Source organism: Ochotona curzoniae, unplaced genomic scaffold (assembly GCF_017591425.1).
Source record: "Ochotona curzoniae isolate NIBS_2020 unplaced genomic scaffold, NIBS_Ocur_1.0 contig_3502, whole genome shotgun sequence".
In the NCBI taxonomy this organism is placed as follows: Eukaryota; Metazoa; Chordata; class Mammalia; order Lagomorpha; family Ochotonidae; genus Ochotona; species Ochotona curzoniae.
The window spans coordinates 158,802-230,379 of NW_024465886.1; the positions used below are offsets into that span (position 1 = coordinate 158,802).

Below are 71,578 nucleotides of genomic sequence, written 5' to 3' on the forward strand. Positions count from 1 at the left end.
ATTACCACTCCTCCTCTTAGTTGATTGACATGTACTTTTACATATGCATATACTTTTGCATTAATGAACAAGTGCAGCCTAAGGTCAATATTTATGGTCGGACACTTTCCAGAGGCAAGAAGAGATAAGAAAACAAAGGCTGTGTTTCAAATCCAAGCTGTTCATTTTCATGATATGAAATGTAAGAAAACCTGTTAAAAAAAAAAAATCTATGCTGTTAATTATACTTACATTGAGTGAGCTCTTTAAATATGGTAAGAACCTCTTTATTAGAAAATAACAACAAAATAATAGATTGATAAATGAACAAAAGTTCATACTATGATTTCATTTCAAGCTACTTGTAAGGATAACACAAGACTGACAAATGCCCTTCTCCACATCTGTGAAAACCTGAAGGAACTTCCAGCATTCTCAGGGTATCCGAAGCTGTTCCTGCTATTCCAGTATGACTCTACACACAGGCTCACGCAAGGAGCCAAGCAATTAGAGCCCGCAGGAAGAAGCCTTCCCCCAGCCTTGGCCCTTGGCTGAGCCATCCCGAGAACTCCTCCAGGAGTTCCTGCCGGTGAAGCTGCAGAATCAGTGAGCAGCCCACCAAGGGTGGGAGGTTGGCATAGCAGTTGGAAATCCGCCTAGGACAGCGGCCCAGACAGGACCTGGGATTCCAGCTTTCTGCAGCGTGCACCCAGGGAGGCTGCCGGTGATGGGACAAATGCTCGGTCCCTCTCGTCCAAAATGAGACCTGCAGTGAGTTCATGGACTTCGTCCTGCCCCAGCTATGGGACAGTTAGGGAGAGAACCAGCAGATGGAAGATCTCTCATTCTCTCTCGCTCTCTCCTTTTCTCAACATCTCTCCCTCTCTCCCTCCCTCTCTCCTTTCCTCTGAATCTCTCCAAACCACCTGTCAAATAAAATAAAAATAAATGAATAAACAAATGGATAAAGTAAGCTTCGGAGTTTTCTCCAAAATAACGCCCTCAAAATAAAGAATCAGGAGAAGTCAAGTTTGAAATAAACAGCCGTGATGAGAATGAGGCAGTTAGAACATACTGACCCCAGTTACGTCTGAAGTTCCTCCTTCACTCCAGTCAGTTTTTGAACTGAGCTTGAAGACCTGATTTTGTTAAATCACATTTTTAAAGATAATATAGAAATCTGTTTTTATATTTGCTGACTTATAAATATTTGCAACAAAGTTAATTTTGCAAAGCACCATTCTGAGAAATCAAAACACATCTGTGGAAACAGTAACCGGTTGTGGGATGTGTCAACTGCACACAGCTGTGCCTGGTACTTGCCCAGCCACCAGCACTCCACAGCCCTGAAAGTCGTGGGCATTGCAAGGTGACTTGGCCAAACCTCAGTCATCAAATCCCCATGAATTTTATCAGCTTATTGTTTTGTAGATATTTTCCAGTCAAAAACTTTTATTATAACTTACAGTACCAGGAATGTAGGAAACAGAGTTCTAAAGGAGGCTTTCATGCTTATTATAACATGAAGTTCAAAAAAAGAAAAGTCCATTTAAATACTAAAAATTACGTATGCAATCTAGAACTTACAGAAAGTGAAAAACGAATGTTCTCTTTTCCCAAACTTTGCTTATTCTCCTAATCAACAGCTTACAGAGGTCAGTCCCGCCCCTGTGTGACGTTAGGCAATCCCTTAGCAGTCAGCAGGCTAGGGTATAGCCATGATCGCAAGCTTATCAACGTGCACTATTCCATAATAATTTTTAAGAAGGTACAATTGGGAGAGGAGTGAACAAACATCATATGCTCTCTCTGAGATAAGGCATCATTCATGCAAAACACAAAAATAGATATATAGGTAAACATGTATAGATGCACAGTGGGAAGCGAAGATACAATGCAATATGCACCTCCACCCCCAAATCGAGGGAGGACTCACAACGACATTGTGACATCTACCTTGACAACACGATACTAGATTTTCTACCATTGCCTAGACCTACAATGTCATGATATACTTAAATAGCAGAATGTTGCACGTGTGACTGTAGCTGGAGGATTATACGATTACAATAATATGGGGGAAATAGTGGAGACGAAGAGCATGGGAAGGAGGAAGCAGAGGTGGAGCAGGAATCCCTACACCTGCAAAGCCGGATCATGGAAAATAACAATTAAAAAAAAAAAGTGGATGACTTGAATTTCATACTATTGTATTAAGTCTTGCGTAATAGCCAAGCTAAAAGAAGTTCTCGAAAGTCAACAAAGTCATTAATGAACCAGAATGTCAAGAGGTGCGAGCTGCTGTGTTGATTTTCTGTTAGACACAAATATCTACGGAAAATAATTCTTCAGGAAAAAAATGTCTAACAGCCAAATGCATAGTCACTGAGAACTAGGGGTGTACAATTTACCCAGACATGGGGGCCAGCCAGCAGGGAAGGCTTCTTGGAGCCGGACGACCGTGTGCAAGTGGTACGACTCCACCCTTCACAAACAGCAGCTTCATTATCCCCTGGGGTCCGCCGGAACGCTCTCAGGGTTCTGAGGACTGGGAGGCACTGTTCAAAGGAAGCTAAAGGAAAGGGCTCTTACGCCCAGCCTAAATCATTCTAACGGGTTTGAGTCATTCAGTTTCTTTCCTAGATCTCTACGTTAAAATATGCTCTGTGTGTGTGTGAGAGAGAGAGAGAGATTCTGCTTTCAAAATAAGAAGCTCTCCTTTGTAGCAGGATGATTTGGGGTAACTCCCTTAACCCCTTTGAACCTTGACTTATCTTTCTAGAAAGAATGACATTATTTGCTTTTCAGAACTATTGTAAGATTAAAAGAGGACTTAAACACAATAAAGCTTAAACAAGAATGACTTTTGGATAAAAACTGTTAACAATTTATTAAAATGCGGGCCACAAAGATGAGTTGGCAAGAGAAATCAACAAGCAAGTTTGAAAACACTCCAGTCTTCCCTGTTATGGCTTGAGGCTCAAGGAGAATACATGCAACGAGGGCAGGGAAGCACACGGGAGCTGGATCAGGTCCTTACAGAACTGAAACTCCAGGGGAAAACAAGGAGGAGAGCTCTGCCAGCAAATGCCTGCGCACCGGAAGCCAGGGCCGCGCCTGTTCTGGCAGAGGTGAAGTCACAGGGTGACACCTGTTTGAGGAAGAGGTGGTTTTGCCTGTGAATTCTGTTTCCTTTCATAGCCGTGACTTTAAAAAAAAATATGGCAAGTCACATTGTAAAGTCTTCTTTCTCAATTCGTGGGATGTTCGAGATTTTTTAAATTGAAGTCCATTGTTAAGAATGGGTGGTTAGAACTCCTACATGCTACAGATGAATAAGCTTGAGTCCACAAAGACCAAGTTAAGTAACCAAGTCAGAGCAGGGCCAAAACATGAAGTCATCTGTTATGCTCTTCCTGCTTTGCATGACCTGCAAGTTCTCTTTTTCTGAGTCACCTGGAAATACCCTTTAAGCATTGAATGTCTCTACTAGACAAAGAAAAAATTCAAATTACAGTTGAAAAATGTCTAAAATAATCTGGATTTATATTTTTCCATGGCCTTTTTCCTTTTGCCTTTTTCCACTCTGCTTTTTCCCTCTGGAGATTTTAATCTCTACTAGAGCACAAAGCTTTCTTGAACTGCTAATTTATTGCCTCACAAGCAAATTCAAATATTCCAGACTAACAACTTCCCTCATTTGTTGATTCATTTGTTTGTTCGTTCCTTCCTTCCTCCATATTTCTTCCTTTCCTGGTTTTCATGTGGCTTCCTAAGACCCTGGGCTTAGACTTAGCAGACCCAGCTTGACCAAGGATTCTCTGGTGACCAAGTGTGGCAAAGAGCTGAAGCAGCACTAGGAATGTGGCCGTTTCAGCAGGATTTTGATACAGATGAACAACTAACAGGGCCTCCCTAACGCCTCGGCTCGATGGGTCCATTTCCCAGCAGCCTACAGGAGAGTCAAAATTACAGTCAGGAAAACACAAAAGGAAAGCACAAGAGGGAAGAAGGAGTCAGGCAATATTTCCTATACACTTACAACGTGGGCTGACATAAAAGAACACAGTTTATGAAACGATGCAGTGATGGCATTTTCTTTACATGGTTTTCATTCAGTAGCTACAGAAAACCTCAATCAAATGAAGGTTTAATAATATCTACTAGGGAGTCTTATCTGAAATATTTAATTTTACGTAATCATCACAACAGCCCTACAATCATGCTTTTAGTAACCCTGCTCTTACAATTTTTTTTTAAAAAATTGTCCAAAAATTTAAGTTTGCTCAAGATCACGCAGATAGTATGTGGTGGAACTTGACTTAGGAAACATGTCTGTCACATGCCGTGGTCCCTAAATGTCCTTGTAGCCCAAGAACAGACATTTTAAAACTTTTTCTGTGTCTCTATTTCCCTCTGCCTCCTTCTGTCTCTCTCTCTCTCACTCTCTTTCTCTCTCTCTCCTTTTGTCCCTCCATCCCTCTTTCCCTTCAGATAAAAAAAAACACAAACTATCAAGAAATAAAAAGTAACATGTTAGATATCAGTCAGGAACAGGGAGGAGAGCTCTCTCTTCGCTTATTGGAAGTTGGGATGCTGGGAGTTTTACCTGGATTCTAATTTCTGCAGTTCATCAGGTTTTCCCACAGAGTTGGCCCTCCTGAGTCTCTCACCCACACCCACACCTTGGATCTCTGCAGATTCACGGCACTGACCGCAATCCCCTCTCCGCTCCTGGCCTCCGGTCAGCACTCCCCGTCATCCGACCTGCCCAGCTGGGATCTGCTGTCCTTATCTCTGTGGGTGCTGACAGCTCCGAGGGCCCACTCTGCACACTGCATGACCCTAGGGCAAGAGTAAGTGTCGAGATGACAACAAGCAGCAGTGATGAGGAAAGGGGCTTGCGGATGGAAGATCTCTCCCTCTGTAATTCTTGCTTTTGAATAAATAAATACATCTTGAAAAAAATAATAAAAAGAACAACTGACGTGAGACAGAAAGCAGCGCCAAGCCCGGTTACAAAGTTGAATGAGGAGAACCTGACTGATAAGCTGGCAGACTCTGAGCTGCCACTGGTGAGGCCTGGGTCCCAGCTACCATGTGATTGGACTTTGGCTAAGCAGATGCTGATCAATGTCCAAGGAATTTCTCTAAGTGTCTTCCTTTGTTCAACTATGTGGAATTCTCACTTTTGTTCTTCAGCCCCTCTCAGAGAGTAAAATAGAAATATCAAGCAATTGGTTAGAATTGCGAGACTAGAATTTATAAAACTGGTCTACATGAGATTATCCACATTAAGTTGTGATTCAATTCCATGAAGCCAGATGAATACAGATGAATAGCAGAGACAAAAATCAGAATTTATCAACACAAACTTGGATGCATTTATATCCTGTTCAATAAATGTTAGAGACAGCCAGGAACGTGGACTAAGCTAGGATACAACAAACTGAACTAAAATTCAAAATGCAGTGACCCGGGCTAAAGTCCCAGGTCACTAAGTGGAAGTTAAATTGTTACCTGACATTCCCGAGACATCGAGAGAGAGAGAAAGAGAGAGAGAGAGAAAGAGAGAAAGAGAGAGAGAAAGAGAGAGAGAGAGAGAGAGAGAGAGAATAGCCAGATTTCCCAAATAGGCCAATCTAACTGGCATAATAAGTGAAGATTCCTCTACCTGAATGCATTAACTATGGCATTTTTCTGTTGTCCTGTCTCCCTTTCTCTGGCTTACAAGTTAACTGCAATAAGCTGCTGTGAGCATAGATGTACAGCTATCTCCTTGAGATCCTGCTTTCATTCATCCGGATATATTCTCGGACACAGAAGTACTGGTTCACATGGCAACCATAATTTTTGGAAGAAATGGCATATTGTTTTCCACAAGGCCTTATGCCATTTCACATTCCTGCCAATAGTTCACAAGGATTCCAATTTTTTCACACCATTGCCAACACCTGCTGTTTCCTGTTTTGTAGAAAACAGACCTAATGGATGTGAAGTAGGATCTCGTGGTTTTGATTTGCCTTTTGCTGATAGAAGAGTCGCTGAGTATCTTTTCGTGCGCTTATTGGTCCACTGTCTATCTCCACGAATAAAATGTTATTCGAGTCCAATGCCTGCTTTTGAATCAGGTTAATTGCTGTTGTTAAGTTGTAGGGGTTCTTCATATGTTCTGGATACTCACCCTTATCAGACACATAATTTGAAAACACTTTTCCCATTCTGAAGGTTATATTTTAATTGTATTGTTTTCTTTTCTTTTTTTTTTTAAAGATTTATTTTTATTATTTTTTCATTGGAAAGGCGGATATACAGAGAGGAGATACAGAGAGGAAGATCTTCCGTCCGATGATTCACTCCCCAAGTGAGCGCAATGGGCTGATGCTATGCCGATCCGAAGCCAGGAGCCTCTTCCGGGTCTCCCACATGGGTGCAGGTTCCCAAAGCTTTGGGCTGTCCTCGACTGCTTTCCCGGGCCACAGGCAGGGAGCTGGAAGGGAAGCGGGGCTGCCGGGACTAGAACCGGCGCCCATATGGGATCCCGGGCGTGCAAGGCGAGGACCTTAACCACTTGCGCCACCGTGCCGGGCCCTGTATTGTTTACTTTGATGAATATATTTTTATTGTGATATATCCCAGCTTACGTATGTTTAAAATTTTTCTATCTTTGCCTTTTTTATATCACATCTGAGAAACTGCTATAAACTGTCATGAAGCTATAGTTTGCTAATTTAAAAAAATTCATTAGTTACAACCTATACCACAGAATTCACCTATAACGTTACATGTAGTTCAATGATTCTCATTAAATTGTTACAGTGATATAAACATCATCACACTCCAGTGTGCTCATCACTCCAAAATGATTCTTGTGCTAAGTGCAGTCTTTCTTACTACTCTCCCCGTTTCCAAACCATCAAGATTCGTTTACCCACTTATCTGTGCCAGACGAAATTTTAAAATTCTCTTTCTTTAGAAAACTAGCATGTCACAGAATTGAGACTCGGAGGAAAAACATGTCATTAACCCCCCTCTCCTCCACATTGCGTGTTATGTATTCTCTACAGATTTTTTTTTTCTCATCAAGTTTTATATCTTATTTTATTTTTATCATAATCTCGGTCAGAAACAAATTTATCAATTGCCCTGCTGGCAAGTGGCACACTTCAACTATGAATTAGAATGCTATTTAGTTTCTAGAATGTATCTTCCATCGTGAATCTGATTTCCTTCCCAAATAAGGCATGACACTTCTAGCACAGCCCCCAGGTGAGCTGTGTGCCTGGCGTGAGCCACAGCCAACTGGCACAAGCCACACAGGCTCCCAGGTCGCTTGGATCCGATGCTGCTCCCTCTCAAGCCAACACTGAGAGCTCACAGTTCAGTCGCAGGTACAGGTGCTCTGCACACAAACCTCCTCCACTTGAGGAATTCAGCTGAGTTTTAAATACGGAATTATAATTCAATGCAAATTATAAGGAATTCCTGGAGATCTTGGTATGTGGAGGTGCACTTCCATGCTACTGTTTATGATAGGTGCCTTCCCAAATGAGAGTTGTTTAAAAATACATAATATACATATTTTAACATATATATATACACATATGTATATAATGTTGAGAGAGAAAGAGCTAAGTATTCTCATTTGTTTTGATAAATAATTAATGCCTCTGATACTTGGATCAACATCAGAAAACCATGATTGGAATAAATGTACATTTATAAAACCATAGAGATAGGTTTTAATCCCAATTTCCTAAAACAAAAGGGTCAAATTCTATGCTGTGTGGTTTCTTCTTTTTTCTGTCTTTTTTTTAAATAAAGATTTAAGTCTGATTAAGAATTTTGTATTGTATAGTCCATATGAAATGCACATCGCCTGAGCGAGTTTCAATTGAGGACGATGCCTTTCATACAGTGAAACAACATTTCAATGTCAGAATTATGATTTCAATCTACCACACCAAAGCCATTTCAGCAGGCATTATTACACGGCAGGTCACATCAACAATGTGCTCAATTCAAAGGATGCCAAGATGCCAGGAACACATCCGTCTAACGGACACCAAGTCTCTAGACACAGAAAACATCTGCACTCGGATTCTAATGATTGTATCTTTTATTTGTTGGTCTTGATTGAGATTGATGGGCGAAGAAGTGCCTCGGGATGGTCCCCAAGAAGGAGGAGCTCACTGTAAGAGAAGGAAGCAATGAGAAGAATGTCTGGAAGAGTCTGAGCGGTGTTTATAAGTGAGATGGCTAAGCTCAGTGCGTCAATGTTGCGGGTAGGCTGTGCTGGGCAGCCACGCCTGTTGCGATGGCTCAGTGCTTCAGTGTTGCGGGCAGGCTGTGCTGGGCAGCCACGCCTGTTGCGATGGCGTAAGTCAGCTGCCCGTGTTCCAGGCCGGGCAAGAGCATCACTTCAGGGGAGTTCTTCCTTCTCTCCTTCCACACGGATTCTGAGAAGGAACTGCCAGAACACTGCAGAGACGAGCTACCAGGGGACAGCGAAAAGCTGCCTGCTTTGGCTTCTTTAGTTGTCTCTCTGTGAGGTCCTTGGCAGCAAAATTGGCAACATTTCCTCACTGCTGTCTACCAGGACACTTTTTATAACAGCTAAAAGAAAGTCAAACCTTACAACATAGATTTTTTATGTGTCATTGATACTTAAAATGGAAACTCTAAGCTCATCAAGGGAACAACTGTCAAAAGCAAAAATTCTTACACATTTATGCAGAAGAGTGACCTGTAGGTGACAGGTGAAGTAGTACTGGAGTTATTATCTATATTTTAAAAATCTCTTACTCAGGAGAGAGATAACTTGCTAAGAAGCAATAAAAATTTGTGTTAACCATATGATTTAGTAAGTTTGCTATTTAAGGTTTAGTTATTTTCATTGGAAAGGCAGATCTATAGAGAGAAGGAGAGACAAAGATCTTCCATCTGCTGGTTAACTCTGCAATGGCCGCAATGGCTATAGCTGAGCCAATCCGAAGCCAGGAGCCAGGAGCCTCCTCTGGGTCTCCCACGTGAGTACAGGGTTCCATGACTTTGGGCCGTCCTTTATTGCTTTCCCACCCCCAAAGCAGGGAGCTGGATGGGAAGTGGACCAGCCGAGACATGAACCAGCGCCCATATGGGATCCTGGAAGATGCAAGGTGAAGATCTAGCCAGTAGGCCATCATGCTGGGCCCTAGCTATTTGTTTAAATCTTTGATTCGGTGTCCATTATTTCTGTACTTACTTTAATTATTGTCAGGTAAAAAGTTAATTCCTAATGATGCAAGGATATGAAAAGAAAAAGGATTTCATTACTTTTTCTACTAAATCATAGTACTCATTTTTTTTAAAACAAATGCCAGAATTACATAAAGCCTTTTGTCATCATATTATATTCTCTAGATCACTTCAAAATCCATTACAATTCATGACTTTATCTTTTTCCTCTTATTTGGCTGATGAAGACCTAGCTCTATAGGATTCAAAGAAATGTCAACTGTCTTTTCCATTATTAAACAATGCATGGATTATCTTCTATCTCAGAGTTTGTTGTGGAAATTGCTGCAGGACTACACTCTTGTAATACTATAGGGGAAATAATGGGGGGGATACCGTAGGGGGGGGAGGAAGGGAACACGGAAGGGGGATCCCTATACTTACAAAGCTTTATAATGGGAAAAAAAAAATTAAAACTAAATTTAAAAATGTAATCTGCTAAACAGTGAAAAGAACAAATGAAGGACATAGTCTGTTACAGGAAACACCAAAGGCCTCCTTAAACAATATCTGCTAGCTGCAAAAGAAAAAAATATATATATAACTCCAGCTCTAACAGGCTTGCAGTTCGCTCTCCCCAGGAAGGGAGTCAACTCCAGCTCTAACTGGCTTGCAGTTCGCTCCTCCGGGCCGTGTGGCTTGCTTCCTGCTTCCGTGCCTGCGTAGTGGTTCTCCACCTTTACTGTCCTAAAGCTTCCCCTTGGAAGTTCATGTTCACGCTGCCTGTCTAAGGGTGCCACCTGGGAATCAGCCCTCAAGCTCCTCTGCTGATTCAGATGGAACTGGAGACAGAGAGCAAATTTTCAGAATTCCAAATTCCCCAGGCCCCTCTAGAAGACTAGCATAAATGTCTCTGAAGTGCAAGTCAGAACTTGCCAGAAGGTACATTTTCAACATGTCTGAACACTTTATAATTATTACTATAGTATACTACCATTTTATACATATCAAGCTATATATTGCCTTTCTGCAAAAATCAGCAACTTTATATAATAATTAGGTAAAACGGGAAGGGAAGAAATTATTAAATCTACAATACCAAAAAATGAAACATTATGAAAGAGTCAGAACTCACAAGCATTAGAAGGAAAACCATAACTGCTGAATCATATGGTAATGATTAACCCAGACGACTAGTCATGCAGAAATGCAAAGAGGCCTTTAACGCCATCTGTCCGTAGGTCCCAAAACTGAAGCCAAGATCTGTTCATTATCAGGATCATGTGGGTCTTATCTATAGTTCTCTGATACTCTTTGTCTGAGAAAAATTTAAATTTCAGGCAGTAAAGTAGAGAAGATAGTGGGATTTTGGAAAAAAGGGATATTTTCAAAGTCTAACTAAACTCAGTCATTACATTCTGAAAAGATTGCATTCGATTGCTAGAGGCTGAAGTTTTTGTCACGTGCGGAGCCCTTGCCAACTAATTCCTGAAAGAGTTGTCAGGGCAGGCTGGTCCCGGTTCTTCCATTTGTTTATTCATTCACTCATTCATTCAACCAGTATTTAATCAGTTCTGACTATAGCCCCGTCACTATTCTAGATACTTGGGATACAACAGTGAACAAAACAGTTAAACCTCTCGCCTTCTTAGAACTTGTAGTCCAGAAAGGAGAGGCGTAAGGGAAACATGAACACAGCAAGCAGATTCTATTCCATGAGAGTACTTTGAAGGCTTGTGGGCAATGGAATTACAAAATGACTTTTTATTTTTGTACAAAAGACTTTTGCGATCCATGCTTTTTTCATAGTACATATTTTCCATGAGCTTTTTGAAGCTCTTGCATATAAATAGGGAAAGTTAATATCTTAGTCCATTTCTGTTGCTACAACAAATACCGGAAATGGAGCAGCTTACAAAATACAGAAGCTTATTGGGCTCACAGCTGTAGAGACCATGCCATCCAGAAGCACGCCAGGCTGGTGGTTCTGTCCTAACATGGTAGGGAATATCACTCAGCAAGAAATAGCAGGTGCACCAGCCAGGTCGCCACAAACACCATCCCAGCACCCCGCTTACTGCCCACAGACTCCATCTCCAAATAGCATGCACATGACCGTGGGGATCAAATGTTTCCACTGCATGAACCTGTGAACGGTGGGCACATTCAAACCCCAGGAGCTTGGAAAAGCAGCGGGCAAGGCTTGAGCGGTGGTCAAGGTAGGCCTTACCGAGACCGAGGCAAGGGAGCCAGGCAAGTAGGTACAGGTGGCAGAAACCTCTAGGCAGAGGAAACAGTAGTGGCATAAGAGAGGACAAGATTTTTATTATTATTTTTTTAAGCAAACCAAAGAAGCAGTGTGGCCAGGGCAGAAGTCACTGAGGGATCAGACCCTGGCCTAGCCAACAGCGGCTCCTGTCTGCAATCCTGTGGCTTTTGTGCTATGTGGCATGCCAAGGCTTTGTGTGGCACTGAGGACAACAGAGGCGTCTCCCCACTGCATGAGCCCGCAAGAGCACCTGCACGGCTCATCGCCTCGCACCGCACCGCACCGCTTCACCCTGCAAACCTCACTGCTCCTTACTGCCAGTGCTCGCTCACCGAGCCTTCACTGCGGCTTCTGCTTACGACTCAGCTTTGACCTCTGGCCCCATAAAATCGGATTACGTGGTCCCAGCCATCTTCATCGTGTTCTCAAATTTGCCTTGGCTACCACTAAAAGGTACACAAAGTTCAATCTTTTTTTATCCAACACTACATTAAAAAAAAAAAAAAGTGGAAAACAGAAACACTCTAACTCTTCTCTAAAGCATCAACATGAGGATGATGTTTGTAGTCTCCGGCACATGCCAAGGCCATGCTCTGTGTGTGTGCTGGCCACTGATCCTCCTACCTGTGGGACTACTGTTATCACTGTGAGTGCGCAACGGTAGGAACCACGTCCTGAGGCAGAAAGTGACCTACCGCCACCCCCACACACACAAATCAGCTTGGCAGTAAACGTTTAGACCTAAAATGGATAATTAAAAACAAACAAAAAAACACAGATTTATTCATTTTCATTGGAAAGTCAGATGTACAGAAAGATCTTCTCTCTGCTGATTCGTTCCCCAAGTGGCCATAATGACTAGAGCTAAGCTGATCCAAAACCAGAAACCAGGACCTTTTTCCAGGTCTCTCATATGGGTATAGGGTCCCAAGGCTTTAGAGCATCCTCAACTGCTTTCCCAGACCACAAGCAGAGAGCTGGATGGGAAGTGGAGCAGCCGGGACATAAACCCATTCTGATATGGAATTCTGCCATATGCAGGGTGAGTACTTTAACCACTAGGATACTGTGCCAGGCCCTAAAACGGATAATTTTAAAATATGTCCACCATGATCTTATTCACACTGTTTTTTAGCAAACTTCAAGAAGTTTGATCAACTATGTTAACATCATCTAAAATTAAAATTTAAAATTTTTTCATGGGGTCTTCCCTCCCTCTGCCCCCTCCCTCTCTCCCTTTCTCTCTCCTTCTCTCACTTTCCCTCTCAGTCTCTCCCTCTGTCTCTCTCTTTGACTCTCTCTCCCACTCTCTCCATCTCTCTCTCTCCTTCTGTTTCTCCTACTCTGCCTCTTCCTTTCTCTTTGTAACTTTACCTACCAAACGAATAAACAAACCTTTAGAAATTGATAAATAAATAATTTATTTGACAATAATGTAAAAATTAATTGTTAACAACTTTTCTTAACCCTTTAACAATCACTGCCACTATCACCACCCCTGGTTCTGTCACGTCTTGTATTTCTCCTAGCAAGGCTCTTTGAAGACCTGTGGTTATAAACACGTATTGAAATGCCCAGTTGGTGGCATCTGGTTAATACACCACAACGTAAAGGCAGCCAGCCCAAGGTTACGGGGGCTTTAGGAATAGAAAACACAGGTGAGAAACAAACCAAAGTACGGCGGCCGTACGACACAATGCCGCTGCACTTCACATGCTAATTCATATTTTTATTCCTCAGACCTAAGGAAAGAGGAAGGGCTGCAAGAAAGTAGAAACATTTTCCTAAAAGTTTCAAGAATTAACAGGTAAGGGAAAACTTTAACAGGAAAGGAATGAAAAAAATAGTATCTTTCAATTATACTAATTAAATGTAACCTCCGTTGGCAACTCAAAGAGTACACATCACCCCAGGACATCAAACACCCATTGATACAGTTAATTGTTAGCATCTTCATCTAGCTTTAACTTAGAGCCACACTGGGAGAAACAGGCTACAACTGCATGCCTCTCCAGCAGCACTTCAAATGGTAAGAAATAATACAGGTTTAATTTTGCTGATTTATAAGATACAATAAACGTGTTTAGTGCTGTTCCCCAGGGGCTTGTCTAGACATGAAAGCAAAAGGACCAGTCACAGAGATTCTTTTTGTTCTTAACTTAGTTGAGACACAGTACCATTTACGTCATGGCACGGAGTGTCCTTAGGACTCTGAGTGTCCAAGCAGCTTTAAGATGCAGCAAAATGGAGATGTTCTCATCTCTAGTATTTTAATTTTATTAATATTTACTCAGCAGTTTGTATTCAGAAAGCATTATGGTAGATCATGTGAGTAGGTAAAAGTAAAAAAACACGGCTTTCAAGTTCTGAAACATTTATAGACACTTTTTTTCTTTCTTTCTCTCAAACTCATTGAAACTGTAACCAGGGCATAAAAGCTTTACACTGGATTTGGGGAAAGACAAACACTAGATTGGACACCAGAATCAAATTTTGCTCCTACCAGAAACCCTTATGCATCCACTAGGAAGGTACAATTAGACAGGCAGGCAGAAACATGGACACTTTGAAAGATCTACATCCAACGAGGAAAGCAGATAGCAGGAAGCTGGGAAAGTAGACACACACGCGTGGATCCCGTGGGCCCCGAGAAAAGCTGAAGCCTGGCTTCACTTCACCACTCTCCCCTGAGCACCTGGGCAGGTGTTAGCTCTGCCGCAGAGGTGGGAGGAGGGACGGAGACCAGGCAGGAAAGCTCCCCCGGAAGCTTTTAAAAAGCAATGGAGTGCTCACTTGGGCACTGAAGGGGAAACGGCGCAGAGATCAGCTCGTCCCTCCGCGAGGATGGCACGTGAATCCCAAAAACCTGCCTGCCTGTGGGCGCCAACTGTGAGCTCTGTGCCTCCTGTCACTGGGTCACTTCCCTCCCCACAAGGCAGAGCAGCAGGAGAGTGAAACGGGGCTGGAGTCTGCGCGGGGAGCTGGGAGTGCTGGTCAGCACCTGGGGCCGGGGTACCCCGATATTAGCACACAGATGTAAACCGGGAAGACAGAATCGGGCCAAGTGCAAAGACTCGGCACGCTGTTAGGGATTCATTCACAAAGAGGGTAGTAGTCCCTTTTCCCTGGAGGAAAACACAGCATTAACAACATCTGACGTTCCAGTCGGAGTCTGCACATTCCAAGCAGAAATCAGAGTCCCTCGTGCTGTACCATGACCTGTCAGGTAAAAGATGACAAGAAATCTGAGGAAACTCCTGTTACACAACGCAAGGTGAGCGGGTGCATCAGATAAACCTTGAACATAGTCCACGCAGACGGAAGAAAACTTAAAAACACCTTAAAATTCCAGGGGAATCTTCACAGGTTCCAACTGCTAACCACTAGCTACTATAAATGAAATATTCGACAAGCCAAAAGGACCCTTATAAAATAAAACTTCACAGCAGAAAAAAATCAAGTGAAGGGAAGTTTTAAAAACAAAATCTTCAAGAAAATTGAGGTTGTGAAATCCCAAAAGGAATGTGACAAAACAGTATAACTATTATAAACTGAAGAGCAAACCTTACTCAAAGAGGATGAGGGGAATAAGCTGCTGATCGAAGTCCTTCTGGAAATGAATTATGAAACTCCAAGGAATCCAAAGTGTATTTTAAAAAATTAACTCATCCATTTGTCACCCTCCCAACCCCCATCAGTGCCACGTGGACCTCCACCCCTTCTAACTATGTAAACAATATGAAAAAGAAATTTAAAAAAACAATTTTAAGGTTTATTTATTTTTATTGGAAAGTGAGATTTACAAAGAGAAGGAGAGGCAGAAAGATCTTGAGCCGCTGGTTCACTCCCCAGAGCTGAGATCATGACATTTTAACATCATGAGATTAAAATGCTGTTTGTGGGCCCAGTGCAGTGGCCTAGTGGCTAAAGTCCCACGATCCCATACGGGTGCCAGTTCTAATCTCAGCAGCCCCACTTCCCATCCAGCTCCCTGCGTGTGGCCTGGGAAAGCAGTTGAGGACATCCCAAAGCCTTGGGACCCTGCACCCACGTGGGAGACCCAGATGAAGCTCCTGGCTCCTGGCTTCGGATCGGAGAAGCTCCGGCCATTGTGGCCACTTGAGGAATAAATCAACAAACGAAAGATCTTCCTCTCTGTCTCTCCTCCTCTCTGTATATCTGGCTTCCCATTAAAAAATAAATCTTTAAAAAATGTTATTTGCTAAATTCTGTATGTTTGATTTTGGTTCTCATGATTGTTACATTTTTCCCATAGTTTTTATTTCAAAACATTCTTTCTTGGAGATTTGGAAATGTGTTTATAATTGCAAGAACAAAACCAAAAAAGAGCTTATGTGAGCTCCAAGGAGAGAGAGCTAAGCAGTAACCTCTGATTTTCTATAGGTTTTAGTTAAAAATTTGTATCACTCTCTGTGTTCTTATATCTCATTCATATATATATAATTATTATTATTATAAGGGCAAATACACAGAAGAAGCCACAGAGAGAGAACTTCCATCTGTTGATTCACTCCCCGTGTGGCTGCAACTGGCAGAGCTGAGCCAATCCAAAGCCAGGAGCTTCTCTGGGTCTCCCATGCGGGCGCAAGGTCCCAAGGCTTTGAGCCATCCTTGACTGCTTTCCCAGGCCACAAGCAGAGAGCTGGATGGGAAGCGGAGCAGCTGGGGTACAAACTGGAACCCATACAGGATTCCAGCACATGCAAGGTAATGACTTGAGCCACTAGGCTACCGCACCGGGCCCTAAAAATGTTTTTTACAAGAAAACAAAGTTGTAATGATTAAAGAAAAAACAACACTGAATTCTCATTGAGGAAACTCCTTCCCAGGAGAGTCCCAGCTAACAATGTGGACATCATGCTGTATGACGGTACTGAACCATGAGGGAAGGAGCAAGGATGCCCAGAGCAGCAAGGGAAGCAGCTGGAGGGAGCTGTGGGGACACGTTACAGTTGGAGACACTTGTATGGAAATACGCTTAGTATAATCCAGACTCGGATATTTCATATAGAGACACTGTATGGCTGTGTGCCACACTGAATAATGCTGCGACGCAGACATCACACAGGGGCACCAGTTGGAGTGTTGGCCTGCCCACTTCCTATCCAGCTCCTCACCTGAATGCACCTGGGAAAGGCAGAGGAAAATGGCCCAACGAGCTGGGCTCCTACGCCCACCTGGGAGACCTGAGAGAAGCTTCCGGCTTCTGGCTTCAGTCAGGCAGAGCTCTAGCCACTGTGGGCATCAGGGGGCAAATCAGCAAATACAAGATTGCCGCATCCCTCTCGCCCTCTCTACCCACTCTCACTGTAACTCTACCTTTCAAATAAATAAAATACACCTTTTCAAAAAGAAAAGAACTATCTAGGCACCAGGGTGGTGAAGTTGTACATTAAGCCTGCCAGCATCCCGTGTGCCCTCGTTGGAGTCCTCACTGCCCCACTTCCTGTGCAGCTCCCTGTAATGCTCTTGGGAAGGCAGCACGGGAAATTCAGATGAGGCTCCTGGCTCCTGGCTTCATCCCGGTCCGCGCCACTGGCCGTAGTTATTTGGACCGTGAACAGGCAGATCTCTCTCTCTCCCCACCTCTCCATCCCCCCAGACGTACTCTTTCTGTAAAGCAGTCTTTCAAATAAACGTGTTTTTAAAGAAATATTTATAGGAATATGTATGCACAGTTGGCCTGCACACATCCAGTTGGCTGCTGGCTGAGGTCAGAGGCACACTGCCTAGCACCAACACAGCCAGCACAGACTTTCAGGTCATGATTTCCAACACCATTTTCCAAGAAAAAGAGCCATGTCTTCTGGGAAAAACGACTCAATCTAAGCCCAGGGCAGGAAATATATAAGATAAGTATCTTACAGTGCCAGAGAGTATGAAGATGTTAAAAATAAATTAATATCTGAATACACTCACTAAGCTGGAAGTATGTCAAAGGGGCACACAGCCTAACAAAAGGAGATTATAATGGCCAAAGCTGGAACAGTTTCAGCCACAAAGTAAATAAATCAGCATTTGATAATAAGCCAAAGTATAAAATAAATACCCCGACGTCCACAGTGTTATAAATGTATAGTTGAGTAGGTAAATATGTGAAGTAAAGGGAAAACGCCGCATGCAGGAAGATTTCAAACACTGTCTGTGTCTAACCTGCCCTTCAGGAGGTGGAGGATAACGGCCCAGCTAAGCCCGGACAGGACACAATGCCTTCTTCGCAGAAAGTACAGGACGGAAAAGGAACAGAACATCAGACAGTGACAATGAGCAGCTCCGCTACAGGATTCGGGCAAAGCCAGCGATGACACCACGGACACGGGCTCCTCAGAGTCCTCATGGCGAGTGTGTACTACGAAAATGTTATACCAGGATTTCAAAAATATGCTGCACAAAAAAATACACCTTTGATTTCCTGTCTTCACAAATATGTTGAAGTAACCTCCCATAGTCCCTTGGTAAGAATGTTTCCTTTTCTTTAATATTACTTTTTTTTTTTTTTAACTGCAAAGTCAGATATACAGAGAGGAGGAGAGAGGAGAGACAGAGAGGAAGATCTTGCATCCATTGATTCACTCCCTAAGCAGCCTCAGCCAGTGCTGAGCCAATCCAAAGCCAGGAGCCAAGAGCCAGGAGCCCCTTCTGGGTCTCTCCCTTGGGCCATCCTCAACTGCCTTCCCAGGCCACCAAGCAGGGAGCTGGATGGGAAGCGGGGCTGACCAGGATTAGAACAGGTGCCCATTTGGGATCCCATGCACGCAATGTGCGAATTTTAGCCACCAGGCTACCGTGCCAGGCCCATTTCCTTACGTTTGTGGGCTTCCTCTCAAAAATCTATAACCCCAGTCTAATCAGGAAAGAGATATCAGACAAATCCAAGTCAAGGGACATTTTACAAATACCTGACCAGGACAACACAACATTGTCAAAATAATCAAAAGCAAAACAAAAGCTGATGAATTGTCATATCCAAGAAGAGCCTTGGAGACTTAACCACTACACATAAAGTGTACTTTAGATGAACATTAAGAAGACATTAGGTAAAAATCTAAGGAAATACACAGACACACACACACAGACCCAAGATGGGGGTCAGCCCTGCAGGGGAACTGCAAGGGGTCGCGGCTGAGTCACTACCCCTGCTGGTGAGTATGAGCACTGACACTGGGATCGGGAGCAGACACAGGCCAGGCAGCGTTACAACACCTGTTGGTCTACATGGGGCTGGGTTGGAGGAGAGCCAGGCTGGGCTGAAGAACCGTATGCACTGGTGCGTGCATGAGGCAGAGTAATTGCTAGTTGATTTGGCTTTGTCACAGCATTGGCTGGCAAGTGCTGGGAATGGGAACGAGTTCTGTGACACTAGATTCAGAACCTCCAGGAAAGTGCAAGATCCAGGGCTGGGAGTGGGCCCAGCAGGGAAGCTGTGGGCACCTCTCCATGGCTTGTAACTCCCACGGGTGAGAATGAGAACCAGGAGCGGAGAGGGCCTGACTAGACAGAAGCTGAAGAACAGTTATCTTCCAGACATAGGACCCAGCATACAAGGCAGGCTCCAGCCCCTTGGAGAGACCTTTTCCAGAAGCCAACTGCTGAGGTCTTGATTTTGATGTCCCCGTCCTAGCTAACACACTCAAAGCTCTTCCCAGCTGGAGACATGAATGATTCATCGGCACTCATCCCAGGAGTCTTCGAATCGTGTCCTTTCACCTGAGGCAGATGACCAACCAGCAAGAGACGGCCTCCAACAGATCCCCATCAAAGTGAATCCTCTCATCTTCCAGGCCCACCTCCATGGTACCCATCAGTCTTCCAGGCCCACCTCCATGGCACCCATCACAGTCAGTCCTCTCATCTGGATCCACATCCATGGCACCCATCACAGTCAGTCCTCTCATCTGGATCCACATCCATGGCACCCATCACAGTCAGTCCTCTCATCTTCCAGGCCCACCTCCATGGTACCCATCAGTCTTCCAGGCCCACCTCCATGGCACCCATCACTGTCAGTCCTCTCATCTTCCAGGCCCACCTCCATGGTACCCATCAGTCTTCCAGGCCCACCTCCATGGTACCCATCACAGTCAGTCCTCTCATCTTCGGGGTCCACATCCATGGCACCCATCACAGTCAGTCCTCTCATCTGGATCCACCTCCATGGTACCCATCACTGTCAGTCCTCTCATCTTCCAGGCCCACCTCCATGGTACCCATCACTGTCAGCCCTCTCATCTTCCAGGCCCACATCCACAGTACCCATCAGTCTTCCCAGTCCACCTCTATGGTACAAATCACAGTCAGTCCTCTCATCTTCGGGGTCCACCTCCATAATACCCATCGGTACCATGTGGAGACAGTTTAATCTGACCAAACTGTTCCTCAGCTGGGCCCTTCCTCAGAAATCTTGGGTATTTCTGGTTGCCAATTTATTCATTTTCTTGGAGTAATTTTGTTAAATTATCACCACCACTTTAAATTCTTCCTTTTCCTCTTTCTCCTCACCTTTTGCTTTCTCTCTCTCTCTTTTCTCTCTCTCTCTCACCCATTTGATAACTGTACTTACTACTTCTCTAGGAAACAGAGATCATTTCTTAAAAAGAAAAGTGTGTTTGTGTGTGTGTGTGTGTGTGTGTGTGTGTGCACTATTTACTTGAAAGGCAGAGTTACATAGAGAAGTTTAGAGAAAACGCTTCCATCCACTGATTCACTACTCACATGGCCACAATAGCTGGGGCTGGGCCAGATAGTATCAAAGAAACTGGAGCTTCATCTGGGTCTCCCATGTGGATACAGGGTCACAAACACTTTGGCCACCTTCCATTGCCTTCCCAGGTGTATTAGCAAAGAGCTGAATCAGAAATGGGACATCCAGGAGTCAAGCTGGCCCCATTCAGGGTGCCAGTATTATCGGCAGCGATTAGCAGCACAGGCCCAGACGACAGGTTTTGTAATCTACAGATGCGATAGAGCTCTTAGGCATCTGTTTGTCCTGGTCTCCTACGCCAGAAGAGGAGCCATTCTCCAGGACAAGCCAACTGCTCCCCATTTGTCTTTTGCAAATCTGCACCACTGCTTATGGGTCCCCTGTATCTCTCCACCCCTTCCCTACACCACCCTTCCACAGAGGGAAAGCCCTTCCCTCTCACTGACACTCCTTCATCTCCAGATGTCTGTACAGCATTTTTAGATGCCGGACACTGGACTGATGGTGAGAAGCTTTGGGAAATTAAACAGATTTCATCCCTGCCCTCAGGGTGCTTAGTCTTACTGAGACCGTAGATGATAAGTTGATATATAAATAAAAATGTATAGATTTTCCCAAATATAGGACAGTGATAACAGTTAGAAAGTGGGTCCATTAATTTAGGATTCTTAGGATTTTATCAGTTTCATTACTGAAGTTCTGGTCATCTTTCATCTGCATATAGAGAAGTTTCAGAAAGATTTCCTCCCTTCCAAATCTTTCATGGTGCTTCTCACGTACTTCTACTAAAGTTCAATGTTGATTCAGTTTTTGTATTTCTGAGTTTCTGTATCTCCTCTCTCTCTTTCTCAGTCTCCCTTTCAAATAAACCTTTAAAAAAATGTTAAAAGTTAAACTCATAATTAAACAAATTATATTAAAAGTAGTGATAAGAAGCCTCCCAATTCTCACTTGATGGTTACCGAAAGTCTATGTACATTTCTTAGGTCCTCCTGGCCTCATGGATTCTTCAACAAGGCCGAGAGAAACCAGGAGAGGGCTCCTCTCAGGGACACATCCAGGATGGATGGCTGAGGTCGTCAACTCAGGAAAGCATATTGTCGTCTGTGACCGTGAATACTCGAGGTCCTGAGTCCAGAGCTGAGCGTGCCACTGGAATGGAAGCTGAAGTCAGAAGCTACATGTACAAAATCATGAAGAAAGGAAACGGGCTACCAGAAGAACACAGAGTTGAGAGCTTCGAAGAGTGCTTATGGTGTAGGTTGTACGGTGAGAGATGAAGCCAGGATTCCTGAGTCAGTTCCCTTCTGCAGGTCCCGGCTCTTCCAGCCAGAGCAGCGGGCGTCCCATCCGGGAGCCCTAACAGCTTCTCAAACAGCCTTTCTGCAATGTGTGCTGACTACGCACGCCTTCCCTCCTGCCACCCGCACGTCCGGCTCCCTGCCTGACTCTCAGGGGTTATGGAAAGCAAGTATCGAAGCAATGCATATAAACAACGTTAGAATTTCAAGTAATACTGAAAGCTTTCTAAGAAATCTTCTGCCCCAGTCCACCCTATTCCAAATCCAGCTGCCCACAACTGACATTCAACTGTTGTCAACTCCCAAATGCTTCATGCCCTCCTCCAACTCTCAAAATAACAGCACACGCCATGAACTGTTCCTGTATTTCTCCCCTGATTTCATTATTCCAGAGAGTGTGGGAGAAGCCCAGCACAAAAGGCCCAAGACAAGGACACTTGATGACTGCGAGACTGGGCTTCTGAACGGCTCGAGAGGAAAGGGAGGGTGTTCAGCAGGCTCCTTTGTCTCGCCCATCTCAGGGGCGGATGGCTGGTTCTCGCCATCGTCTGCTCTGGACTGTGTACTCCACCAGCTCCAAGGAATGAGTCAGCACCTCCCACCTCCTGGCTCCCATCCTACTCTGCACAACCTTGTTGATTTCCGTTAATAGCAAGAAGGTCCTCAGACACAATTTGAGTGTGAGACACGCTTCCCACCATGTCTGTGGCAGCGGTTTGTTCTGGGATCTGATGTCACAATGACTGAAATTTTTCTTTTGACTGCTGTCTTGGAGAACAACATTCTTATATTCAATCATTCAACAAACATTTGTAAGGATCTATTCTGTGCCAGGTACGGTCTTAGCATGGTGGACACAGTTTAAACACAAAGTCTGTGGGCCTCATTACAATCGTTACCACGGTCCAATGAGAGAGTTCCTGAGCCGCCCGCGGTGTGCAGAGAGGTCGTGTAGGTGGAGAAGAGCCTTGCACCCACCAGCGAATGGGCATGGATGCTTTCCGGAACGAGGAAACCACGGCCAATTTTCAAGATCAAGTCTGTGTTGTGCGTTGATGAAGAGCATCTCAGAGCACTGAACTGACGACAACAATCTTCCTATAACCTAAGCCCTGGACTGCTGACGGGTAATTGCAACATCTAGATAATTTTTGGCAATGTTGTGGATTAACTTCCTAAATCCTGGTTTTTGTTTTTTTTTTTTTTTTTAATTTAGCCAACAGTCTCTACATCTAATCAAGTTTTAACCTTTGCAAGCCGTTTCTTCCCTTTGAGGTTTCCTGCAGAGCTGAATAAGCAAGCCTATGGCAGCAGATAGCATGTCTCAAGCTCTGTGGGTCAGCCTGGACTTCTGGTCCAGCCTGGTCGCCTCCTGAGAACTGGTCCAGGATTTGTTGTACAGATGCTTCTGTCCTCAATGGCGCCTGCACACTGCAAGGATGAACAAAGGAATACACTGCTTCTCCAGGCCACGGTCCCGCTGCTTCAGGAAATTATACCAGAGAAGCAGGAAGCAGGCGGGTGTGGCCGTGGAATCCCCAAGCCTCAGCCAGTCACACTCTGTCTTGGTACTTTATACCTTTATCGGAAGATGTCTGGAGTTTTTCAGTTAAGTTTCATCTTTTTTAAAAAAAAAGTAGTATTTGAAATAAATACTCTGCAAACTTTTTGGTGCAAGAAGGACATAATCCAGGTCTGAGAGACTGTGCGATGGAATCTTCCCAGGTTTGACCAGGGTCACGCCTGCCTTTAATGAGACAGGAAACAAAAGCAGGAAAGAGTCAAGGAAAAGAGGAAATAAGACAGCCAACAGTAGGAGCAGTGACTAAAGGAGCAGGTGACAAGAGCTAAAGTGTCCAAATGACAGCCAAGGAAATAGAACGTATTACAGGACACTCACATTAAAATAAGCGTGGGAAAGAAGCAAGCCGACAAGCGGGGTAAGCGGGAGTGATGGCACACTGGGTCCAGAGAGAATCACCTTCCCTGCCGACCGCAAAGCCCAAGGGCCGTCAAGTGTCCGTGCCCGCTTGTCCCCTGCGCACGTCCTCCAGCCGATCCTGGCCCACACCATGACCAACGGGGATGGGAATCCCCACCCCCAACGTGATATGGGAACAGGGCGATGGCTTCAAGGTGAAGAGCAAATCTCCTTGGCCTGCTTCTTTGTCTATCTCTGAGTTGCTCCTCTACCTCCCCCGCCTGCCTCATTTTCTGAGAGGAAACTGTCGAATGAATGAACGAAGAGTCCTGTTATTTTCCACGTGTCAGAGAAAAGGACAGTAACTTTGAGGAGGGAAATAATTTCAGAATGAGTTTATGGCATAAACAATCAGACACTTACATACACATGACACACACACACACATGCACACAAAAGCACACCACCTCGGGCCTGGCACAGTAGCCTAGAGGCTAAAGACCTCGCCTTGAACACCCCACGATCCCATATGGGCGCCAGTTCTAATCCTCGCAGCCCCACTTCCCATCCAGCTCCCTGCTTTGTGGCCTGGGAAAGCAGTCGAGGACGGCCCAAAGCCTTGGGACCTTGCGCCCATGTGGGAGACCCGGAAGAGGCTCCTGGCTCCTTGTCTTCAGATTGGCTCAGCTCCAGCCATTTTAGCCGCTTGGGGAGTGAATCATCGGACACAAGATCTTCCTCTCTGTCTCTCCTCCTCTCTGTATATCTGCCTTTCCAATAAAAATAAACAAATCTTTAAAAAAAATAGCTTGCCATGGAAAGATCTAAGATAAATAAGATTGAAACAGAAAAAAATAATAAATAAAAGGAAAAATACATGTAAGATACATATAAACATATTCTCAACGTAGAATACCTAATAAAATTTTTTGAAAAAGCCTTATTACTTTCATTTAAAAAAACAGAAAACAAGCAGATTATAACAGACAAAAAATGAAGAAAGGATGAAAATGTGTTGGAAAAGGCTACCTGAATGTCATCTAATACAGGTGAATGTGAGTGAAAAAACAAGACGCTTCACTCCAAGAGCCAAAGAGACCCAGGAACCCTTCTTGTATGCAATGAGTTCTCTAGCTCCTATATGGGACCTCAACCCAGTCATGGGAACTCCGAGCCTCGGGAGGCAGTGCAGAGAAGGCAGAGCGATGGTGAACTGATTTAGACTCACTAACGGTTCCACGGCAAGGAGCCTGAGCTGCTGAGGGGACGCTGTGACACAGCTCACCTGTCTTGTCCTATGGTGGTGGGTGTTTGCCGCCCAGCTCTGCCCCTGCACGCCTTGCCACCCAGCCCTCCTTTACCAACTTCCTCCCTCCTCATCTTCTCTAGAACCAACCACACACAACATACCCTTCCAGCAAGATCCATGTCTGTCTAGATTAATCAGAGTTTGGCTTTTGTTGCTGAAATTAAGAGCTCTAACTGATAGCAGAAGTGACAGTTTTCAAATAAGACAACAAACGGGAAAGAGGTCCTGTCTGACTAATAAGAAATAGCAAGTGAGGAGACGAAAAGATTCCCCTTATGGCATGAGCAAAGATTAAAACGACTGTCAGACCCCAGTGTTGGCAGAGGTGTACGGGAGAAGCAACGACCATGAATCGGGAATGGGGAATCTGGGTCGATGCAGCTTTTCCCGAAGCAAGAACGAATGAGGATATCAATATCTTAAACAGACACACCCTTTGATCAGGAATTCCACACCCAGCAATGTTTATCTTTAAAAGATCATTAGTCAAGGCACAGGAGCAAAGTTCATGCAACAGCAATGTTTGCAATTAAAAAAAAAATCTAAAAAACAATCAAATTGTTAAGTTGTGGTAATCCCTTATAAGAGAATCTTAGACACTACAAACAGTCGGATCATATCCATACTGACTATGAAATAGCTCCACAGCATTCATGGAAAAGCAGAAAAGATTATAAAATTTCTTATATAAACTATAGGAGGAAGATTTCTCAGCTGTTTCCTTGATCTCTGTCCCCTAAAGTTGTATCTGTGAATGTGTTAAATTACATGGAACCACTTGACTTCAAGTAGATAATAATAAAGGAGATTATCCTGGTGAGACAGACAGAATCACAAGAGCTGTTTGATAGCAGAGCCGAGAGCAAAGGGGGAAGTTAGCAATTCAAAGTCCACGCGGATTCGATATGCCCTTACCTGCCTGAAGATGGAGTGAGAGGGGAACCAAAAGTAAAAGAATCCAAGAGTAGTGCTCAAGAGATAGCAGTGGCTCCCAGCCCCCAAGTCCACACCCAACGGGACAACCAGGGAGGACAAACTAACATCTGGACCATCTCCTGTAGCCTTCTCAGGCACACTGGTTCAGAGTCGGATCAGAAACGGAGCAGAGGGACTGGAATGGCGTTCTGATATGGGATGCCAGTCTCCCAAGCAACGGCCTCAGCTGCGGTGCCGCCATGCCAGCCCCAATGGCCTCAGCTGCGTGCCGCCATGCCAGGCCCAACGGCCTCAGCTGCGGTGCCGCCATGCCAGCCCCGACGGCCTCACCTGCGTGCCGCCATGCCAGCCCCGACGGCCTCACCTGCGTGCCGCCATGCCAGCCCCGACGGCCTCAGCTGCGGTGCCGCCATGCCAGCCCCGACGGCCTCAGCTGCGGTGCCGCCATGCCAGCCCCGACGGCCTCAGCTGCGGTGCCGCCATGCCAGCCCCGACGGCCTCAGCTGCGGTGCCGCCATGCCAGCCCCGACGGCCTCAGCTGCGGTGCCGCCATGCCAGCCCCGACGGCCTCAGCTGCGGTGCCGCCATGCCAGCCCCGACGGCCTCACCTGCGTGCCACCATGCCAGCCCCACATTTCTCCTGAAGCTTGAAGAGAACCATTTGTGTTCTAACATCTGACATCAGTAAAGTCAGCTTCTAAATTTTTCCCCTACCCCAGAATCAGAAAAAAAAAAAAAAAAAACAACAAACTTCCAGTACAGGAAAGCTGATTTTACTTAGAATACAATCAGCTTCAAATGCAATAATAATATTCATGTTTCAACTTTTCTAGACTTTCTCCTTTCCTCAGGAAAAGGAGACCTATTTAATACCTAATGTGACATAAAGCTGTTGCTGAGATCAGCCGTGGAGTGCTGTATGTGACAGCATGCGTGAGAGGGCTAAGAACGGCCAGCATGCATGAATGCCTGCAGTTTGTGGGAACCATTCTGTGTACTTTGCATTTTGTAATCCTGAAACTGGGATGCACCCTGAGCATCGCGGAAAGCCTGGTACAAGTGCAGATTCTCAGGCCACAGCTACTGAAACAGAGTTTGTATTTTAACAAGATTCCCTGTGATTGGATGCATCCCACCGTTGCAGAAGTGTAGGTTTACTTGGCATTTAACCTTTGTTTTCACCCCAGAAAGGTGCCACATCATATCCATCCTGCAAGCTTGTGAGTTCATTCTCAGGGTTCTTTGCCCAATGTCAGTGAAACACGGTCAGATTCCATAAGCTGAGACACTCTGCCCCACTGCCTCCCATTGAAGGTACTGACTGATGAAATCTGAATTTAACTCTAATTCCATAGACCTTCTGCTTCTTCAGCACTGCCATTCTGGTGCAGGGATAGCCTACACTCCATTTTCCATTTGGGAAGGAGAAAAAGGAAAGAGTAATTTTAATACCATGGGGATACCAAGTCCAAAGAGATTTAGCTTACTCTTTTCCTTTTTACTGTCTATTACAAGTGTCTTTTTCTGTTTCCGTATTATTCCAAACATCTCTATACACCGTGCTCCCCTTCTTTTTCTGAAGTCCTGCCCGAAGGAAGACATCTCATGCTAATGGAAATGCCCCTGGTCACAACCAAATTCCACAACCAAATTCCAAGGCGGGTTCAAACAGCAGGATCAAGCCAGTGGTGCTTCAGGCACTGGACTGGTAACAACACCTGACATTTTCATATCATCTTATAGGTCAGTAGTCATACCTACTATGGATCATAAACTAAATAATATCCTGACGATGAATGCTACTGTTATAGTTGTAGAGATAGTTGAGGCTAGGTTAGTAGGTAGAACAATTGAACGTGAAGCTGCACTTAGGAAACATCCGAATCGTAAAGCACATCACTGTAAAACAGCTCTCCTCCAACGGGTACAAGTCCAACCCCATGCGGGGAACTGATCAGAATGACCAAAGTATGAATTTTAACTGCATATTTTTGATAGCCACTTATTCATTTTCTGTTTTTTCAGTCATAGGAGCAGAAAGAGAAACATGCATGCACACACACACACACGCACGCACACACACACACACACACACAAAGAGAGAATGATCTTCTATCCATTGGTTCATTTTTCAAACACCTGCAATTGCCAGACTGAGCCCATGAGGCAGGAATTCCACCTGAGTCTCCCGGATAGGCAGTGAGGACTCAAGCATTTGAACCCCTACCTGCTTGCTGTCTGGTTCATCCCAGCTCCATCAGCAGTGGTGGAGATGGGACCCAACTACCGACACTCCCAGATGGGATGCAGGCAATGCAAACATTTGCTTAATTTACTGTACTAATGCATGCTCCTAAGTATCTTTAAAAGATAGGAGGTTTATTTTAAATAATGTGAAATAATATGTGGCCCTAGTAGAGGCTCAAGTATTTTCCCTACATTTATTTTTATGTTATTAATTTGCAAAACTAATCATTATATTTTTATAGACTATACAGCAAAATGGCGTTTGTGAAAGCGGGTAGCACATGGGAGAAATTGAGTAAAAGTTATTTTTAAAGCTAAATAAGTAAATAAATAAATAAAACACTTCAGCTCAGCACTTGTCTGGTCCACCACGAATTCTATTTCTGGAATGAAACCCGACAGAACCCTCTCTGACACGGCGTCTGAGGACAAGCACTGCCGTGTGTGCTAGGGACTCACTGTGTTCAGACTTCCTTTGGTGCCTGCAACTGTGCTTCTTGCACACACAGTGCACGATGTACAGGGCAGGCACAAGCCAGCGACGTCAGCAGTGATGATCTACTGATCTACTGGATTAAATGCCAATGTTTTACTGAGCCTCTATTTCAAACAACCCAAACCTCAGAATTCTGTGCCCCCAAATCACACCTTCTATCTTGACCCATCCTCACATCCTACTTGCATACTCAGGGATCCTTTCACACTCAATAGAACGTTACAGAAAAAGTTCAGCCATGTGATAGAGGCTGATGCAGAAAATTCGATACAAAGATCTCTCCAACTGGAATCACTGAAAATTCGGGACACTTTCTCTGAAGGAAAAATCCCTAGACCATGAGGGATGAGACCTTCACCCCGGCTGAGGTGGCCAGGGAGGGACTCTCATCCGGCTCCTGCAGGAGACAGCAGACCCTTCTCCCGCTGGAGAGTAAGTGGTTAACTAAAACAAAACCCCTGTGCAGCAGAGAAGAGCTATCGGTGCCAACTGCTGTGCCTGCCATGCCAAGGGCTGCTGGTGTCCACAGGAAGGCAGAGCACAGCATTCCCTCAGATTTGTCATCAGAAAGATGAGGAACGAAGGCACAGAAGAGCCCCGAGATCGTGGTGAGGGCAACAGAGCAAGCTTTGCAAGCACTAACCAAAACAGCCCAACAGTAAGAGCAACAGCAGCTAGCACAGACCAAGTGCTCGCCACGTGTGGGCAGGATTAACGCATTCAGCAGCAAGTTTATGAAACGAGAATCGCATCACCTCCATTAAACCATGCAGGACCCCAAATCACAGAAGGATAGGAAAACCGCCAACGTTACACTGGCAAGAAGCGGCATGGGTGGGACTTGAATCCAAGTCCAACTTTGTCCAAAACCTGCCTCAACGCCTCTGGATCGTTATCATGTTGAAGTCTCATAACATGTCTCATGATTATTAAAGTCCTATTATTATCCTCATTTTTAAAAACAGAACAGAGTATGTCTTACATAAAGTGTCCATTCTCGGGTCACTGAGCTGATAAATATGATAAATGTAGATTTATAGGGAGAAGGTGAAACAGAGAAAAACATCTTACTGCTGGTTCAGGGAACTGGATGGGAAGAGTGGAGTTGCCGGGATATGAACCAGTGCCCATATGGGATCCCGGAACATGAAAGGCAAGGACTTTAGCCGCTAGGCTACCACGCTAGGCCCCCTTTCTAAATTTTTATTCTACATCGTGTCCATGTATATGCTCACTGAGGCCTTACTGTCCTTTAGTGACCAACTCTTTGTTTTGAATTTTAATATTGACAACAATGACATTCATTAAAGTAAGGATGGTTTTGTCATTTGACCTATTCTTTATACCTCAGGGTGGAGCTCCCATGACAGTGGCTGGTAAAGATGCCTGAGCACAGCAGCTTGAGCACACACCAGGAAGCATGGCTAGTGATTGTGGATTCCTTTTACCCCAAACCTGACTCCTGGTTGTCAGCAATAAACTTCATCTGAAGCTTAAATGGCTGACATTTATTTACTGCCGCCCAGCATGGGAAGGAATTACAAGCCAAGAAAAGTTATGTCAGCAGTCTTTGGGGCTATAAGATCAATGGATTTTTTTTTTCTACCATGCTGTGTTCCAAAATTAATCTGGTTCCTGCCTGCCACAAACTGACACAGATTATTTAAGGCACAGCATTTATCCTCCACAATTAGGATTTCCCCAGTCCTTCCATTATAAGATCAAACAAAATGAACCTGTTTTGTATCTTAGGAAGCTGTGAGCTGAGATGCCCGTTAGCTCCAATACATGTGCTCCGCTGCTCAAATGCTGCCAGGTTCCTTGGCATTTGATAGATTCACAGTGTGGATCCAGCCGCTTGTTAAGCTCGCTCAGAGAAAGCCAGTACAATTCAAGACTTTCCTACACAGCTAGAAGAAGGAAAGCAAACCCATGCACGGCCGTGCCCACTTCTTTTAGGATTACTGGGTTTCATTGTATCCATCATGATATCTGGTGCTTTGCTTTGTTAATATTCTACAAGCTTCCCAGGTTCAAACTCAGAATATTTAGTGTATCAGCTATGTATGATCTGTGTGGCAGAATGATCGGCTTGGAAGGGACGTTCCTGGTGAAACCAGTCAAGAGAAAACTACTTAAGTGAGCTGTACTGCGTTTGTGTTCTTTCATAAGAGGGAAGATTTCCACTCTACAGGTGTGGTGGATAGCAATTCATTGTGTGCTGTGACTAAGTAATCAAGAAAGAACACAGATTTCTTTCTTACAGAGCCACTTGTAAAGTGAGGTGCAGAGACGTTGCACATTAATGATGTATATAATCCATGGCCCAAGAGTGTATGGTACAGAGGAGTCTCAATGCTGTTATGTAACTATCACAAAGACGACATTCTCTTGTTGGGGCTTCAGGTACCGCCCTGCCGTCTTCTGTCTGCAGCCTTGCAGTTGCTGCGTCCTAGGAAGCCAAGTAAGGGAGTCCCTCAAACATGAACATCCTCTCCTGGGAAGCACTTTCCCTAAGCTCTGTCAAGAAAACCGACAGGAGAGCTTTCCTGATCTTCCGGCTCTTATTTCTCTCTGAAGTGGGGAACTGGGTCACTTTAAGTGGTATGTGTCTATAAAATTGGTTACAATTGGACGTGTGTTTTTAAGCTTGGGGCCTCCCAGAGTTTGGGAGTGCTGTGGATTTTACCTTCTGGCTACAGTCACATGTTTTCATAAATTAATTCAGAAGATACCCATGAGCTGTTTATGTTTTCACTCTCATTTTGGTCTTGATGTGAGGCCCAAGGATTCTGGGCTCTGCACTGAGCATACTCCAGGCTGGGCTCCAGGCTCTGCACTGAGTGTAAATTATGGTTACATTCCTTTTACCCTTCTTGGACCAGTATGCAAGACTACACAAGCACATATTCATTTTTCACTTATATCACATCTGCTAATACTCACTGGTCAAAGTAAGTTCACTTGATCAAGCTGAAAAATGGAGAAAATATATTTTTCCCACCATATGACAAAAAATATAAATATATAGATATATTACTATAGTAGTCGCATGAAGGATATGAATATACATATATACACATATATAAAGAATGAAGAATTGCAAACCAATCTATAATGACACGACAAGGAGAATGTGTCACTTATGTCCATACGAGTTCATTAAAAATCACACACATCCAAAATTGGAAAGAAAGAGCTGTGGCCCTAAGAGTCGTAAAACATTTGAAAATTAATTACAATAAAGAAGCTGAGGCCCCAAACAGGGAAACATTTCATTAAACTCGGGTCTAGCCGCCGTCCCATCAAGCAGCTGCCATGCTATGTAGATGTGTTCAACAAGGCTGAGGTCTGAGTTTCTTGCAGAAAAACACTTTGCCGTTTCTACCTTCACTATCACATGAATTCCTAGCAGCATACAAGTAATCTGGGCCAACTAAAGGTGAATTTTCAATGTGTTCGAATTTTCACATGAAAAATGACAACATTTTTTGAGTTTAAATCTCTCATCTACTAATACTTATGTTAATACTTAGTAGAAACATATTAATTTAAAACTGTTCTGAAAATAGTTTCATGTATTATGTGCACACAAACATTCCTTTGATTTGTCCTTCAAGGTTTATACTGGTTGCTAAAATATTGAACTGTATCTCCACTGGCTGGCAATAGCATCACTGCTAGTCCCCCCAGAAATCCTTCCACTGACACCCATCTCCTTACATTCTAGCAACTACATCATAGCAATGGCCTCTCGGTATCTTGACAAAACCATACCAAGAATTTATTCTGATGAGTCTGAGACCATAACAGACAATTTCTAAAGTATTTTTGGATATCTCTATTATCATCTGAATTAACATATGTGGGATTCTCATCCAAGGACAGAATTTGCCACAGGTCATCTGCTGGGCTTGAACGCATTGTATTAGCTCTCTGGTTTTATTTTTATCATTTGTAAAAACACCCTTTACTGTATAAATCCTTTGTCACAAGCTTGTGCCTGGGACTAGAGATAGAGTGACAGACACACACACAAAAAAAAGACTCATAACCTTCGCTGTCAGTGTGATATTATGGGTTAAGCCCCAACCTACAGAGCCAGTATCCCGCATGTGTGCCAGTTTGAACCCCAGCTGCCCCACTTCCCATCCAGGTTCCTGCTAATGAGCTTGGCAAAGCAGGAGACCTAATGAAGCTCCAGGCTCCTGGCTTCAGATTGAGCCAGCCCTGACTGCTGAGGTCATTTGGAGAGTGAATCAGCAGGTATAAAACCTCTCTCTCTCTCTTTCTGTCTTTCTCTTTCTTTCTGTCTCTCCTTCCCTCCCTCTCTGTAACTTAGCCTTTCAAATACAATGAAATCCTTACAAATAAAAAGATTCTGCAACTTACACGATTCTGTAACAAGTGAGCATGTAGCTGATGATGAGACAAATGCCAGCGTAACGAGTGGGGAGTTGGTAGAGATGACAGAGCAAGCGATCCAGCCAGGGAAAGACTACCAGGCCAGAGAACTCTTCCTGGAAGAAGCACCATCTAGGCTGAGATGTTCAGGCGTGTCGAACAGGAGGCAGGGAAAGGGGAGAGTTCTTAACACTAACAAATATTTGGAAAGGAAGGGAACTTAAATTGAATATATTTCAAAAGGTCCATGAAAAGTGGAATAACAACATCAGTTTATTTTGGTGCAATTTTTTTGTGAAATTCATTATACATTTTTCATAACATTCATTTCCATAAAATTTTAGAAACCTGTGCATTATGAATATGGAAAGAAGATCAACATAGCAGAGAAAAGTGAATTTTAGATGGAGCTGAGCACATAGGCAGAGCTCACATGAAGTTAGACTTTTTTCTAATGTGAATTTAGATTTTTGTCTAAGGTCAGTGAGAAGCCATTGATGAATTTTAAGCTGCCTAATGACAAGAGTAATCTATTCATTTACTTATAAAGACTTATGGATTTATTTAGGAGGCAGAGTTACAGAGAGAACCCTCACCTGCTTCCTCACTTCCTAGACGGCCACAACGGCTAGCACGGGTCCAAATGGCCACAGTGGCCAGGGCTGGACTCCATCTGGGTGTGCCGTGGGGGTGGCAGCCATGCAAGGAGCATCTTCTGCTGGTAGGAAAGTGCGTTTACAGGGAACTGGATCAGAGAAACAGCAGCTGGAACTCAACTGGCACCCACCCGGGATTACAGCACGGAAGGGGACAGCTTAACCCCCTGCAGGCCAGTGCCTGCTTTACGATTTCTAACCTCGGCCTGTGAGGTCTTCTTGCTCACTTAAAACCAAAAAAGACGGATCAGCCTTCATTTTGAAATCAGACATGGTTTTGAAACCCTAAGAATCACACTTCCTCCATTTAAAACCGCTTCATGTGGCAGTGACTAATGATTTCAGGCACAGTCCCAGGAAGCAGCCTGCCCGGGTGCAGCCTCTCCCCTTTGCAACGCGGTGTCTCCTCTTCCTTGGTGGGAAAATACGCAGAATCTTTACTTCACAGAATGGCTAAATTTAAAAAACAGAGTCTTTGCATGCAGGAAGCATAGATATTTTATTATTTCCCAAACCTGAATTTTATATACTTGCATTCTTTGTTTCTAGGAGCTGGGCTAAGATAGAACTTTTTTTAAAAAAAAAATTAGGGCTTCAGGATCACAGCAGACAATTTATTGCTCTGAAATCTCCATTTGGAAATTAGGTGCAAATAAAATCTTAACTTCTTTCTTATAAATTATTCAATGATACTAAAATATAGATACCATTGAGACGCTCCAGATAGTGTTTATAATAAACGCCTGGAATTGATTCAATCAGCAAGAACAAACGATTGCAGCCTTTGAAGTTCGGAATGAGATATTTGCAAGCAGAAAGTTTCCAGCATCTTTACCTCCAGTTTTAATAACTGCACCTTCCTTCTCTTCCTTGTTGCACTTGCTAAAATATGCAGTGGTCTGCCCTGTCTATACAGCTATTAGTACTTGTGTTCATTCTATTGCTGCTGCAATAAAAGGCTATACTGTATATTGGCAAAGGCCAACACAAATTGATTATCCTACAGCACAAACATGAAATGGGTCTCGCAGAACTAAGATCCAGGCGTCAACAGGATTGTGTTCTGTTCTGGTGGACCAAGGGGGCAATCTATTGCATTTTCCACCCTCTAGATGCAGCCCACTGACCTTGGCTCATGGGCTTCTACCACGGTCTTCAAAGCCAGCAACGTTAGGCCAAGTCCTTCCCACATTCTCAGTTAGCTCGGGCTGCCATAGCAAAACACTACAGAGGGATGACTCCAGCAGTAGAGGCTTACCTCCTTAGCATCTGGGAGGTTGGAAGGCCAAGAGAGAACGCAAGCACGGCTGGGTTCTGGCGAGGGCACACGGTGCTTGGGTTACAGATGGGTTCCTCTTCACTGTGTCTTCAGTGCAGAGACAGTCCCCCGGTGTTTCTTCTGCCAAGGACAAAACCCCATCATGAGGATTCCATGCTCAAGAGCTCATGTTAACACAATCACCTCCCAAAAGTCCAGTCTCCAACACCACCACACTGGACATCTGGACTGCTAGATCTGAATTTTGCTGGGGGACAGGGAAAGAGTAGATATATTTAATCTGTAGCATATATTATCATTCCAATTTCCTCTTTTGCCTTCCTCTTCTGTATTTAATGAATATTATGACTATTCTGGATCCACTTGGCTTATTCAGGATACTTTATCTAGTTTAAAATAGGCTAATGTAACCCAGGGGCCTGGCGCAATAACCTAGCAGCCAAAGTCCTCACCTTGCACACACCTGGATCCCATATGGGCACTGGTTTTAATCCCAGCAGCTCCACTTCCCATTCAGCTCCCTGCCTGTGGCCTGGGAAAGAAGTTGCAGATGCCCTAAAGCCTTGGGACCTTGGGACCCTGCAACCATGTGGGAGAACCAGAAGAGGCTCCAGGCTCCCTGCCTTCAGATTGGCTCACCACTGGCCATTGCGGCCACTTGGGGAGCGAACCAACAGACGGAAGATCTTTCTCTCTGTCTCTCCTCCTCTCTGTATATCTCACTTTCCAATAAAAATAAATAAATCTTTAAAACAAAATAAAATACACGAATATGAATCTTTATTCCCCATTTCCAAGTAAGGTAACATATTCACATGTTTGGGCATTAAGAAATGGATCTCTTAACGGCATCATTTTATGATAGTATCTTTTTTAAAAAAGATTTATTTATTTATTTTTATTGGAAAGCCAGATATACAGAGAGGAGGAGAGACAGAGAGGAAGATCTTCCATCCGATGGTTCACTCCCCAACTGGCTACAACAGCAAGAGCTGAACCAATCCAAAGCCAGGAGCCAGGAGATTCTTCTGAGTCTCCCATGCAGGTGCGGGGTCCCAAGGCTTTGAGTCATCCTCAACTGCTTTCCCAGGCCACAGGCAGGGAGCTGGGTGGGAAGCGGGGCCCCCAGGACCCTACATGTTTTTCTAATATGTGAACTTTGTCATGGGTACATAGGTATGTACTACAGTAAACTAAACACACAGCATTGACAGCATCTGATAGATTTCATAATCCTGGGATATATCTCTTGAGGAGAAGACAAGACTAATGAACAACACTATTTCTCTGTCAGGATGGCTTGCAGTGGGAAGGCCTCTTTATATTCCAGGGAGACAATGGGGAAGAAAATGCCAAGGTGAAGGCTGTTATCGTCCCACGACACTCAAGTTCAGAAATATGAAGACAGTGGGTAGAGCACCTAGGACACTCGCCTTTACACATGTTTATTTATTTGAAAAGCAGAAAAACAAATGTTAGGCAGGCACACAGGTAATCCATCTGCTAATTCAACCTCCTAGAAGCCAGTAACAGCCAGGACTGGGGCAGGACAAAATCAGGATCTGGGAATTCACTGTAGATCTCCCATGTGGGTGGCAGGTGCCATGCAGAGTGCGCATCGGCAGGAAGCCGGAAGCAGGAGGAGACTCAGAACTGGAACCCAGGAACTCGGACAAAGGAGGCAGGTGTCCCCAGTGCATTCTAACCACTACATCCCACATCTGTCCCTCGGTGTTCTTTTAGAGTTTTGTTGTCCTTGGGCCCGGCGCGGTGGCGCAGTGGTCAAGGTCCTCGCCTTGCACGCCCAGGATCCCATATGGGCGCCTGTTCTAATCCCGGCGGCCCCTCTTCCCATCCAGCTCCCTGCTTGTGGCCCGGGAAAGCAGTCGAGGACGGTCCAAGGCTTTGGGACCCTGCACCCGCGTGGGAGACCCGGAAGAGGCTCCTGGCTTCGGATCGGCATAGTATCGGCCGTTGCGCTCACTTGGGGAGTGAATCATCGGACGGAAGATCTTCCTCTCTGTCTCTCCTCTCTGTATATCCACCTTTCCAATAAAAAATAAATAAATCTTAAAAAAAAAAAAAAGAGTTTTGTTGTCCCTCCAGTCATGTGCCCATAACCTCTGACCCAAAGTGGCTAGCTGAATTTAACGGCAGGGTCTGAGCAGAGTCTATAGTAAAAGTGCTATTTTCTGGAAGTAAATGATTTATCTATATGAGGTAAAGGAAATTTTCCAGGAAGAAGAGTTGTTACATAGCAAACACCATTAAGCTTATCAGTGTAGTTGTAATCATTGGTTGGCAGAATGGTTACTTTGTACTCATTACTTCCTTTGGTAAGGTCCGTCTATAAAACGAGAAGCATGCTTTGTAAATTACTCCTGATTTCTTGCCCCGGCCCTTCTTTGCTTTCTTGCTGAAAGTAATTGCAGGTAGACTGCAGACACGCTTATTGAAAAGACTGGTCATGTGCGATTGGGGAATGGGGACCGACTCTTAGGTGGTCAGCAGATGGGTCTCTTAGGCCTGATCTCCAACCTCAGGGAACACCTCAGGGACATGTGGTCTGACCTCAAAGCCCAAACTGTGGGACAGGGCCACCCCTGTTGCTGACCCCATATAAGGAAAGACAACATCCTGGGCTGCACAGGAAAGACAGGACAGCCACTCTCCGATTCAACAGAAAACCTCGAGTGCCTCACCGAAGCATGGAAAGAAGAGCAAGTTGAATGACACAACAGGCCACATTCTCCACCGAGCATTCCGAAATAGACACAGACACCGGAAAGTGTGGGAAGTACCACCTCACGCGTGGTGCCATGAAGCCAACACTGCTTCGGAACCACCAGGACCACTCAAGTCACAGCCTCAGGACACTCTTGCCCGCTCAGAATTCCTGGGATGGAATCAAGGGATCATCTCTGTCTCCTCACACTGATGTGATCTGCCAAGAAGTGTTGCAAGCTCTCCCCTCCCTCCACCCCTGCAGTCACTGGGAGAGGTAGGGTCTCTCCCCCGCTCCCCATCCCTCCCCATCCCACCCAGAGATCTACATGGGTATCCCCTCACTTAAGTGACAATCATTGAAAAATAAATGTCTTTTTATAAAAAAGAAAAAGAAATCGGGCACCACATAAAACACTGTTCACAACTAGGAAGGACAAGGTGGAGCCCACATGACGAAGTCTTTGCTTTGCATATGCTGAGTCCCCGTAAATACTTAGGATACTCATCATTAATTTCTCTTTTTCCTCAGTTTTGGTTTTCTCAATCTGACCCCACATCACCCTCCAAGAAATGGCAATTTTAGACACCTAATGTAATAGAGGATGCTCAGTGAATGGAAAGTGACCGCTACAAATCCTAATAGCACCTAAAATAGCAATTCAGCTACATACATGCACAAGTTTGGGGTAAGGCAGAGAGTCTCTTAAAACTAGAGTATTCATTCCCAACCAAAGTCCTTGCTTTCCAATCAGTGAAAACAAAATTGATTTTCAGATTCTCTACTGGCTGAAGGAATCTGAATCTAGGGGAAATAACTGACTATAACAAAAGAAGAGTAATGGCAGTATAAATTCATACGTTTCTGTATGTGTACACATGCGTACAATTTTCTTTTCCTGCTAAGACAGACTTGGGTTTGAATCATTTGCTTTAGAATGTGAATCAAATAATGAGTTCTTGAAGAACAAAACAATGTTTCAAAGAAAGCTGTGACTCCTTTCTGGGGAAGTGAGACAGCAGTGCCTTTGTGTGAGTCGGCCCGGGCGCAGCCAGCCGCAGTCAGCGGGAGAGCCACGCAGTGCCTTGACACTGCAGCTACCCTCCTTGGCCAAGACGCTCAAGTGAACCCATGTCATTTTTCCTTCTGTAATCCTGTATTTTTAGGGGAGTGACTGTCACTGTCCCAAGCTTGAACCCCATTTCCATTGTTACCCCTGCTCATGAGTACATCTGGGCCATGAGCTCTTAAAAGAATTATGTAGTTGAGCACAGTTTTAAAAAAACAAAATTCTTGAGAAACTGAAAGTTGTTGGATTTTTCTACCACTTCCTTCTGGCATGTAAGTTTCTAGAAAGAGGTAACCTCATAAGCTAGCCCACTCCTAGAGTAGTTTAACATTTGGTTGAACTCTACATTAACGCTATTTGCCATTACAATCACAGGTTCCACCGAGGCAGGCTCCAGGCACAGTTCTGGAGCTCATGGTGACCCCGCAAGCGGGGGGCTACATGCGCAAACTGCAAATTCAGTCATTCAAAGGCTTCGGGAACTTGATTTTCAAAGAGTAATTTCAGGATCCAGAACTGGTTTCCTTTGTTTCAAAGACAACATGTTTGAAAGTACCAACTTAAAAGCCATGTAACAATTATTTCTTTAAGCATGCAGGTTCTGCGGTGCTGTGAGGTACAGGAATACAGGAACAGAAAGGCCGCTTTGATAGCGGCTCACAGATGAAAGATACCCTCCGGAGCAAGTGTTCGCTGCAGCAGCTAACATGGAGCTTCCTCGGGGCCAGCGCTGTGGTGTAGTGGGTTAGGCAGCCACCCACAGAGCTGCCATCCCATGAGTGCCAGTTCATGTCCTGGCCATCACACTTCTGACTCAGCTCCCTGCTAATGCACCTGGGAAAGCAGCAGAGGCCGGCTGCTGTACTCACATGGGGGACCCAGAAGAAACTTCTGGCTCCTGGCTCCTGGCTCCAGACTGGCCATAGCTTCAGCCATTGTGGCCCTTTGGGGAGTGAGCCAGTGCAGAGAAGACCTCTCTCCCTGTCTCACTCAATCTCTCTCTCTCTCTCTAGTTCCATCTATCCAGTAAATAAATACATGCTATTATCTAAATGCAGCTTAGATGCACGTCATGGTGTATGTGCTTCGTGGGCTGCCCCAACCCAGCTCCCCGCTGCTGGCCCTCAGCAGGCGGTGGGCACCTTATCGCCCTCAGCAGGCGGTGGGCAGACGTGCAGACCGGCAGAGTGAGCCTCTGGCTGCTGACCTGGCCGCGCTCTGCCCTGGCTGCTGTGGACATGTGCAGAACGCAGTGGGGGTGAAATGCCTCTCTGATCCCGCTCCTTTCAAACACAAGGAAGATAAACAGTGACTAAAACATACCCACTAACAGGACACATAACCTCTGAGGAAAAACTATTTCAAAAGCTATTTCCTCCTTTTGGCCACACAGAAATCCAGTTCCTACACAGACGCATATTCAAAATATCTTCGAGGGCCTGGTACGATAGCCTAGTGGCTAAAGTCCTCGACTTGAACGCGCTGGGATCCCCTAATCCTGGCTGCCCTGCTTCCTATCCAGCTCCCTGCTTGTGGCCTGGGAAGGCAGTCGAGGATGCCAAAAGCCTTGGGTCCCTGCACCAGAGGGGGAGACCCCAAAGAGGCTCCAGGCTCCTTGGCTTCGGCTCAGCTCAGCTCCGGCTGTGAAGATCTTCCTCTCTGTCTCTCCTACTCTCTGTATATCTGTGTATTTTCTCTGTATATCTCTCTGCATATTTCCCAATAAAAAATAAATAAATCTTTTTTTAAAAGAAGACACACATAGCTTCCTAGACCATGAATATTTAGGGACTAGCACTGGGGCATAATGGGTAAAGCCACTGCCTGCAGTGCCAGCATCCCACACGGCTACCTGTTCAAACCCCACATACTCCACCTCTGACCCAGCTCCCTGCAGAAGCACCTGCAGAAGCGGAGGACTACGTCAAGCACTGACCTCTGAACCCACGTGGGAGCTCCAGGCTCCTGGCTTTGGAATGACGCAGCTCTGGCCCTTGCAGACATTTGGGGAACTAACCAGTAAATGTAAAAGCAATCTCTCTCTTACACACACACACACACACACACACACACACACACACACACACCCCTATGTAACTCTGACTTTCAAGTAAAATAAATAAAACTTAAAAACAACAACAACAGAAAAAAGAACATGAGAGCAGCACATTTCACAAGAAGTTCAGGCACGGGAATGCCACACAACCCCCTCCCCCGCCATACACACACATAAACACACTGGCATTTTCAATAATTGCTCAAGACTTTGCAAAACATCTCATCACTACACAAGAGGCACATATTTTGTCAACCAAGAGCAAGCTGTCCTTTCCCTCGCCGTGCTAGGTAGCACTAGTCCTGCTGCGCAGAGAGCTCACCATGTACCCTGAGCAGGGCTGCAAGCAGAGCAGGTGGCTCAGAACCGCCCTGGGAGCAGAGCACACCGTGCTGTGTTGAACTCGGGGCCTTGCAGTTGCTTACGTGTCAACTCGGTTTTCAAAACAGATTGGCTGACCTTTATGCCCTGCAACTAGTGGTTTTCCAAATCCCACACAAGACCTGCTCAGCGTTTCTAACACAGGACGGCAGTGCCCATCCTTGCAGAAGGTGGACTGAATGCGAACAAGGACCGAGGTGAGAGCCCTCCGAGACACATCACGACTAGAGACGGTGTGAGCTGCCGGGAGCCCACGTGGGAAGCTGGGTGGCTCCTGCCCCTGCGTGCCACTTATAGCGTTCACTGTCGACGCAGAAAAGCACCGACACATTATGAGCAGCTAACAGCCAAAAGGAAACCGTAGTCCCAACTTCTAACATGAAAGGAATCCAGATGTCTCAACACCTTTCCCTAAAGAGAAGTTGAAAGTACACACTAAAGTATAAAGATAAACCTGCTTTGATTTACAATTATTGATTGATCTTCTACTTAACTGCCTTGGGACAACAGATCCGTCAGAGGAATCACTCATGTTTATTTTTCTATATTGGCTCAAATGTGAAAAAGAACTACTGAGTTGACACAAAAAGTTTTTCCTCCTTTAAAAAAAAATGTATGATGCTATCAAAAATTTTATGACAATGCTGTCCAAAAGTTTCAGAGTTTAAGCCGTTGTGTTGTGGAAGTTAACTTAGTATGGTAAAAATTTAATTTTCAAAATTGAAAACTTTCCAAACTTTTCCTATTTCTCACTATCATTTTTAAAGGTTTTTTTTTGGGGGGGGGGGCTTGGTTTTGTTTTTGTTTGGTTGGTTGGTTTGTTGTAATGAAGTTCTGCTGAAAATCCTGCTTTCTTTTTCAAAGAATGCACAGCGAACAGGGGCTTGCATGGTGGCACAGCGAGCTAATAGTATCCCATATGTCCCAGCTACTCCACTGCTGATCCAGTTCCCTGCTTTTGACCTGGAAAAGCAGTGGAGGGTGGCCTAAGTTCTTCAGTAGCTGTACCCACATGGGAGACCTGGCAGCTCCCAGCTCCAGTCCCTAGCAGCCATCTGAAGAGTGAACCGGCAGATGAGTGAGCTCTCCCTCTAATTTCTTCAAGTAAAACTCAATTTTTAAAAAAATAGTAGGCTTTTTTTTTTCCTTTTTATTTGAAAGGCAGAGAAAAAGACACGTTAACTAGAGATCTTCCACTTCTTATTTCACTCTATAGATGTCCATCCAGGACAGCCAGGGCGGGGCCAGAAGACAGCCGGGGCGGGGCCAGAAGACAGCCAGGGCGGGGCCAGACGACAGCCAGGGCGGGGCCAGATGACAGCCAGGGTGGGGCCAGATGACAGCCAGGGCGGGGCATGACCCTAGCCAGGGCGGGGCCAGACGCTAGCCAGGGCAGGGCCAGACAACAGCTGGGGCGGGGCCAGACGACAGCCAGGGCGGGGCCAGACGACAGCCAGGGTGGGGCCAGACAACAGCCGGGGCGGGGCCAGAAGACAGCCGGGGTGGGGTCAGAAGGCAGCTGGGGCGGGGCCAGATGACAGCCGGGGCGGGGCCAGAAGCAGCCGGGGGCAGGGGGGCAGACGTAGCCGGGCGGGGCCAGATGACAGCCGGGCGGGGCACGCCAACCAGGGCGGGGCACGCCAACCAGGGCGGGGCATGACGCTAGCCGGGGCGGGGCCAGAAGACAGCCGGGGCGGGGCCAGAAGACAGCCGGGGGCCCTGGGACTCCAGCTGGCTCTCCCTCGTGGGAGACAGAACCAAGCACTGCGGTCATGCTCGCTGCCTCCCAGGCTGCAAAGGAGCGACTAGCTGGCTTGGAGCAGAGCAGCTGGGACTGGAACCAGGCCGTGGCTGACACTGCCTCTGAGTTTTGGTCATGGGCTCTTTGTGAATTAAATCTACATTTAAAATATACCTGTGGCTTGCCTTTTTATCAATTTTTAAAAATATTCTTAGTGTTACTGTAATTGCAATTTTTAAAAATATTCTTAGTTTTACTGTAATTAAGCACATCAACCTTTGACTTTAAGATTAGTACTTATTTCGGGCCCGGCGCGGTGGCGCAAGTGGTTAAAGGTCCTCGCCTTGCACCCCCGGGATCCCATATGGGCGCCGGTTCTAATCCCGGCAGCCCCGCTTCCCTTCCAGCTCCCTGCTTGTGGCCTGGGAAAGCAGTCGAGGACGGCCCAAAGCTTTGGGAACCTGCACCCGCGTGGGAGACCCGGAAGAGGCTCCTGGCTTCGGATCGGCATAGTATCGGCCCGTTGCGCTCACTTGGGGAGTGAATCATCGGACGGAAGATCTTCCTCTCTGTCTCTCCTCTCTGTATATCCGCCTTTCCAATGAAAAAATAATAAAAATAAATCTTTAAAAAAAAAAGATTAGTACTTATTTCAAATATTTTTTAAAAGATGTATTTATTTTTATTGGGAGGACAGATTTACAGAGAGAAGGAAAGACAGTGAGAAAGCCCCTCCATCCACTGGCTGAGACGATCCGAAGCCAGGAACCAGGAGCTTCCTCTGTGTCTCCCAGGTGGGTGCAGGGTCCCAAGGCTTAGGGCTGTCCTCGACTGCTTTCCCAGGTCACAAGCAGGAAGCAGTCAGGGTGCATGAACCCGCACCCATATGGGATCCTGGCACATGCTAGGAGAGAACTTCAGCCACTAGGCTACTGCACTAGGCCCAAGATTAGCACTCCTTAATGTCCAATATATTCAGCAAACCATCCACTCACAGAGATCATTGATATCATTTTTTTAAGTCTCACTCTTTCGCCTTTCACATTCAAAGTGACTGCAATTTACCTGTAATTGGTATTTGATTTATACTGTAAAGCCAATTTTGCTCTTCATTGCAAATAGCACACCCGCTTCTGCGCCCTTCTCTGCAGTCACTTGTCTTCACTGCTTCATTCTTACATAATTTCCCAGCACCTTTTCTTGACTCCTCATTTTGCAAAATGAGAGTGTTTGTACCACTCCTTCCCCTTGCGTACCCCAAATCTGTCATCTAGAGTTTTACTTGAACATGATCAAAGCCGAGGCTTTATATTCTGCTCTCAATCATGGTTCACTCCTCCAGGCTTAGTGATAGCTTTATTTTTAAAGTTGGTAATCAATAAACAAATTCTCTATTATCATAATTAATCAATGGGCTTCTCACCCAAGAGCCAGCGAGCACTAATAATCACGTGTTTCTGATCTCACAGCCCTGTGCTCCAAAGTTAAATGCCTTGCTAAGAGAACAGTATCACAAATTGTTTCTCCTTTGCAAGATCACATTCCCGCAGTGTTCTGATCTACACAGTTTCTGCTTATTTCTTGTTTATCTTGCTAAGATTCTCGGGCTTTTTCCATCAGATCTTGCAACTTCCCATTAGCAGGAACTAATATCTAAAATATATTTCGTTCTTTTCCTGGAAACTCTTCTACGAGTCTCAGTTTAATTTCCTTCCCAGCCCACGACACGACTGTCATCCTTGAATATTGCTTCGTTACACCCTGACAGTAGTAAGAAAGCCTACGTGTCCTTGAAAAGAGTGAAGCGGCTGTGATGGGAGAAGGAACACGGCCCACAGGAGACCACCTTCTGTGACAACATCACTTCCAAGTTACGGAGTTCTCCACCCCACCCTCGGTCTGCAGAATTGGCTGCAAACACTAACGGAGCTCTCTGAGCTCAGAGCTCATTTCTGCTACAGCGAAAGGAGACGGATGGAATCGGCAACGGAAGAAGCGCACGGGGCAGGGTCTGAGGAAGGGGTACTCAGGGCAGAGCTGCTCTTGTCCTGTGTCCCCCAGGTCAGAGCCTGTCCTGTCAAGAAGCACTAGTGCCAACCAGCAAGTTGCAGAGAGCCTTACTGTCTAGTTCCTGTTGATATTCGACTAAGTGAACAAGATCCATTCCCCACATGCTGAATTGTAGTCTCCAGACCCTCAAGGTATGATCGCCCCAAAATCACGCCGTTACCGTCTGGCCTTCACCCTAGATCGTATTTTTGAGTAGATCGACACTCTGCCCTCAATCACGCTGTAACTGACTGGCTAGCAGTCAGACAGGCACTCCTCTCGGGAGTCACACTGGAGGGCTTTGGGGACGACCCTCCCCCCCAGAGGCCTAAGAAAAAAGCCAGACTTCATTTGGAAAAATGTTGAGTTCTTTACCACTCAACCACATGTCTTCTTCTTCTTGATTTTTAGTCTCATGTCATAATTATAGATATGGATATACAGATATATCCACTCTCTCTATATATATATTATATATATCACTCAATATATACTTATATATCCTGTATCAAAATATACTATATATGTCCTATGTTTATGTGTGTGTGAATACATACACACACATATCTCTATATATCCTCAAATTAAAATACACGGATGGGGGTCAGCGTGGTGGCACAGTGAGTTAAGCCGCTGCCTGGAGTGCAGGCATCCCATATGGGCACAGGCTCAGGTCCTTGATATTCCACTTCAGAGCTAACTCCCTGCTAACATTTTTGGGAAAGTAGCAGAGCAGGGCCCATGTGCTTGGACCCCTGTACGTACATGGGAGAGCTGGATGAAGCTCCTAGCTACAGCCTGGCCTAGTACTGGCTACGGAAGATATTTAGAGAGTGAACCAGCAGATGGGAGACTTCGCTGGCTCTGTTTCTAACTCTACCTTTCAAACAGTTTTTCTTGTTGTTGTTGTTGTTGTTTTTAATAAAAGTTACACAGGCCCCACACGATGGCTCAAAGGCTAAATCCTCACTTTACAAACACTAGGATCTCATATAGTTACCACTTCATGTCCTGGCTGCCCCACTTCCCATCCAGCTCCCTGCTTGTGGCCTGGGAAAGCAGTCGAGGACGGCCCATAGCCTTAGGACCCTGCGTCTGTGTGGCAGACCCGGAAGAAGCTCCTGGCTGCTGGCTTCAGATCTGCTCAGCTCTGGCCATTGCAGCCATGTGGGAAGTGAACCAGTGGATGGAAGATTTTTTCTCTCTGTCTCTCCTTCTCTCTGTAAATCTGATCTGCCTTTCCAATTAAAAAAAAAAAAAAGAATTAAAAAAATAAATAAAATACAATGTTGAGGCAGAAGTACGTGGATGGCAATTGTCATGATAAATTTTGGTATTCAGAGATCTCACAACGCATTTCCTACTACGGGTCTAGTTTTGTTTTCTGTACGTTGCTCCGGGCATCCTTCGAACTTGAAGATCTCCCATTAGCTCTGGAAAGATGACTTATTTAAAAATTCCCTTCACAGTGTTGGCATTGTGACATACAAAGTAAAGCCAGCACTGTGGCATACAGGCACCGGTTCAAATCCCAGCTGCTCCAGTTCTGATCCGGCTCCCTGCTGTTATCCCCGGCAGAGCGGAAGAGGATGGCCCAAGCGCCCCTACGTGGGAGATGCAGCACCGTGCTAGGCATACACAGGCACCAAAGAGGTGGGCGATGCACGTAGTGCACTCACCCGGCACTGGCACTGAGTCTACCTTCAGCTCACTCAAGATTCTTGGAAACTCTACCAGCCTTTTATTCCCTTAACAAAATACTCAAGACAAGCTGCATGGGAAGGGAAAAAAGTGCTTAATTTTGACCTGTGGTCTTAGAGATTCCAAGACTGGGAGGCCCCACTGGTCAGGTGGTGAGGACACTGAATGATCACGACAAACAACAAAGCCTGTGCAAAGCAAGGAGCGAGAGAGAGACCGGGCTAAACTCAGGCTTTCTAGCCGAGATCTGGTGAGCCCCACCTTCCAGGCACGCAGGCCGCGCGACCTCAGCAGCCCCGTCCAAGTCCACCTCCAGGACTCCGTACTGGAACAAGTTTCTGCACTCTCACTGACTTGTAACCTTGAGGTTTAAACATCTGTATGAGTTTAGGAAACAAATCCTTTTCAAATCACAGCAATCCACCCATGGCTCCCTAAAACTTATGTCCTTCTTATGGATAACCTAACATCTGAAAGCAAACAGGATCGCTTCTCGGCCTTTTGGCTAAGAACAAGTGCAGAAAGCAAACAGGAAATACAGACCATGAACAAGGAGGGCCTTCATTTCTACCGTGTCCTGAACCACACTTAAAGCTTAAAACTGCCTAGTTCAAACCCGATCCCTCGCCACTCCAACAGAATTAGACGATTCCCCCACTCCCCTAACCTGACAAAGGCATGTTTGTTTCAGTGACAACTGCACGGTTCCAGCAAGGACGCCTGGAAAGAACAGGAGCGCCGAGCTCACAGCTGTCCAACAGGGAGCAAAGGGGAGGAATCCAAACCATGTTGAGTTGTTTAATCTTGGGTGATGTTTCTCCAATAGCTTCCCTGCTAATCATGCCAATTTGATTCCTAAAATCAAGGATTTTTTCAGAGAAGATCTTTTGATACAAGTTTTCTAACATTTAAAGTGATTAGGATGAACATTCTTCCATCTCATTTTTCTAAGCATGCCAAGCAGTAAATTCCTTGTTTCTCTCACGAGCCCTCGCCCCGCCCATGCACGCACACCTAGCTTTTCCACCACCACCCCCTCCACCTCTCCCCTGCCCGTTTCCTATTAGAATAAGCTGCGCCTTGGAAATGCTCCAGCGCTGAGCCTTCTACTAGGTCAAACTTCTTTTTCCTGGTTATCGAGGCAAAATGATTGAACTGATGAAACAAATGATTAGCACACTTCTCCCTAAGTCCTCAAGATTTCTTTTTCTTAACTTTCATACTTGTTGTTTAGTTTAGGGAACACCACAAGATTATCTTTTGTGGAAGTCCAATGCTCAGAGATAAAACTGCTCAAAGCAGAGTTGAGGTTGAAGCAGGTAAGTGGGAAAGAGGCTTGAAAGAAACTGAAATCTGTTCTTTTTACCCTCACTCACGTAATGGGTGCTTTACTGGACACAGAATAAAATATCAACCTTGAATTTGACTCATGATCTTCATGATCTTGGAGCATGAAAATACTGAGTTAGATCACCCTTCTGCAAATAGTGGAGTAGTTGGTGCATTTTAACCCTTTATTTTTTTTTTTTTCCAAGCATCACTCACTGTTCCAGACATCAAGAATAGGGCAACAAGCAAAGAGGTAAATTCTCCGCGTTCATGGAGTTCACATTATTTTGGGGGAAGACACGAAACAAATAAAAACATGCATTTCATGTGATAAGATAAATAGGAAGACAGGAGAAGCAGGATGATAAGGGAAGATGCTTGTTTCTATGGGCTCTGCCACTGCACAGAAACAGAAAACAGTCTAAAAAAACATAATAGTTGCGTGTACTAAACACTTCCTTACATCTTTTGGTCATTATTCCCTAAACAAAAATATAGCAACTACTTACATATGTTATGTTGTTTTAGATATCACAAGTAATATAGAAATGATCTGAAGCATTCGTAAGAAACACGCAGCTTTCACACAAATATTGTGCCATTTTATACTGCAGGACTCAAGCGTGGAATGACCCCTCTGTGGACACGGATGTGCAACCACGTATGTGGGAGCGTGTTTATGTGCTTGTCCGGAGGTGTGTTCTTTCACAGGGCGGCCAATATTCAATCAGGAATAGATTCTGTTGAGATATATGGGACTGGTGCTGCCCTAACTAGACAAGCACAGATCATCCCTAACATGGACCTCCAAGGACCAGCAGGGAGTAACACTGGGTGTTCAATGTGCTGAGGAGAATCAGCCACTCTTTTAAGTCCCACAGGACGTCTTAGGTGGCAACTTTTGTACATTTATCTGATTAGAGTTCAGAACACCTCTGCCTCTCACCCACCTCCTCCTCTCGCTCCCCAGACTCCTCTGCCTTGGAGACAAAGTGTCCCCTGTGATTTCAAGGCCACATCCCCTATCGCATTCCCAGCCTTGGTTTGTGCTGTTCTAACTGCTCAGATTACAGGGTACGGGCAGGCTCCAAGGAAAACGAGGATGGGGAAATCATGAGTGCCATTAATAGATTAAATCCCCCAGGGCATAAAACTGGCTGTTTTCAATCAGAAAATAAACAAATTACTGCAAAATCAATGGCCTTACGCTGCAACCTTGAGCATTACAGGGTTTATAGTGTACTTTTGGATGACTTCTTCACACAGCTACTTAATGCTTTGTTAAGCGCAATTTCAGAGTTAAACTGGCCCTATCAGGTGAAAGCTGGGTTACTCTTAAATTTGATATTTCTGGAAGCAGACTATTTTTAGCATTGTTTCTTAGGTGGAGCAATTGTTAAATGAGATTGTTTTCCTGACACACTGTATAAACTCTTAGCAAACAGGCCCTGTGGTTTTTTATTTATGTATGTACGTATCTGGTAAGATGGACTTGGTCCCATCATTCCTCTCTTGGAAACCACCATCTGCTAAGAAACATGACTGCTTCTTGAGTTCTGATCTATTTTACAATTTATGACTAGTTTTTTAAAAGTTGCTATGTTTACAACTCTGAATATCATTCAGTGTGTCAAGATTGTTCAAGAAAAAAGTGCAATCTTGCTTTTAATATTTTATCTTCAAGGCGCATGTCATGGAATGGCGTTAATTGCAGGTCACATACACACACACACACAGCCCTAACTCTGTGACACTGACAGCGTAGCAGCTTGGGTTACTGACTGTAGCTGAGACAAGGAAAAGTAGGATATATTTTAGGTCTGTGACGGATAAAGACAGCATTTCATTTAAAACGTCTGCCACTGAAAGCCAAAAAGCATCCGAATCGGCCGGGAGTTCGTGTATTGCAATGCAAGCTAGGTGACAGGTTTCTCCTTTGCCTCTTATTCCTGTCCCCCCCGCAGAGACTCTAGTAACCCCATGGGGAGGGCAAGTGGGCAGCCTGGACCTTCCTTTATGCATCTGAATGAAGAGAATTACGGGGGGGGGGGGTGGATTTTGCAACAAAGGTTTAACAATGCTCTCTGATGCCAAGAGATAAGGCTACCACCCACCATTACTCTCAACAAACACAAAGGGCTGCGTGGCTTCCTTTGTTCGACTGTAACGCAGGACTTTCAGTGCTACAGCTGGGTGAGTCCCAAGCTAAGCAGAGCCTGCTCACTGGCTCTGAGCCTCCCACCAGCCGCGACTGTCCACAGCGGCCCTTGGCGGGGCTGCCGGGCTCCCGTTCAGCACAGCAGCAGACCTTCGTGTCCCAGTGCTCTGAGCTGCACTACACGCAAGTGCTCTTGCTTTTCTGTTACGACAACCACTACTTTCACATTGACAAGTGGCAATAGCCATTATATCTATCTTAGCTTTTTTTGTTTTTTGAAAATTTGCATAATTTCTTTGGAAAGGCAGATTTACAGAAAGAAGAGACAGAAGGAGATCTGCTGGTTCACTCCCTAAATGCTTGCAACGGCCCGAGCTGAAACAATGCAAAGCCAGGAGCCAGGAACTTCCTCCAGGTCTCCCACACAGATGCAGGGTCCCAAGGCTTTGGGCCATCCTTCACTGCTTTCCCAGGCCACAAGCAGGGAGCTGGATGGGAAGTGGAGCAGCAGGGATGTGGAAGGACACTGTGACCCTAGAAGGTGAAGGAGCACAGGATTACAAATGATAGGATAACGTTTATATGAGAGCTGATTGTAAAGCATGTGAATGAGAACACTTGATGGGACTTAGAAAACAAAAAGTTCCAAACAAGGGTACAGAAACAAGTAAAGAGCTGATGGGTTCCATAGATGAGCTCAATGCCTCCTCCTTTATCCCATACGCCCCTCGGTCTATAAGAGTCTGATGCCACCAATAAGTTGGGGCTATTGATCACCAGTTCATAGTCCATGTGTGTTATTACAGGCCCCGTGCACCAAGTCCATTGCTGCAGGACAGGGACAAAGGGACACAGCGACACGGAGCGGTGCCCAGACGGGATCCTGGTGCTGGGAGGTGAAGGATTAGCCAGCTGAGCCAATGTGCCAGCTCCTACATCTATTTTCTAACTCTCCTATGAAAGCTAAATTAACATAGAAAGTGTTGACAAAGAAACCTGGTGCATAACCTGTGTTTAATAAACGTGTCCTACTGCTGCTATGACGTTTAGGTTAGGGTCGACACAGAGAGAGAAACGAGAGAAACGACACAGCATTTCTCCACTTTGTGGTTGATCCCTTAGAAGCATAAAGCTTGGAACATCCTGCAGGGATCATCTTGGGAAAAGGGGAGAGAGTGGAAGGAAGAAGGGAGAAGGGAGAGAAGAAAGAAGCTTACAAACAGACAGAAAAAGAAAAATCTTCTTCCTCTCTGTCTCTCCTCTTCTCTGTACATCTGACTTTCCAATAAAAATAAAATAAACCTTAAAAAAAATAAGGGCCCGGTGGTGTGGCCTAGCGGCTAAAGTCCTTGCCTTGAATGCGTGCCTGGATCCCATATGGGTGCCAGTTCTAATCCTGCTTGTGGCCTGGGAAAGCAGTCAAGGACAGCCCAAAGCCTTGGGACCCTGCACCCACGTGGGAGACCCGGAAGAGACTCCTGACTCCTGGCTTTGGATCAGCGCGGCACCAGCCGTTACGCTCACGTGGGGAGTGAATCATCAGACGGAAGATCTTTCTCTCTGTCTCTCCTCCTCTCTGTATATCAGACTTTGCAATAATAATAAAATAAATCTTAAAATAAAAAAAGAAAAATCAAAAATTATGTTCAGTTAAGCAAATAAGATTTTTTTCCTTGTTAAAAATTAATTATATGCAGCAGGAGTGATATTGGATTACAAATAAACTCAAGTGAAAAATGTTTTTAAAATGCAAATAATTAATGTTAATGTACTTGGTATTTCAGGATAAGTAACTGCATTATCAACATTTCTGCTTCACAGCTAAGAAATGCAAACACCCATCAGCACTGTCATGACTTAAATATTGACATTGTGCCACACTCTGCAGTTTGTTAACTTGAGTAAGGGAGATTTATAGTGACCGACACGTGACGATCCCCACGACAAGCCACTGTACAACCACACATGTAGCAAAAACCCAGGGATTCAAACAAACAAATCATAGAACGAACACCTAAGCATTATCTCTAGGAAAAGAGAATAGGTTGGAAGTAGCTTAAACAGCATTAATTTCATGTGAACATCATACGTTCCTTGAAATTTTCACACAAAGGGTATATTCATATGCCATTGACACCTTGTAATTTAAAAATATACCATAATAAAAGAACGATGGCAATGAATTCCTGACAACAGTTAGTGTTGTTCCTTTTTGTTCATCTTTCTTTTTCCTCATCCTCCAAGATCCTTCCAAAAAAAGAAAACAAGTTCATCATGAGTACCAAAATGTCTCCAAAACACCGGACGTGGCACACCGCATATAAGTCACTGCCTGGTAATGGGAGTTGACCATAGTAGTGTTCACAAGTCATACCCAAAGGAAGCAAGGCACAGCCTCACTGTTATAAAATGTGTTAGCGCGCATTTATACTGTCATTTTATTGGAAAGACAGAGATATTGCACTTGCTAGTGTATAGCCCAAATGCCTGCAACAGTCACAGCGAGGCCTGCATCCTGCCTCCCAGCCTGGGTCCCCCGTGAGTGTCAGGGAGCCCAGCCCGCATCCCAGCCTGGGTCCCCCATGAGTGTCAGGGAGCCCAGCCCGCCTCCCAGCCTGGGTCCCCCGTGAGTGTCAGGGAGCCCAGCCCGGGAGTTGCCACCCGCTGCCTCCCAGAGTGTGCACTAGCAGGAAGCCGGACTCTCAGGCCCAGTCAGAACCTGAACTCCTGCATCCTGAAACAGGTGGCCAGTATCCCAAATGGTGTCTTAACTGTGTATTAAAATGTGTCACAATTCAGCTGTAGCTAGCCAATGTGAATGGAACACAAAGGGTTCCATTTAACAGGGCTATAGTCAGAAACTCCTCATTAGGCAATTGCATCCTTTGAACACCACAATGTACTACAAGCCTAAGACGTATAATACACACATGCGTGCATGAACCTGAGAGCCATCCCACACAAAACATGAGATTAAATCAAGCACCGATGAAAACAACTCAAACAAGAGACGCAGCAAACATGAGATCTTGGAGGCCACTGCCAGTGTAACATGGAATTCTTGCTGCTTCTCTGCAAATATTGTTTTTACAAGTACATTCTGTAGTAATGATAAAAGGTATCATGGAATAGTCAATGTCAAAACAGTTGCACAGCCATTGATTAACCTCCTCAAGCTTTTTGGACTGTACATAATTGTATGTGTCAGTGCAGGTTTGCACGTACCAGCCTCACCCCAAACAGGTGAGTCATGCATCGCACTGTGACATGACGATGGCTATGCTATCACTAGGCAACAGGCATTTTTTTCTCCAGTAAAATCTCATATGCAGATAACACAGTCATCTACGGGTGACCAGAAGTTCCTGACACAGAGGGGCATGACTGAAGTGGTCATCATTGAGGCTCATTCTCTTATCCCAAGCCCAGTGAGCCCGTGGTGGTCCACCTCATGTGGATCCTGTCAGTGTTAGTACTCAACTCAAGGCTGCTCCAGTCCTTGTCGCCATTTGGGGAGTGAACCAGTGGACAGAAGATTTTTCGCCCTCTCCTCTCTGTCACTCTGCCTTTCAAATAAATATAAATAAAACTTTAAACAAAAGAGAAAATAGGAAAGAAAAGGAAAAAGGAAAAGAAATCCTCATGAGGTATTAAGTAGCACTGGCGGGTAGGAGGAACATACGCTCAGAAGTATGATTAGATCAACAGACTGCCTTCAAGATGGATTAAGCCGAATGAATGGAGAAGTCTCAGCAGTAAGTCTATCATAAATTCCAGTTTGACTTGGTCTCTTGGGATTTTGCAAAGCACCCCAATAACAAGAACACTCCCCCTCACTAGCCTTTCAGATCTCCCAGCTTCTAGAACTATGAACTAGCTACACAAGCCTTTATTTTTTGTGAATTACACAGCGTATATTCAGGTAGAGTACCTGAAGTAGACGAAGAAAACGTTCGTGGTAGCCGGGGCTCAACAATTTTTTGGCTAAATCTACCTAATTCCAAGAATCCTGTATTTCATTTTCTCTTCCTGAAGTCTGATTAAAAATGAACGCAGTTCTTAAGCTCTCAGCTGGGAAGGACCTGGAAGAGCAGAGAAGCTACAAGTGCTCCTTGGGTGCCAACATCTCCTCTCAGACCTGCCACACTATGTGACCCTCAGATGTCCATGGCACCCATGAGCAGCGGCCCACAAGGCCCCCTTCTCGAATCTGATCTTGTTTGGAAAAAATCGCAGAGAGCTGACCTGAGCCACCCTTCCACATCTGGTGACACATCACAGAAAAGGTTCAGGGCATTCAGTTCCCCAGAAGACACACCTCCTTAAAGACAATGCTGCTGCTGCATAGGCAAGTTCCTCGGAGTTCCTCTGTGAATTCGTCTAGCTCCCACCCTAAGATTTTATTCTTCTCAGTCTCTGAAACCTTCTGTGACATCCACTGGACCATACTCCTAGTCTAGTGTTTGAGAGGAAGAAGGAGAAAGAGAGGGGAAGAGAGAGAAACAGAGAGACACAGAAAGAATGAGACAAAACGCCCACTGCTGGTTCACTGCTCAAATGCTACCAAGGGTCCCTAGCAAGGCCTAACGCTGCCTTTCTTCCTCTTCTTTTTTTTTAGATTTATTTTATTTTTATTGGAAAGTCAGATATACAGAGAGGACGAGAAACAGAGGAAGAGCTTCCATCCAATGATTCACTCCACAAGTGAGCGCATTAGCTGGAGCTGAGCCAATCTAAAGCCAGGAGCCAGGAACTTCCTCCAGGTCTCCCATGCAGGTACAGGGTCCCAAGGCTTTGGGTCGTCCTCGACTGCTTTCCCAGGCCACACGCAGGGAGCTGGTTGGGAAGTGGAGCTGCTGGGATTAGAACCAGCGCCCATATGGGATCCCGGGACATGCAAGGTAAGGACTTTAGGCACTAGGCCACCGTGCCAGGCCCATCACTACCTTTCAAAGAAATAAAATTTCAAAAAATTAAAATTTGAAGAGGAAAAGATCTCTCAATCTGCCTCTTTTTCAATTTTCATATGACTTTTTCCCATGGCCCAATAACTGAAGCCTCAGAGCCAACTGCCATCCCCTAAACTGTTGCCATCCTAGTTACTGGGCTCTGGCTGGACCACTGACCCTGTTCTTGACTTCGTCGCTGCTCCACCACCCTCCTTGAGCCTAACTAGGGTATGCCCCACGGTGGTGTCTAAGGCAATCTCAGAACCACTGTGGAGCTGCAGAATTTGTACTTACTCCCACCTGTATTTTATTGTTTAGTCTCACACATTTCTAGAGCTCTTCAGATCAGAAAACCTGGTTTCTTAAAAGGTAATCTCAGCAGCAGATAACATGCATGTCTATTAAATCACCAGTTGTCTTCATTTTAAGTTCTTGATTGATATAAAGGCTTGTTCTTTTAAATACTCTCAAAAACTGTGTATGTTAGCAGTGTCTGGACAATAGCAGAAAGTCTTTTTTCATCTAGTAAGACCTCCACAGCATTTATTTGAATATTGTTTGATCAAGCTGTTCCCATTGAAAATAAATATGTATTTGAAATTACCAAAGGGTCTACACAGTATGAAATTACTACTTGCTTTTTTAATTTCTTAGGGTAAAAAATAAAGTTAATCACTTCTTGAGTCTTGCCCATTCCATTACTAGATTTACTACTATTTAATTACTTTGAATTGTTAATAAGGAAAACATTTTAATGAAATAACATGTTTAATTTTTCAATGAGTTGATTACTTTTGAAAGTAATTTTTAAAAATTATTCTCTCGGGCTCAGCACAAAGGCTCAATTGGCTAATCCTCTGTTTTTAAGTGCTGGGAGTTAATGGTCTCCCACACGCGTGCCAGTTAATGTCCTGGCATGCCAGTTAATGTCCACTTCCCATCCAGTTCCTTGCTTATGGCCTGGGAAAGCAGCAGAGGACGACCCAAAGCCTTGGGACCCCTTACCCGCGTGGGAGACCTGGAGGAGGCTCCTGGCTCCTGGGTTCAGATCGGTTCATCTCCAGCTGTTATAGCCACTTGTGGAGTGAACCAGTCAGTGGATGTAGGATCTTTCTGTCTCTCCTCTCTGTAAAATCTGACCTGCCCTTCCAATAAAAATAAATAAGTCTTCTAAAAAACTGATTATCTTGGAGCAGATGTTTGGCATCATGATTCAGGTGCCGATTGGGGTGCCTATTTGCCATGTTAAAGTGCCAGGGCACAAGTTTTACCTCTGCTCCCAATCCCAGTTTCCTGCTCATGCAATCCCTGGGAGGCAGCAGGCAATGACTCGAGAATGGGATGTGTGCCACATGGCAGACCCAGGTGGAGCTCCTGGCCCCCACCCCAGGCCTGCCCCAGCCTAGGCACACGGAGCAGACCCAGGTGGAGCTCCTGGCCCCCGCCCCAGGCCTGCCCCAGCCTGGGCACACGGAGCAGACCCAGGTGGAGCTCCTGGCCCCCGCCCCAGGCCTGCCCCAGCCTGGGCACACGGAGCAGACCCAGGTGGAGCTCCTGGCCCCCGCCCCAGGCCTGCCCCAGCCTGGGCACACGGAGCAGACCCAGGTGGAGCTCCTGGCCCCCGCCTCAGGCCTGCCCCAGCCTGGGCACACGGAGCAGACCCAGGTGGAGCTCCTGGCTCCCACCCCAGGCCTGCACCAGCATGGGCTATTGCACTTATCTGAGGAAGAAACCAGCTGAAGAAAGATCTCTATCTGTTTCTCTTTCTACTTGCATTTCACGTAAAATATTTTTCTGATGAGTCTCTTGACCTTATTCTTTGCAATCAGAGAAGGTGCAAGTGAAGCAAAAGGGAGGAAAGACACTAGGTGAATATCAAATGACAACCAGAAGTTTCTAAAACTTCAGCAAAGGTTTTATGCTCTATCAAGCTCTTCTCAGCTACAGAGAAAATGGACGGTTATGCCTGACAGGGTGTTATAATAATGCCGTAGAAACAATTCTTGTCTCCGTAATGGAAAGTTACATGTCAAGATAGAATAACTCTGGGTCTTTTCTATTTCACATGGACTGATAATTTATATGGCCATTTTGAAGGGATGTCAGTATCTAGTTTCTCATTCCAACTACATTTGTTCTTTTCCAATCATCCATTTCCTTTATGACTCTTTCCTAGTTACACAGAAAAACGTGAAACCGCACTGCTTTTATCTGAATCCTTAGGCAGAATACAAACTGCTGGGACTTTCTCAAATGATATGCCAGTTTACCGGCAATATCGACTTTGAGGAACTAACCCTCCCCACCCCCACTGCCAGTGGGGTACTGGAACTGGGAGCAGGGTGAGAGCTTCAGGCTTTATTACGATTCGTTATATGCCCCCATAATAGTGTTCAGTACTTTTCTTAAAAAAATAAATTATTAATCCTGGGGTTGGTGTTGTGCCACAGCAAGTTAAGGTGTCACTTCCAATGTCAACAGCCCACATGGCTGCTGGTTCAAGTCCCATGTGTTCCACTTGTGGCTCCCTGCTGTTGTGCCTGGGAAAGCAGTGGAAGATGGTCCAGACGTTCAGGACCCTGCCACTCACATGGAAGACCTGGCCTGGTCCAGTCATGAGCATTGTGGCCATTTGGGGAGTGAACCAGAATTCTGTCTTTCAAACAAACAAATTTAAAAAGAAAATCCATTAAGGGCTAGTGCAGTAGCTCAACAGGCTCCAACTGTCAGTGCCAGCAACAAATAACAGCACCAATTCATGTCCTGGCTGCTTCACTTTCGATCTAGCTTCCTACTTGCGGCCTGGGAAAGGAGTATAGGACAGCCCAAAGCCTTGGGACCCTGTACCCACGTGGGAGACCCAGAAGATCCTGGCTCCGGCCTTTGTGGACACAGAGGGAGAGTTTCCATCTGCTGGTTCACTCCCCAAATGGATGCAGTGGCCGGAGCGGAGCCGATCCAAAGCCAAAAGTCAGGAATAGAAAATACTAAAGGTCAATTAATCAGATCTTTAAGAAAAAAAAATGTTTTTGATTAAAAAGAGGGCATTGAGAATCCTTGCCAGTGTGGAGCCCAGAGCTGGTTCCAATTCCACCTAGAAGGCCCCAGGAGCAGTTAACAGGAAAATGAACAGGCAAGAAACTCCCTAGTTCTCAGGTTTAGACAACAGATCAAAGAGAGGGCTTCCTCCCCCCAAGCAGGGGAACAGGAATGGACAGACTAAGGAAAGGAACCTGCTAGGCAGAACAAATTGTGTTCTAGGAGACTGGCTCTTGCTGGCGAACCCCCCTCCCTGATGCCTACAGTTCCGCTTGTCTTTAAAAGCTCGCATGCTGTTCATAAATTTCGGCTATGGACCTTCAGTCAGTAGCCCACGTGTATACTTATCGGCTCCCTGCACCAAGTCCATCGCTGCAGGACAGCGAACAGTTAGCACTGTTTTATCAGAGAGCACTGGTCCCAGTCACTCGCTGTGTCCCAGGAAAGAAAACTCTACAGAAGGTATTTCTGAACAACGGCAAAGCGCGCTATGTCAGCAAACTTTCCCATGACTTCTGTCAGAGGTTGGTTTCAGGACAAAGCTGATCTTTCCTGGTGACTACACAGTGAAGCCCTTCTGCATTTTTAAAAAGATTTATTTATTTTTATTGCAAAGTCAGACATACAGAGAGGAGAAGAGAGACAGAGAGGAAGATTTTGCATCCAATGATTCACTCCCCAATTGGCCGCAACTGCCGGTGCTGCGCCAATCTGAAGCCAGGAGCCTCCGTCAGATCTCCCATGTGGGTGCAGGGTCCCAAGGCTTTGTGTCGTCCTCAACTGCTTTCCCAGGCCACACGCAGGGAGCTGGTTGGGAAGTAGGGCTGCTGGGATTAGAAGCAGCACCCATATGGGATCCCAGGACATGCAAGGTGAGGACTTTAGGCACTAGGCCACCGTGCTGGGTCTCCCTTTGCAGCTTATATTAGTAACATCCTACTATGAATTTTGTGCTCTGTCTGTTTAAAGAGCAACTGAAAATCTACAAGAGCAGAAAATAAAGACAAAGCAAAAGCGTTCTTCGAGACTTCTTTTTTTTTTTTTAAGATTTATTTTTATTATTTTTTCATTGGAAAGGCAGATATACAGAGAGGAGAGACAGAGAGGAAGATCTTCCGTCCGATGATTCACTCCCCAAGTGAGCGCAACGGGCCGATACTATGCCGATCCGAAGCCAGGAGCCTCTTCCGGGTCTCCCACGTGGGTGCAGGTTCCCAAAGCTTTGGGCCGTCCTCGACTGCTTTCCCGGGCCACAGGCAGGGAGCTGGAAGGGAAGCGGGGCTGCCGGGATTAGAACTGGCGCCCATATGGGATCCCGGGCGTGCAAGGCGAGGACCTTTAACCACTTGCGCCACCGCGCCGGGCCCGAGACTTATTCTTAAATTTGGTGTCAGAACTGCTCCGCTTAGAATCCAGCTGCCTGCCCTGCCCGGTTCTCAGACCCCCTGCCACCCATGTAGGAGGCCCGGATGAAGCTCCTGGCTCCTGGTTTCAGCAGGGCCCAGTGTCGGCTGCTGCAGCCCTCTTGAGAGTGAACCAGCAGTTGGAAGGTTTACTGTTTGTTTCTCCCTCTGCCACTCTGTCTTTCAAGTAAGTAAAGAAATCTTTAAACAGGACATATACTTGAAAGGCAGAGTGATGCGGTGGGCGGGGGGTGTGGCAGAGATCTGTGGGTCCACTCTTGAGATGTCTGCCACAGCTCACACTGGGCCATGCCACCAGCAGCATCTCCACCTGTATCTCCCACGAGGGTAGGTGAGCTGCTGCCCGCCCCTGCCCGGATGCACGTTAGCAGGAAGTTGATCCTAGGCATTCTCCAGGGATGCATGTGTCCCAAGCAGAGGGCGAACCCACAGCGCTACGACATTCACCCACTTCACCTCACAGGGTGAGAACACTGGGAATGAACGAGTGGTCTCTACTTAGCAGATAAAGGAAGGTCAATAGCTTCCAAATGTGGCCTGGAATCCCGAACACCTGGAGGATTCTTCCATAAACCACGTGTCCAAGCCAACTGCACCGAGTGCGGGGGCCTGAGAGTTTGTAGACCTTCCAAAGGCACGCCCCTGTGTGCCAAGGAGCTGCCCAGCAGGCACACTTTTTAAAAAATATATTTATTTTTACTGCAAAGTCAGATATACAGAGAGGAGGAGAGATCTTCTGTCCGATGGTTCACTCCCCAAGAGATGGCAACGGCCGGTGCTGAGCCGATCCGAAGCCAGGAGCCAGGAATTCCCTCCAGATCCCCTACGTGGGTACAGGGTCCCAAGGTTTTGGGCCGTCTTCAACTACCTTCCCAGGCCACAAGCAGGGAGCTGGATGGGAAACAGGGTTGCTGGGATTAGAACCAACGCCCAAATGGGATCCTGGCGTGTTCAAGGTGAGAAATTTAGGCGCTAGGCACAGCACCGGCCCAGGCACACTTCTTAAACATCACAATTGCACCACTTTGAGAACCACTACAAAATAATTGTTGGAAGGGAATCTTGCTATGTACAGGTTCAAAATTAGCACCACTGGCCTGGCACAGTAGCCCAGTGGTTAAATCCTCACCCTGCATGCACCAGGATCCCACACGGTTGTCTTGGCTGCTCCACTTCCCATCTAGCTCCCCCCTTGTGGCCTGGGAAGTAGTGGGGGATGACCCAATGTCCTGGGACCCTACTCTCACATGGGAGACCCAGAAGAGGCTCCTAACTCCTGGCTTCAGGTCAGTTCGGCTCTTGCCATTGTGGCCACCTACAGAGTGGGCCAGTGGATGGAAGTGTGGTAGGGTAGGCAGCTAATTCAAGGTCATGAGCTTGGAAGCCACTCCCCCCACTACTAACGAGGCATTCCCTCCTGCCCACCTGTTAAGCTTACCTATCATTGCCTGGAACCGGAGTGTGACCACGCCCCTCACAAGCCTCTCTAAAGGCCATGACAGGGAGGGCCTCACTCTCGGGGTCGTGTGCTCCTGCCGCTCCGCCACTCTCCTGGCACAGACTCAGGACAGGTAGGCCCCGAACATGTCCCCTGTGTGTCTGTACTCCTCACCCTCTGTTCACTGCTTGGGCAGATGCTGATGCTAAGATGCTTTGTGTTTCTCACGGGAGTACTTCTGGAGAGTTCCAGGAGGGGTGAGGCCTAGCGGTGGTGGAATGTGGGCAGAGAAGCCAGGGAAAGGTGAATGTCTGCAGCTCTGTGGGGTGTCCAGGTTAGTCGCTGCATGTCTCTTAGGATAACTTACATCCTGGGCACGCTGGGACATAGGTTAACAGATGGACTCGGGGTAATGACCGTTTGTTCCTCTTGGGGTTGACTGAATTGCCATACGGACTTGTGGGCCTCTTATCACCAAGCTTGGTTAATAATGACTCCTGAATGAACCTTAGACTTGTCTGGCGTGATCTCGCTCGCACCCCGCAACAGATCTTTGTCTCCCCTTCTCTCTGCAAATCTGCCTCTCCAACAGAAAGAACCCTTAAAAAACAGCACCATTCTTGGTTTCAGTCTCTCCCTGGGTCCCAGCCCTGCCACTGCTGCAGGTAAGCTGCTCAGGGCGGGGTGCTGCCCCGCGGGGGCACTTAGCACTTAAGTGGCCAGTGTTTCTACTAATTTAAAGAGCTAAATACCAACAGTCCTGGGGCCAATAAACCAAATTATCCGCCATCTCTAGTAGCAATATACAGTATCCCTCAAACGGTGTTCTGGTCCAGGCTTACAGTGGCCAAGATTTGGCAACATTGCCACAGGGCACCAATCTACCATACTATAAATAAAACTTTACCTGAGGCACAACTTTAGGCGTTCCACTGCCAAACCATCCAAAACTGTTGTGTGGCTTTGAGCAATCACCTGAGGTGATTTTTTTTTTCTGGTAAGCACCCTGGGGGAGGCACGGGGCTGCCTCGCTGCATTCCAACGGGGGCTGCAAGAAACCTGACTCCCTGCAGACACTTCTGCCTCGGCGTCGGTGGAGGTGAAGCGCCCTGGGGAGGTGAGCGCCAGCTCGGCGTCCGGCCTCGGGCTCACTCGCCCTCTCCTCCCCGTCCGGCCCCGCGCTGCTGCCCGGCCCGGCCTGCCTCGGGCCGCGTGGGCCGCGTGGGCGCCCGAGCACCGCCCGCACACAACACGCGGCGCTCCGCCGGCCCCAGGGCTTTCCGACGGGAGGCCGCCCGTGACCTTGGGCGAGCGCCACCTGGCCTGGACTTGGGAACCGCGCAGCCGGCCGAGGGCGGCTCCGCAGGCAGAAGCCCCGGGAGCCATGAGGCAGTTCCTTTTCTGGAAACGAACGCCTCAGGGGCGGGGAGGGGAAGAGCTGCCAGGCCCGGAGGGGAACCAAGACAAAGCGTGAGAACTGAGATGGCAAAAGCGGGGCTCGAGTGAGAAAATCGGAAGGAGGGAGGCTGAGCGAGGAGGACAACCGGGCTAAAAATAGCAGCGCGGCCTGCGGTGGCCGCGTCCGCCCGGCTCCACCCTGGGGCGGCCGCCGGGGCGGCGACAGCCTGGAGGCCGCGGCGCCGTGACGTCAGCGCGCCGCCGCCCGGGCGTGCGCGGTCGCACAGGCCCCGCCCCTCGTCCCGTACAGCCCGGGCGGCCGGCGGAGAGAGCCCGTCAGTCGGCCTGTCGGCGCGGCGGAGAGCGCGTCGCCCGCGGGCCTCGATCGCTCGTCCGCTCGGCTCGCTGCCGCCGGAGGCCGCGCTGCGCCGTCGCCGGCGGAGGCCGGGAGCCACCCCGCGCACCCCGCGCGCCGTCGGCGGGCCTCGTCCCGGGGAGGCGCCCCTCGAGCAGCCCGCTCCGGTCCGCCCGCGGCCGGGCCTCGTTCCCCGCCCTGCCCCCCTCGCCTCCGGCCCGAGCTGCGGGGCGTCCCGGCCACGCTCGGCGCTGCGGCAGGAACAAAGGCGGCCCCCGCGGCGGCGGCGACCCGCTCCCGGCCCGTGGCGGCGGCGGCTTCTAGAACACCCGGAAGGCTCGGCTCTCGCCCAGAGGCCTCGGCCCGGCCGCACGGCGCCGGAGTCGGTGGTGCGTGCGCGCGCGCGCGCGGGAGCGAGCCCGGCCCGGCTTGTGCACTCGGGGTCCCTGGGACCCCCGGCTGGCGGCGGCCCGGCCAGGTGAGCCGTGCGGGGGTCGGGGCGGGCAGTGCGGGCGGCGGGCCCCCTCGGGAAGCACCAAGGCCGAGGCGTCGTCCCGCGTCGGCGTCGTGGCCCGCGGCCCGGGTGCGGGCGGGGAACAATGCCCGGCGTGCGGGGCACACAAAGGGGCCGTGTGGGCGCGGGGGTCGCGCGGGGCCGGCGGGCGGCGGCGGGCGTGACTCAGGGCTTTTCGGGGCGGCGAGGCCTGGTCGGGGAGGGAGCGGGGCGCCTGCCCTTTGTTCCGGCCGTCGGGGGCTGGCCGGGGGCGTGCGGGCTTCCTCGCGCTGGGGGAGCCCCGGGGGAACAGGCTGCGCTTGTACCTTCGGAATCGGGTCTCGAAATGCTCCCTCGCGGGTCGGGGCTCCCGGTGGCCCTCCTCGGGACTGGCCCAAGGTCACGGCCGAGGCCCACGGGTGTCCGCGTCCTGCAGCGCTCGGGGCCGAGGCCGGGTGGGGGTGGGCCGGGATTTTTAGCTGCTTGTTTTTTAGAGGGTTTGGGGAGGCCCTACATGAAAGGGAGGCACAAACTTTGAAATTCCACGTTGCAGCCTTATTCAGAGAGCTGCCCCGAGCGAGCATGCCCATATTAACAGAAGGCCTCGGCGATGTGATTCGGTGTCCAGGGGCCACCCCGAGCTCCCGGCCGCCGACGGCGGGTCCTGGCCCGGGCGTGCGCGCGTGCAGCGCCCCGTGTGCGCTGCATTGTGCGTGGCGAGCTCCCGCACGCAGGAGTGCCGCCTCGGCGCGGGCTGAGGGTATAAATAGAAGCTGATTTCAGAGGCTGTCACATTGCCACCTTGTGACAGGCTGAGGCCTCCCATGTGATCCCGGCAAGCTGTGCGCGGGGACGGGAGGCAGCCCATGGCCCCTTGGGGGTCCCGCGGCCGGGAAGGGAAGACTAAGGGGGCCGGAGCTTGCGGTGCTGCAGTGGGTGACATCGCGAGTCCGCCTCGCCTGCCCGAGTCCACGGCGGCGGTGCTTCCCGTGGCTGGCCTGCAGTTCCGGCCCAGGGCTTTGTCCGGCGGTGCTGAGGAAGTGCTGCCGTTGGGCTGCGTGAACTGTCCAACTTTGTGCACGCTTTGCTGCGTCCGGACAAAGAAATGCAAATTCATTTTCTTGTCACTGCAAGAAGCGACTTAAAAATCCAGGCTGAAAATGTGTATTAATAAACTTAATAAGTGATGTTGAAATGTTTATACTACCCTGCTCCAAAATGAGTCAGCTAAATTCCACTTACTATTTAAAGAGACAGCGTCCCCTACATTAGCATTGCTCAAAACAAGCTGTGGCTCTTGATCACTTTCCATACAAACTCAGTGGCTTTCCAGAAAAGTTCTTGGAAAAGCATGTTCTGGAAAACTTGCCCATTTCAGAGCTCTTTTTAACTTTTGTAAACTCAGTACATTTTCTGCAACTTGCCCTGCAGTGGTACTTATCATTTAACAAATGGAAAAATTGTCATTTTGAAGTTGAGGAGTACTCAGTCCTTCCCTCTTAGAATTTGGATAATTACCGTTTGCTTGCTTAATTGTATTTTAGTGAATTGTAGTTGGAAAATGACCGACTGCAAAGAGTTAACCACTACTTTTGTTTGTGAGTTCTTGAGTAATGGGCGTTTCTCTTACCAGAAGGAAGGACTTCGTGTTGACTCTGTTTCTCTTCATTTGAGCCAGACTTCTGGGAAAGCAAGGGTGAACTTGATGTAGGTTTTCCCTGGTAGTATAACATTAATATTTAGTTAGTAAAGGTATTTATGTTGCTCGGCTGCCGCCAATTTGAGCTTGCAAATGTTTTCTTCTGGTTGTAAGACAAATAGTAGAGCCTTAGGCTGAGAACTCCGAGATTGGTGGGAATGGAACCTGGCTTTCCTAAGCAGCTGGCACCCACACTCAGGGCCTCGGAGGAGGGTGAGTGGGCAGCAGCCAGAAGGGCTTGCCAATAAGATCAGCAAGTTCAGATTTTAGCTTCCAGAAAGCCTCTGGGTTGAATGCAGTATTCAGCCACTTTAAAGAACCAATATATTTTTTTTAAAAAATTACTGTTGATTGTAGAGGGTTTGTGTCTTTTTGGTTTTTTGCCAGTGACTTAAACACGTCATTTGAGGTGATCTGCATACGCTGTGTGGGAGCAAAACATCTTAGAGACGATGCCAGTTCCTCCACTCTAACTCAGCTCTAACACACCTAGGCGACCTTTAGAACTGAAACCACATGAGTATTTAGTGATAGCGTCTGATTGTTAATCCATTTTATAAAGGTAGCAGAACATGTGATCTGCTCTTTTTTAACTGTATTGGCACAGTTTGAGCCTTTGTTAGAAAGATACTTGATGTTTAGAAGTAGCAGGTGTACTGGTGGTTGCATTATTCCAGTCTTTGTGACATGCTAATTCCTGAAATTTTGTTTTATTTATAGCTGAAAAATATGGCTCAAGAGACTAACCAGACCCCAGGGCCCATGCTGTGTAGCACAGGATGTGGCTTTTATGGGAATCCTAGGACAAATGGAATGTGTTCCGTTTGCTACAAGGAGCACCTTCAGAGACAACAGAATAGTGGCAGAATGAGCCCAATGGGTAAGTTGCTTCCAAGCAAAGACAGTGCGGGGAGGCCAAGAGAGCTGGAAGGCAGAGAAGAGCGGACAGCCCTGAAGGTGGACAGGCCCGCCTCAGCGCATGGCCGTCTACACTCGTCTTCAGTGCTGCCAGTTCTTTGCAAGTTTTGTTTCATCCTGTATTCAATGTGTGTATATATATGTACATTTATAAAGTTTTGGGGGTTTGGATCCACAATTGTAGCATGATGCGTGTGCTTAAATCACTGAACTTCTCAATGCAAATATTTGTTACTTTGTCTTGGTGTTGTTTTTGAAGTGTTGATGTATTCTTACATATCTTTTTAAACAGGGACAGCTAGTGGTTCCAACAGTCCTACCTCAGACTCTGCATCTGTACAAAGAGCAGACGCTAGCTTAAACAACTGTGAAAGTGCTGCTGGTAGCACATCTGAAAAATCAAGGTAAGAATGAACGTGGCAGTGAAGACATTAGAATGTAGTGTTGTCCACCAGTTGGGAAGTTGTCTGTTGATATGCCCTTGGCCTTCTGGATATCGCAGTCCAGGATCCCACTGAGTGAGGATGTGCAGTAAGCCCTGTTCCCTGACCCTCCGAGGGGCTGTTGTTTTCAATGCTGTGCATTTATTTCCTTGTAGCTGAGGGTTAGGAACTGTGGAGAGCATCTCCACAGACTTTATTACTTCACAAGGTGTTTGGATAAAGCTGTTCCTATAAGCATTCCCACTTTGTTTTGTTAGAACATGCTAACCTATACACGTGTGCAGCCTTTGGTTGACCTGCCGTGTGTCGATTGCTTGCTTGCTTCTCGGCGACTTAATGTTGGCCAGCCACTATCTAAAAAACTAGGTTATCCTAGTTCCTTTTGATCATCCTGGAAAAAATGATGTGAACAGACAACTCATCTCAAAGAAGTGCCCTTCCCATCTTAGAAATAATTGTTTGCTTAAACTCAATAGAAATGTGCCTGTGGCTGCTTTGCCAGTAACTCAGCAAATGACAGAAATGAGCATTTCAAGAGAGGACAAAAGAACTACCCCGAAAGCAGAGCTGTCAGAGCCAGGTATGCTCTTTGCTTGATTCTGGTCAAGTTTTGAACTTGGTAGTTGAGAAAGGGTTGAGGTGGGGGAGGGGGTGTCTGTTTTCCCCCCATTCGAGTGGAAGAAGTGCGTGTACAGACCAGCCGGAACTCTGCTGCAGTAGTGCCGTCCCGTCTCTGCCTGTTCCTTGGCATCTTCCTGCAGCAGGATGTGGTCTGCAGAGTGTGCTGAGACGTTTCAGGAAAGGTTTGCGCTTGAGCGTTAGTATGGTGCTAGCATTGTCTTCCAAAACGAACACTGCAAGGTGAAGGGTGAAAGGTCACCATGAAAAGGCATTCTGAATGACCTGGCTGAGCAGGTTCCCACAAGCCTCTGCGCTCTCTGCATGGTATCTTCATAGAGTGGTGGCTGAAATCTAAAACTTTATTCTGGGCGGGGGAAATGGTTATGGCATCTATTTTGAGTACCTGCTTTTGCTGCATTGTAGCCAAGCAATTTAATCTTCCATAATCAGGCTAAGTTGCATGTGGAATTTGTTTTGTTTTTTGTTAGTCTAACATTAGGCTGTTGGCCTGTGGCTATACTAATGCAAATTTGAGCACAGTTGGGAATTAGTGTATTAAACCAGTTAGCTTGGATATATGTTAATAGCATTGATGCTGGCATATTGTTAAGGCAATTTTAGCACTGCCTATGTAAATTTGCCATTACAGTTTGGGTTGAGATTGCAGTGTAATTGAACATTACATAAGTAGAAATAAATTTTCACTGTGGTAGATTCTAACGTCACAAGTATGAACTAAAACAGATGGGAATAAATTCAAGCACTTTTACTTAGAAGCATATAGCTTTCCGTAGATCATTCTCTGTATATCCAAAATCTGTCAGAAGGAAAAATGTTATAAAGAAACTTCTAGGAAATCCATGAAAGTCTAAAATCAAAACTTAACGAATGCTAAGTAATCTTTAAAAGAAAGTTTTCTACATATGACAGTGTGGTACCATTGTGAAAATAACAAATTATCTTAAAATTTCTAAAACTGGATTTAGTTTAGTAGTCCTGGCTTTATAGTCAGTGTATCAGTTTCACTTATTTTTGTCTCCAACTTTTTCCATAGAACTGATTTGTGATCAAATACATCAGAAGGTGACATGAAGTGCTTTGAGCAGTCCTTATTTGCATGTTTGCATCTTGAAAATTTTAGTATGGAAAAACTGAGCAGGTCTATCAATACTTTCTATATCTTTAAAAATATAGATTAGAATCTTATTCTCAAGTACTGCCTGTTAAGAGTGACTTTAAAGGTATATGAGTATTTTACACGGAATAGTAGTTGGCAGTAATTCCCAAGTGAAAGCTCTGGTATTAGGATGGAGTTCCTGTTAGGGAAGCTGTAACATCCTTACTAAGAATCTGTCCAGTGTTGTCTGTTTTTACATCGTAAGCCGATGGACTCTGCACATTTCTAACTTTGACCCTTGCTTTTCAGTGGTCACTCAGCCCAGTCCATCCGTTTCTCAGCCCAGTGCTTCTCAGAGTGAAGAGAAGGCTCCTGAGTTGCCCAAGCCAAAGAAGAACAGATGTTTCATGTGTAGAAAGAAAGTTGGCCTTACAGGTACTGGAGAGCCCTGCAGCCAGTGGAGAGGGACCGCCCAGTCCCTCGGGAACTAGTTGGTCTGATGCGTTTCACCCAGCAGTCGCGGGGCTGCTTGGGGTGCCCACATCCTGATCGTGGTCCTGCTAACACATCCTGGTAGGCAGCAGCTAATGGCACAGGTGCTTGGGTCCCTGGCACTCCTGTGAGAAGCAGAGGTGCCAGGCTCCTGGCGTTGGCTTGGCCCGTCTAGGCTACGTCTGGTATTTGAGTTGTGAGCTAGCAGCAGGGGGAAGATCTTTGTGTATGTCTCTGCGCCTTTCGTAACTTCTAAAGGCAGAGCTACAGAGAAATCTGCCATCCACTGATGAACTGCCTGAATTGTCACAGTGGCCAGAGCTGGGCTAATCGGGAACTTCTTTCTGGGTCTCCCAGGTGAGTATGGGACCCACGCACTTGAGTCATGTCACGCTTTCCTAGAGGCGTTAGCAGGGAGCTGGATCAGGGCATGAACCAAGGTCCATGTGGGATGCTGGCACTACAGGCACAGGCTGTGGGTGCACTGTGGCACTAATCCCCAAGTGATATTAAAGTCTGGAAATTTCCAGAATGGGGTAGGAAAAAAGAGTGAGAGATTTGAGGCATGAGGGGAAATTGGGTTCCATTTTAATCTGTCTAGTCACATGGATTATTCTTTGTAACAACTTTGACAACAACACTTAATCTGTCAGAAGACAACGATGAGATAAATCTGTTTACAGAGTCTGAAGCTGCCTGCCTCCCCCCCTTAGCTGCCACAGTTCCTCAGTGACTGCTCCCTCTTGTCTGTGCAGGGTTCGACTGCCGATGTGGAAACTTGTTTTGTGGACTTCATCGTTACTCTGACAAGCACAACTGCCCTTACGATTACAAAGCAGAAGCTGCAGCGAAAATCAGGAAAGAGAATCCAGTTGTTGTGGCTGAGAAAATCCAGAGAATATAGAGTACTACTTGTGAAGAGACTGAAAGTTTGTTTTTATTTTAATATATCGTAGGAAAACATTAAAGAGCAGATGCATGGCCATTTTTCTTTGATGTTCTCCAGAGTTTTACTTTACACTTGTCTGTCTTATAGTTAATATTTTAGGATGTTTGGGTGTTTGTTACAGGCAGAATTGGATAGATACAGCCCTACAAAGTGTGTGTGCCCTCCCCTGGCTAGAATTGGATGAAAATCGACTCAGTAAACTGATACACACAGATAATGGACAAAATGGAGTTCCCATGTGCCAAACATTATGAAATCTGCATGTTTGCAGCATATCTGCCTTGTGGGAATGTAATTAAGGCGTAAGCTTTTGGCTCGTGGTGTGTGCCTATATTTGTAGAAAAATGGTACACCAGAAAAGGACTGGCAGTCTACTTCTACCATACTTCAACCTCACCCTCTTAATTTCCACATGTTCTTTGAGAGCAGGAAAACATCCGAGGCTCGTTTGCTTTCTGTTAAGCCCATTGGGTGCCGGACGTAACCTGGTTAAATTGGTCTTCCAAAAGCTGTCAACTAAATGGTTTCTATAAAAGGTAAACATCACACCTGAGCCAGGAACAGGGTCTTGAGGTGAGCTTTGACACCAATGGCCGGCACCATAGGATGTCTGCCTTCTTCTCTTTGCTGAAAGTGTGTAGCACTGAACTGCACTAGGATTAACCTGTTTACAAGAAGAAAATAAAACTTTTGACTTTCATATACAATAGCTCTATCGAGTAACATGCATCTGAATTTTTAAGTTGCAAAGGTATCTGAACAGTTATTTTTCATGTACATCTTCTGTTGAATGTTTAAACTTCCTTCAAGACTTCAGTTGTCACTGTAACTGCCCTTCTGCATGGAGAACCCTCCCCACCATGGCTGCAGTAGACGTCTTAGTGGTACCCAGCACCACCTGCAGAGGGCTGCTTTCTCCTAGCAACTACCTGGGCGTAGGACTAGTGTTCTCGGGTGTATTGCATGGGCTGCATTATCTACAGCATTGTACAATAACAACTAGAAAAGGCAGTATACTTCACTGATGCTTGTCTGGTAATACCACTTCTGTGTTATAATGGAAGGTTTTTTTGTGCTGTATGAAACTTGTGTTTTTTATATATAAATGAGTATAGTTAGATTAGTGTTGTGGTAATGCCTGTTTTCATCTGTAAATAGTTAAGTATGTACACGAGGCACTACTTCTGATTTATTGCAGTGTTGAGTCCTAGTTTTTACTTTATTAAAGCCTTCAGATTTGCTTTCAATTTTATGTACCTTAGTTCTGAGTTAGATCTACAGATGTGTACAGATAGTTCATATTTATGTATTGCACATAATCATGCTGTTCAGCATTGATGCTCTATTGTATTATGTAAATAATAAAAACCATGTACAGAGGGAAACGTACACTTGTTCATTGGGTTTTTAAGCCGTAGTTAGAATCCCAAAGGAAGGAAGTAGCTTGTATTCTGCCATCTAGCTGTGTACATGTTTTGCATGACTGGTTTATGTGGGCACCCCAGAATTTCATCTCAAAGTGAGAATGTGGTTAAGATACACAAAATATTTTCAAATGTGCATGTTTGAAGAATTGCACATCTTGAGGATTTAGAAAGTACAAATGGAGGTTAATAGCCTATTTGCACTTTGCTGTGCTGTGCTTCAATATAGACAAGTTTATGAAAACTACATTTTTGGATGCAAAACGTTGGGTCTCATTTTGAGATTTGACCCATGGGTGTGATCTGCAGTTATACCAGGTAATAACTGGGAGTAACAGCCATGTGAATAACTAAAGCCAAGAGCAGAACTGTTGCAATAGAGGATAAAAAATGGAAGCTGAGAATACTGAATCCTGGCTCACTTTGGGGCTTTTGTGTTGCTTGGCTTCGAGTGGCGGTGGGAGCAGGTTGGTTTTCTGTGTACAGAGGTGGATCTCCCTAGACATGAATGGCTTCAAGGAGTTAGAGCTGAAAGGTTGTGGCAGTCAGAAGGAAAGCAGTTTTAGGCTAAAGCAGAGAATTCCTACTCGGTGCTACCTCTGGTAGAAATTCGCACCAAAAGAAAATAATGTATAATGCAGGTTTGGACAGAGAATCCTGTGATCCTGTGAGGTGGCTTTTGGCATAGCAGCAGTTGAGCTAGATTGGATTTGAACTGATTGCTCAACACTGAGAGAAAGGAAATCAAATTCGTAACGGCCCCTAGGAAGACCAAATCCCACTCTGTTGCCTTCAGCTACGAGAAGGCACCTCAAGTTAACCTCAGCATTGTTAAGAATATTTTGGTCCCTATTACATAACTTAAAATCTGCACA

The 71,578-nt window shown here is 46.2% G+C and overlaps 1 protein-coding gene and 2 long non-coding RNA genes across 4 annotated transcripts; 1 reads left to right on the forward strand and 2 right to left on the reverse strand.

The window, feature by feature from the left end:
- Positions 1–2,848: 2,848 nt before the first annotated feature.
- Positions 2,849–35,006, reverse strand: LOC121156991. Its single transcript, XR_005883968.1, has 2 exons — positions 34,715–35,006; positions 2,849–3,130 (listed from the first exon to the last, which is right to left on the reverse strand). It is a non-coding gene; the product is annotated as an uncharacterized LOC121156991 (long non-coding RNA).
- Positions 32,731–34,701, reverse strand: LOC121156992. Its single transcript, XR_005883969.1, has 2 exons — positions 33,397–34,701; positions 32,731–32,937 (listed from the first exon to the last, which is right to left on the reverse strand). It is a non-coding gene; the product is annotated as an uncharacterized LOC121156992 (long non-coding RNA).
- A 27,598-nt stretch (positions 35,007–62,604) lies between the features above and the next one.
- Positions 62,605–69,315, forward strand: ZFAND5 (zinc finger AN1-type containing 5). Of its 2 annotated transcripts, none has more exons than XM_040980934.1 (6): positions 62,605–63,025; positions 65,460–65,619; positions 65,950–66,061; positions 66,577–66,680; positions 68,148–68,273; positions 69,086–69,315. In XM_040980934.1, exons 2-6 carry the CDS (start codon positions 65,469–65,471, stop codon positions 69,232–69,234), a joined length of 642 nt encoding a protein of 213 aa, XP_040836868.1. In that variant the 5' UTR covers positions 62,605–63,025; positions 65,460–65,468; the 3' UTR covers positions 69,235–69,315. The 2 variants fall into 2 exon arrangements, with proteins under 2 accessions (XP_040836868.1, XP_040836869.1); XM_040980935.1 differs by lacking the exon at positions 62,605–63,025 and adding an exon at positions 63,549–64,952.
- Positions 69,316–71,578: the final 2,263 nt, after the last annotated feature.

What these genes read in the sequence shown, in the direction of transcription:
- ZFAND5 (XM_040980934.1), top strand. Translation starts at nt 65,469, where the DNA reads ATGGCTCAAGAGACTAACCAGACCCCAGGGCCCATGCTGTGTAGCACA. An exon ending in AGCACATCTGAAAAATCAAG is followed by an intron (nt 66,062 to 66,576) that starts GTAAGAATGAAC and finishes TAAACTCAATAG; the next exon opens with AAATGTGCCTGTGGCTGCTT. An exon ending in AAAGAAAGTTGGCCTTACAG is followed by an intron (nt 68,274 to 69,085) that starts GTACTGGAGAGC and finishes TTGTCTGTGCAG; the next exon opens with GGTTCGACTGCCGATGTGGA.